The 51,627-nt window shown below is 38.0% G+C and overlaps 1 protein-coding gene and 1 long non-coding RNA gene across 3 annotated transcripts; both read left to right on the top strand.

Annotated features, from left to right (window-relative positions):
* The first annotated feature begins 301 nt into the window (after positions 1-301).
* LOC117075412 lies at positions 302-26,083 on the top strand. 2 transcript variants are annotated; one of them, XR_004433991.1, is made up of 3 exons: positions 302-490; positions 25,525-25,684; positions 25,969-26,083. It is a non-coding gene; the product is annotated as an uncharacterized LOC117075412 (long non-coding RNA). The 2 variants fall into 2 exon arrangements; XR_004433992.1 differs by having other exon boundaries at positions 25,525-25,714; positions 25,969-26,031.
* Positions 26,084-34,816: 8,733 nt separating this feature from the next.
* Positions 34,817-47,813, top strand: MNDA (myeloid cell nuclear differentiation antigen). Its single transcript, XM_033195503.1, has 7 exons — positions 34,817-35,066; positions 40,479-40,763; positions 41,594-41,730; positions 42,259-42,426; positions 43,903-44,319; positions 46,030-46,218; positions 47,495-47,813. The coding sequence occupies exons 2-7, from the start codon at positions 40,499-40,501 to the stop codon at positions 47,540-47,542; spliced, it is 1,224 nt and encodes a 407-aa protein (XP_033051394.1). The 5' UTR covers positions 34,817-35,066; positions 40,479-40,498; the 3' UTR covers positions 47,543-47,813.
* The last annotated feature ends 3,814 nt before the right edge of the window (positions 47,814-51,627 follow it).

Below are 51,627 nucleotides of genomic sequence, written 5' to 3'. Positions count from 1 at the left end.
CTGGGGTAGGAAGTTGGACACAGAGCAGTAAAGCAGCCCAACTCTCTTTCAAATGGCTTTTCTGCAACCCTCACTGGCTCTAGAATCCAATCCCAGGGACACTTCCTCTTCTGGGATACTAGAAGTTCTGCAAGTCCTTCATCGATTTTTTTGTTTTGTTTTGTTTTGCTGTTTTTTTGAAACAGAGTCTTGCTCTGTCGCCCAGGCTGGAGTGCAGTGGCACGATCTCGGCTCACTGCAATCTCTGCTTCTCAGGTTCAAGCGATTCTCCTGCCTCAGCCTCCCAAGTAGGTGGGGCTACAGGCATGTGCCACCACACAGCTAATTTTTTGTATTTTTTAGTAGAGACGGGGTTTCACCGTGTGAGCCAGGATGATCTCCCTCTCCTGACCTCTTGATCCATCTGCCTTGGCCTCCCCATCACAGCTTTTTATGAGCAGAGACAATCCAACTTGAATACATGAAGAATAACATCTTTAGCACCCCAGAGGTGAGTTTCATCTTTTTAAAAGCTTTCTTTGCAAGGAGATTTCTCATCCATCCTTACTAACCTCACCACATCACCATATTATCACAGTCAGCACAGGCACCACTATCACTTTTGTGCCGAGCATCTCTACCTTTGTTACTCTCACCACTGTCCCTCCCCTTGCCATGTCAGCTATCTTTAGCCATTGTTCCAAATCATTGATTGTTGAATATCTAATACACTTGTCTAAGTCTCATCATCAGTATTGTTACCATTACTTACATTATCACCACTGTTATTATTACCCAGGCGTCTTCATGAGACTAATCTACTTTTTCATTATTACTTTTGTTTATATCCATATCCTCAATATGTTCATTAAACATCCTAATTTTGACATCTGAGCTCTTATCTCAGCTGTGGGTTCTCTGTGGGCATGTACTTTGATGGATATGGAGTCCAGATAAATAATGGAATTACAGCATTTATTTATCAGAAGTAAGGTATTTGAATCATTCATAGGCCCAAATGTACTTTTATTTTTCAGAATCAGAGGTGGAAAGAAAGCAGTTGCTATATTAAATTTAAGATAAGGAGGTAACCATAAAAAGATTAACAAGTAGATCATATTAAATGGAAGACAAACACTAAGTATTCTGAGATCAAATTAGAAAAGCTTTCCTGTAGGAGGTGGAAAGTTTTTGAGCCAAAGGAAAGGAAGATATTTGTTTCTCAGGTACTAATGTGACTTGGGGATTGGAAGAGTCTCTCAAATATTTGGACAATATGATGGTCTCATTCAACCTTAATCAGCATTTAGCTTATGTCCCACTTACTCTGAAATACCTAACTATTCTCAAAGATGGATAGTTGAAACTATCCTTCACTAAATTACTGCATCTCCCACAGTCTCAAGCACCAGTAGACCTTTTGTTTTTATTTTTATTTCATGGGTATATGTAGATTAGCCATCTATCCCAATCCTTCAAATGAACAATTGTGCTGTACTCAAAGTGGCCACTTTAATACTCATTTTTATTCCTCCATATATCACATCACATTGGTGTTCCTACATTCCTCTTTTCCTCTTGTGAGCCAGACTCTGAGACAGACTTTCTGCATCATTTGTATTATCTAATTGTATATTTGTATGGCTTGGTATTGACTGAGTAAATTATAATGCCCATGCATGATCCCTCAGAAGGCTATCAACATGACAAATACCTGAGCATAAGAATTGTAAATATTATCTAGAATCAGTTAGTGTAGATATGTGTACTAAATGATCCAGGCTTCCAAGTTTAGTTCTGGCCTAGTAAAGAGCATTGTTTCTTCTCTTTTATGTCACGACTTGTCAATAAAGAGTGCTTACTTGGCATTTATTCTGTATCAGAAATAGAGTGAGAGAAAATGACAAGTTCTGATATTACTGTGCAGTGGGCTCACCGTCCCATGAGCTGAGAAGTCAATACTGTGACATCAGCTTTTAAGAAAGGAAAAGCCGGGGCGGAGCAAGACGGCCGAATAGGAACAGCTCCAGTCTCCAGCTCCCAGTGCGAGCGACACAGAAGACCGGTGATTTCTGCATTTTCAATTGAGGTACTGGGGTCATCTCACTGGGGAGTGCCGGACAATCGGTGCTGGTCAGCTGCTGCAGCTGGACCAGCGAGAGCTGAAGCAGGGCGAGGCATCGCCTCACCTGGGAAGCGGAAGGGGGAAGGGAATCCCTTTTCCTAGCCAGGGGAACTGAGACACACAACACCTGGAAAATCAGGTAACTCCCACCCCAATACTGCGCTTTAAGCAAACGGGTACACCAGGAGAATATATCCCACACCTGGCCGGGAGGGTCCCACGCCCACAGAGCCTCCCTCATTGCTAACACAGCAGTCTGCGACGATCTATTCTCAAGGCAGCAGCGAGGCTGGGGGAGGGGCGCCTGCCATTGCTGAGGCTTACATAGGTAAACAAAGCCGCTTGGAAGCTCGAACTGGGTAGAGCTCACAGCAGCTCAAGGAAACCTGCCTGTCTCTGTAGACTCCACCTCTGGGGACAGGGCACAGATAAAAAACAACAGGGGAAGCAGCAGAGGCCTGTGCAGATGCGAACGACTCTGACTGACAGCTTTGAAGAGAGCACTGGATCTCCCAACATGGAGGTTGAGATCTGAGAACGGACAGACTGCCTGCTCAAGTGGGTCCCTGGACCCCTGAGTAGCCTAACTGGGAGACATCCCTCACTGGGGGCAGTCTGACACCCCACACCTCACAGGGTGGAGTACACCCCTGAGAGGAAGCTTCCAAAGTAAGAATCAGACAGGTACACTCGCTGTTCAGCAATATTCTATCTTCTGCAAACTCTGCTGCTGATACCCAGGCAAACAGGGTCTGGAGTGGACCTCAAGCAATCTCCACCAGACCTATAGCTGAGGGTCCTGACTGTCAGAAGGCAAACTATCAAACAGGAAGGACACCTATACCAAAACCCCATCAGTACGTCACCATCATCAAAGACAAGAGAGAGATAAAACCACAAAGATGGGGAAAAAGCAGGGTAGAAAAGCTGGAAATTCAAAAAATAAGAGCGCATCTCCCCCTGCAAAGGAGCGCAGCCCATCGCCAGCAACGGATCAAAGCTGGTCAGAGAATCACTTTGACGAAATGAGAGAAGAAGGCTTCAGTCCATCAAAATTCTCAGAGCTAAAGGAGGAATTACGTACCCAGCGCAAAGAAACTAAAAATCTTGAAAAAAGAGTGGAAGAATTGACGGCTAGACTAATTAATGCAGAGAAGGTCATAAACGAAATGACACAGAGGAAAACCATGACACGAGAAATACGTGACAAATGCACAAGCTTCAGTAACCGACTCGATCAACTGGAAGAAAGAGTATCAGCGATTGAGGATCAAATGAATGAAATGAAGCGAGAAGAGAAATCAAAAGAAAAAAGAAGAAAAAGAAATGAACAAAGCCTGCAAGAAGTATGGGATTATGTAAAATGACCAAATCTACGTCTGATTGGGGTGCCTGAAAGTGAGGGGGAAAATGGAACCAAGTTGGAAAACACTCTTCAGGATATCATCCAGGAGAACTTCCCCAACCTAGTAGGGCAGGCCAACATTCAAATTCAGGAAATACAGAGAACGCCACAAAGATACTCCTCCAGAAGAGCAACTCCAAGACACATAATTGCCAGATTCACCAAAGTTGAAATGAAGGAAAACATCTTAAGGGCAGCCAGAGAGAAAGGTCGGGTTACCCACAAAGGGAAGCCCATCAGAATAACAGCAGATCTTCCAGCAGAAACTTTACAAGCCAGAAGAGGGTGGGGGCCAATATTCAACATTCTTAAAGAAAAGAATTTTCAACCCAGAATTTCATATTCAGCCAAACTAAGTTTCATCAGTGAAGGAGAAATAAAATCCTTTACACATAAGCAAATGCTTAGAGATTTTGTCACCACCAGGCCTGCCTTACAAGAGACCCTGAAAGAAGCCCTAAACATGGAAAGGAACAACCAGTACCAGCCATTGCAACAACATGCCAAAATGTAAAGACCATCGAGGCTAGGAAGAAACTGCATCAACTAACTAGCAAAATAACCAGTTAATATCATAATGGCAGGATCAAGTTCACACATAACAATATTACCCTTAAATGTTAATGGACTAAATGCTCCAATTAAAAGACACAGACTGGCAAACTGGATAAAAAGTCAAGACCCATCAGTCTGCTGTATTCAGGAGACCCATCTCACATGCAGAGACACACACAGGCTCAAAATAAAGGGATGGAGGAAGATCTACCAAGCAAATGGAGAACAAAAAAAAGCAGGGGTTGCAATCCTAGTCTCTGATAAAACAGACTTTAAACCATCAAAGATCAAAAGAGACAAAGAAGGCCATTACATAATGGTAAAGAGATCAATTCAACAGGAAGAGCTAACTATCCTAAATATATATGCACCCAATACAGGAGCACCCAGATTCATAAAGCAACTCCTTAGAGACTTACAAAGAGACTTAGACTCCCATACAATAATGGGAGACTTCAACACTCCACTGTCAACATTAGACAGATCAATGAGACAGAAAGTTAACAAGGATATCCAGGAATTGAACTCATCTCTGCACCAAGCAGACCTAATAGACATCTACAGAACTCTCCACCCCAAATCAACAGAATATATATTCTTCTCAGCACCACATCACACTTATTCCAAAACTGACCACATAATTGGAAATAAAGCACTCCTCAGCAAATGTAAAAGAATAGAAATTATAACAAAATGTCTCTCAGACCACAGTGCAATCAAACTAGAACTCAGGACTAAGAAACTCAATCAAAACCACTCAACTACATGGAAACTGAACAACCTGCTCCTGAATGACTACTGGGTACATAACGAAATGAAAGCAGAAATAAAGATGTTCTTTGAAATCAATGAGAACAAAGATACAACATACCAGAATCTCTGGGACACATTTAAAGCAGTGTGTAGAGGGAAATTTATAGCACTAAATGCCCACAAGAGAAAGCTGGAAAGATCTAAAATTGACACTCTAACATCACAATTAAAAGAACTAGAGAGGCAAGAGGAAACACATTCAAAAGCTAGCAGAAGGCAAGAAATAACTAAGATCAGAGCAGAACTGAAGGAGATAGAGACACAAAAAACCCTCCAAAATAATCAATGAATCCAGGAGTTGGTTTTTTGAAAAGATCGACAAAATTGACAGACCGCTAGCAAGACTAATAAAAAAGAAATGAGAGAGGAATCAAATAGATGCAATAAAAAATGATAAAGGGGATATCACCACCGACCCCACAGAAATACAAACTACCATCAGAGAATACTATAAACACCTCTATGCAAATTAACTAGAAAATCTAGAAGAAATGGATAATTTCCTGGACACGTACACTCTCCCAAGACTAAACCAGGAAGAAGTTGAATCCCTGAATTGACCAATAGCAGGCTCTGAAATTGAGGCAACAATTAATAGCCTACCCACCAAAAAAAGTCCAGGACCAGATGGATTCACAGCTGAATTCTACCAGAGGTACAAGGAGGAGCTGGTACCATTAGTTCTGAAACTATTCCAATCAATAGAAAAAGAGGGAATCCTCCCTAACTCATTTTATGAGGCCAACATCATCCTGATACCAAAGCCTGGCAGAGACACAACAAAAAAAGAGAATTTTAGACCAATATCCGTGATGAACATGATGCAAAAATCCTCAATAAAATACTGGCAAACCGGATTCAGCAGCACATCAAAAAGCTTATCCACCATGATCAAGTGGGCTTCATCCCTGGGATGCAAGGCTGGTTCAACATTCGCAAATCAATAAACGTAATCCAGCATATCAACAGAACCAAAGACAAGAACCACATGATTATCTCAATAGATGCAGAAAAGGCTTTTGACAAAATTCAACAGCCCTTCATGCTAAAAATGCTCAATACATTCTGTATTGATGGAACGTACCTCAAAATGATAAGAGCAATTTATGACAAACCCACAGCTAATATCATACTGAATTGGCAAAAACTGGAAAAATTCCCTTTGAAAACTGGCACAAGACAGGGATGCCCTCTCTCACCACTCCTATTCAACATAGTGTTGGAAGTTCTGGCTAGGGCAATCAGGCAAGAGAAAGAAATCAAGGGTATTCAGTTAGGAAAAGAAGAAGTCAAATTGTCCCTGTTTGCAGATGACATGATTGTATATTTAGAAAACCCCATTCTCTCAGCCCAAAATCTCCTTAAGCTGATAAGAAACTTCAGCAAAGTCTCAGGATACAAAATTAATGTGCAAAAATCACAAGCATTCTTATACACCAGTAACAGACAAACAGAGAGCCAAATCATGAATGAACTTCCATTCTCAATTGCTTTAAAGAGAATCAAATACCTAGGAATCCAACTTACAAGGCATGTAAAGGACCTCTTCAAGGAGAACTACAAACCACTGCTTAGTGAAATCAAAGAGGACACAAACAAATGGAAGAACATACCATGCTCATGGATAGGAAGAATCAATATCGTGAAAATGGCCATACTGCCCAAGGTTATTTATAGATTCAATGCCATCCCCATCAAGCTACCAATGACTTTCTTCACAGAATTGGAAAAAACTGCTTTAAAGTTCATATGGAACCAAAAAAGAGTCCGCATTGCCAAGACAATCCTAAGTCAAAAGGACAAAGCTGGAGGCGTCACGCTACCTGACTTCAAACTATACTACAAGGCTACAGTAACCAAAACAGCATGGTACTGGTACCAAAACAGAGATATAGACCAATGGAACAGAACAGAGTCCTCAGAAATAATACCACACATCTACAGCCATCTGATCTTTGATAAACCTGAGAGAAACAAGAAATGGGGAAAGAATTCCCTATTTAATAAATGGTGCTGGGAAAATTGGCTAGCCAGAAGTAGAAAGCTGAAACTGGATCCTTTCCTTACTCCTTATACGAATATTAATTCAAGATGGATTAGAGACTTAAATGTTAGACCTAATACCATAAAAACCCTAGAAGAAAACCTAGGGAATACCATTCAGGACATAGGCATGGGCAAGGACTTCATGTCTAAAACACCAAAAGCAATGGCAGAAAAAGCCAAAATTGACAAATGATATCTAATTAAACTAAAGAGCTTCTGCACAGCAAAAGAAACTACCATCAGAGTGAACAGACAACCTACAGAATGGGAGAAAATTTTTGCAATCTACTCATCTGACAAAGGGCTAATATTCAGAATCTACAAAGAACTCAAACAAATATACAAGAAAAAAACAAACAACCCCATCAAAAAGTGGGCAAAGGATATGAACAGACATTCTCAAAAGAAGACATTCATACAGCAACAGACACATGAAAAAATGCTCATCATCACTTGCCATCAGAGAAATGCAAATCAAAACCACAATGAGATACCATCTCACACCAGTTAGAATGGCAATCATTAAAAAAATCAGGAAACAACAGGTGTTGGAGGGGATGTGGAGAAATAGGAACACTTTTACACTGTTGGTGGGATTGTAAACTAGTTCAACCATTATGGAAAAGAGTATGGCAATTCCTCAAGGATCTAGAACTAGATGTACCATATGACCCAGCCATCCCACTACTGGGTATATACCCAAAGGATTATAAATTATTCTACTACAAAGACACTTGCACACGTATGTTTGTTGTGGCACTATTCACAATAGCAAAGACTTGGAATCAACCCAAATGTCCATCAGTGACAGACTGGATTAAGAAAATGTGGCATATATACACCATGGAATACTATGCAGCCATAAAAAAGGATGAGTTTGCGTCCTTTGTAGGGACATGGATGCAGCTGGAAACCATCATTCGTAACAAACTATCACAAGAAGAGAAAACCAAACACCGCATGTTCTCACTCATAGGTGGGAACCGAACAATGAGATCACTTGGACTCGGGAAGGGGAACATCACACACTGGGGCCTATCATGGGGAGGGGAGAGGGAGGAGGGATTGCATTGGGGAGTTATACATGATATAAATGATGATGAATTGATGGGTGCTGACGAGTTGATGGGTGCAGCACACCAACATGGCACAAGTATACATATGTAACAAACCTGCACGTTATGCACGTGTACCCTAGAACTTGAAGTATAATAAAAATAAATAAATAAATAAATAAATAAGATGAAAAAAAAGAAGAAAGAAAGAAAGGAAAAGCCTTATTTCAAGGTTGACCAGCAGGGAGGCAGGAGGCAATGTTCAAATCTGTCTCCCCGAACTAAAGTCTGGAGACAGGTTTTATAGGCAGAGAGCAAGTAAGAGGGAGATAGAAAGATGCAGCAAAGCGTTATCTGATTGGTTCCTGAAAAGAAGTTATGCCAGGTCCTTGACTTTTATGACTCCACTGCAACACAACTGGTTATCCTTTCCTTTTTAATTTTAATTTGATCACCATTCCTTGGTCTGAATACTTAGGTTCCGCATGTGGTTTACCTTTTTGTTCTGGTTGGCTCTAGGGTCACAAATCTGGCACACTTGGTTCATCTGGGCATGTTTGGGTTGCTTGCAACCTGAGGGTCCATTGCAACTAAAAAACAAGTCATTATTTTGTTGTATTTTGTTACTGACAAAGTTAAACCAGATTGAATTGGTTCTGTGGTTACACTGATACCTTCATCAAGCAATTCATTATTTGAGGAGAAAGATGAGATCTAAAATTATTTGTTAAAAGCTTAAGTGAAAAAAGTAGTATTCAACTTGTTCAAATTTTCATAGTACCATTGCCACTATTTGGAAAAACAGCATATGCTTATTAGAATTTAGAAATAGAGAAATAATTTTTGAAGTAATGGGATTATAAGTAATTTAAATTTTTATTTACCTAAACATTTAATGACCTACATTTATATGTAATACATTATTTTTTAAATGTGCTTTAAATGTTAGGAAAAAATTATATGAAATGCAACTAACATAATGTGAGAAATAGGGGAATTCACAATAATTCATTTATCTATTTATTTAATACATTTTTGAAACGGCTTTTATGCCCCAGACTTTATTCTAGGAACTGAAGAAAATGGGATACATATAACACTGTTGCTTCCCTTAAGATAATTATTATATAGAGTGGGAGGAGACAGATCCTCAAATCACCTGATTTTTTTTAAAATATAAAAACATAAGAAAAAATGTCAACTTCACACATAAGATGAATTTTTGAACCTTTTAGAGATATTATTTATTGAAGCAAATAAACTTTTAAAACAACTATGTAAATGAAGTGAAACATCAAGGTCACATGCCCTTGTCTGCTCAGTACAACTGTGGTTTATATCTGTCTTCCCCAGGTACATTGATAGCATTTCATTTTGTTCTCTGATGTACTTGAGTTTGAATGTCCTATGAGACAGAATGTCAGCCCTGGTGCTAGTACCAAGTGAATGGTCTGATTATGCTGCCTTTTAGACCTGACTGCTTCTTACTGTCTATCTTGCTAGAGTCAATATCCAATTGTCACCATGGGAAAAGTGGCCACAAGTTGGACCTTATCTTGGACACTTACCCCAACATGTCACACTAAGGCACTACTTCTCAAACTTTTATTTTCATATAATAGTGCTTATAAAAGTGATGGTATCTGTAGGGCACACTAAGGTGAACACTTACTGCGTGAGGCAACCAGTCCAACGACTTCAATTCCCTTAGGTCCTATCTGACCATTCATAGTGTGTGTGTTAGGGGTGGGGACTCAGTAACTCACCACATCTGTTATTTATATCTGTTGAGAAGCTCTGTGCTAAAGATGACCTGAACTTTATATTGTAAAGGAAATAACTAAGGAGGTGTCAAGAGAAAAAAAAGAAGAGTGTAGAGTAGAGTGTAGAATGAAAGGCAAGGGGAGTTTGCAGCTGTAAATGGATCTTAAAAAAATATACCTTCTGGTGGAGTTTCAGGAGGGGAACTCAATCTCTATCACACCCATTTGACTCTTAAGAGTTTGTTTATTCATTCATTCATTTGTTCAAATATGAGTGGATACCATGCATTGTAGTACAAATTAGTAGTGAGATATAAGCCACTTTGAGTTGTTAGATGACTACTTATGTCTTCACTACAGGATAGTAAGTCCCCATGTTCACTGCACAGTGTGCACCCCACAGATATTAGTAATTAATAATAATTGTTATAGCAGTTTTAGTAATTATTATTACTATAATGACCTATTAATTAATGTGATCTAAGCCATTTCAATTTGAGCCATCCTCTAGTGCTGCCACCACAGGGAAAAAAGAGTTTCTGTTGGGCCCATAATAGTTCCTGCAAAAAAAGCAGTCTGAGTGAAATGAGGTACAGAAGGAGAGAAAGAAAAGGAGCCCAAAGGTAGTAGACTCAGCCTGTCAGCAGAATAGAGTTTTGCACCTTGTATTTGGGGAAACAGCATAGACTTCTTGAAAGCAGGAACTACTCCTCAGTTTGTGGAAAGATAAATTTGGACCCTTAGGTCAAAAGAAGATGCCTCATTTGGGGAGTTACCAAGTCTATTGTAATAACAATGTGAGATAGGTATAAAACTAAGCATTATCAAAGAAATAAATTCCCACTGAAGACATTTATGTGGAAAACTTTGAAGTAACAACGATTAATATTTATATGCTTAACGTTCTTTTATTGCCCCCATTTTGCATATAAGGGAACTGAGATGGAGGGAATTTAAGTGTATTGCATATGATCACACAGCAAATAAATGGTAGAACTGACGTTTGAACACAGGCAGAGAAGCTTCAAAGTCCATGCTGTAACCACTATACTGTCCTGATTCTGGGATGCTGAGACTAACTTGCTTATGAAATACTTACTATGTGTTATTTAACTTTAGAACACTGTGATGTAGTTTTTTTTTTTAAAGGAAAGCAAATCTGGCATTAGAGAGAGCTTATGTTTTTTGCCCAGAATAATAGAGGCAAAAATGGCAACACCTGAATTTATACCAACACCTTTCCATCTCTGCTCTGCAAATTCAGATCTTACACCTCTGGACCTAGTTCAGGTCCTGCTTTCCTTAAGAAGTGCTATAGGCGCCTGTAATCCCAGCTACTCAGGAAGCTGAAGCAGAAGAATGGCTTGAACCTGGGAGGTAGAGGTTGCAGTGAGCTGAGATCGCACCATTGCACTCCAGCCTGCCTGGATAAGATAACTCCTCCTGCCTGGAAGATAAGAGCAAGACTTCATCTTAAAAAACAAAACAAAACAAAACAAAACAAAACAAAACAAGTGCCATAAGCATAGAATCAACACTTCCTAAGCTGAAAGGAATGAGAACACTCATTCATTGCCAGTCTTTCATTTTACAGACAGAGAATGAGGCTGAGGAGGGTCACTCAGTCAGCTGAAGTGGATTTAGGATTGAATTTGTCTCTCCTTACTACAAGTTCAATAACCTTTATAATTTTAATTACATAAATATTGGGATGTTCTTCCTTCTTCAGAGGGATATTAAAAAGATTAAAAATTTTAAAATATGAAGGCAGCTGTAACTATTTCTGGCATATACAGACATACATAAAATAAAGCAGTAAGGTCTGTAAGAATGAGGAAAATGGAAAGTATTCAAGATTAGGCCATATTTAGTCTCTGCCAAGATCTAGTCCTATTTTCTCACTAATTTATCTGATCATACTCTAGCAGGTACTTGGTCCCTAGTTCAGACACCCTCAAGGAATGGGAGATTACTCTGCTCAGCAGAGGAAGCAATAGAGGAGTTGGGGAGAAAAGAACTGTGATCAGAACTTCAGGTTTTTTCTCCATCAAGCTATATTTGGTCACATAATAACCCAGAATCACTGGATGCCACAAATTGATAAGTATTCTGCTCATGGCTCGCTGATCTACATCTGCAACTTTATACAAGCTAAAATTTTAGACTCCTTTTTGCTAACCCAGTTTTCCACCTTCTTAACCTTTCTCCGGGAATCTTGACTAAACCTGCCACTCCTAGCTTTAATTTGTCTTCTTTCTTTCTCTATTGCACTGTCTCTCTAAGCCATAGATACAGCTTAACCACTTGTTCTGCATCTCTATTTTTTTCTCCCTTTGTTGCATTTCTTTCCCATTAGAATGGGGTAATCAGAGACCATAACCCCTTTCTCTTTACATTTTCCAACTTTGACCAATTCAGGCACGGGTGCGTGCAGCATGTTTGACTACTGATCTTTTTCATTTCTTTACTGACGTTTTCTTAGACTCTGACTACGTAATTGACAAGCCAACCAGCTGATTCTCACAATCACCAACAAGGCTATGACAAATTAGATCATTGAGGTTCTCTTAAAATAATTCTGATCCTGTCAATGACTCTCCTTAAAGCCTCCGTCACCTCCTTGTTGCGAAGGCTGTAGATGATAGGATTGAGGAAAGGGGTAACAAGGGCATACACCAAGGCAATAAGCTTGTCTGTGCCCTCGGATCGACTCCCAGGTGAGCCCACATAGACTGTGAAGGCAGAAGCATAGAATAGTGCCACCATAGTCATGTGGGAGGAACAGGTAGAGAAGGCCTTGGCACGACTGGCAGCTGAGGGTAGCTTCAGCACAGCATTCAGGATACCTCCATAGAGTCCCAAAATGAGCACAAAGTTGCAACCAGTGGCCACACCAATCACTGCGCCATGGACCCTAGCATGCCAGCTTGTGTTCACACATGCCAACCGCATTAGCGGTGCCAAGTCACAAAAGTAATGGGCCACGTCTTTCAAGCAGAAGGGCAGAGTGGCAGTGAGGGTGGCTGGCACAAGTGCAGCTGAGAAGCCAGCCACCCAAGTGGCCCCAGCTAGTCGTAACTGTACCTGTCTGCTCATGAGTGCATGGTAGTGGAGTGGGAAGCAGATGGCAAGGTAGCGATCCAGTGCCATGACACCCAACAGGTAGCACTCAGTCATCCCTAAGGAGTGAAAGACATACAGCTGAATAAAGCATACAGCTGATGAGATGGGTGAACACCCATGGAGCAAGGTATGCAGCAGCGTGGGCACTGTGGTGCTGACATACCACACCTCCAGAAAGGAGAGGACACTGATAAAGAAGTACATGGGGGTGAACAGTCCAGAATCTAACTGTACCAGGACAATGATGAGAATGTTTCCTGCAAGAGTGAGGAGATAGATGCATAGGGTGCCCAAGAAGGCAAGAGGTTGTAGGGTCCCAGTGGTAGTGAAACCAGCAAGGATAAAACTCTGGGTCCAGTTATGATTGACATGATCCATGATTCCTAGGAACAAGTGACAAAGATAGAATATAAATTACTTCAAGCTTCTTCCTCTATTTGTAAAATCTGAGCACTTAAAAGGAACTTGAGACATTATCTAATCAATGTTCCTCACTTTACACTAGAGGAACTGAAGCCCCAAAAGCAGAAATGGTTGGTCCCATATCATAGTCTGTTGGTAGCAGGGCTGGGACTAGAAACCAAGGCTCCTGATCCCAGTTTAATCCCTTTCTATGTTATAATATTGCGCTCCAGTGACTCAGTGATTTTCTCCCCTACTCCACCATCCAATAACAGGAGAGCTAGAAAATTCCTACTGCTATCCCTTGGTAGTTCCCAATGAGAAAATAACCAACAATATTGGACTGTGGCGAAGGAAGAAAAGTCATCTCCCCAAAGTGACTGTTGAAGCTTCTTTCAAGAAGCCCCTCTGAAGTGTTTAGCCTATCCTGGTAAGAACTAGAAGAAGAAAAAATGGAAAATAAAAGAAATGCAGAATCTCCAAAAACTGTAATATCCTAAGCCCGTAGTGCCTGATGATAATTCACCCAGCAGATACACTGTGCTGGGTGAAAAAATCATCCCAGAAGGATGTGTGCTAGGAATTCTCAAAAAGGAAAACCATGAAGTCAAGAAGAAGCCAAGAAGCCAAGAAGCCAGAAGTCCTATGGTATAATAGGAAAACCCTACTCTGAAGTCAGCGATTTGGTTGCCACTAGACATTAAGTTGAGCAATTTTTTACTTAACCTCAGCTTCCTCTTCAAAAAAAAAAAAAAAAAAGTATTTGTTTCCCAAGACTCTTATGACACAGATAATGTGTGTTTCCCTAAACTGGGAAATGGTGATGGGTTTTGAAGAGAATCAACACCTATGTCACTTGAGTTTTCCTCCCATACCCTAATAAGCCTCATTCAAAGCCTTCATCTAGCTGTCTTCTTTGGCTACTGTCATCTTTTTGGCACCACTCCTGCCCATTACCTGATGGTTTTGATGACATTAGGACTATAGCATTCTCCTCGGCATCCTTTCTACCCCAAGACACTCCCCTATTTATATTTCGTGTTCCTGGAAATGCGGGCCTCCCAGGGGCTCCTTGCTACATGTTCCCTGGAGTTGCTAAGTGTGTAAAGCTTTCAATAAGGACTTCTCTGGGGCAAGAAGTTGTGCAAAAGGAAGTGCAGCAGAGCAGCTCTATGTCTCAAATGACTTTTCTCAATTCTGCAACCTTCACTGTGGACTTTAGAGTTTAATCCCAGGTGCATTGCCTCCTCTGGGCCACTAGAAGTTTTGCAAGTCCCACATAGCCTTTTATAAAAAGAGAATAAATCCAACTCATATATCCTTGTGCATACATGGAGAACAACATCTTGATCACTCTAAAAACGAGTTTAATCTTCTTAAAAATTACTTTGTGAAAAGACTTCCCAATCAGCTTCATCTCTACTCCCTTCTAGTAAGATCAGCGAAATGACCAGAAAGGAGTAAATAATCTGTTTGTTCCTCATTTTTCTACTAATGTGTAATAGTTTCATTTTAATACATGTGTGGTAAATATGCAGGTTTAACACATGTGCAGTACATGTGCAGATTTGTTACATAGGTAAACCTATGTCACAGGGGTTCATTGTACAGATTATTTTATCACCCAGGTATTAAGCCTCCTACCATTAGTTACTTTTTCTGATCCTCTGCCTCTTCCCACTCTCCACTCTTCAATAGGCCCCAGTGCGTGTTCTCCTCTATGTGTCCCTGTGTTCTCAACATTTAGCTCCCACTTATAATTAAGAACATGAGGTACTTGGTTTTCTGTTCCTGCGTTAATTTGCTGAGGATAATGGCCTTCAGCTCCGACCATGTCCCTGCAAAGGTATTTTTCCATTGTTAACCCTACCACAATATGAGAAAGATCAGCAGTGCCATCACTTCTGCTTTGACTATCTCCGTCTCCACAACAATCACCATGACCACTACCCTTACTATCTCCCCTATCATTTATTCATTGATTTAATCATTGTCAAATGCTCTCTATGTGCCGAGCAGTGTTCTAAATCACCATCACCAGTATTGCTATCATTGTTTATGTGACCACCATATCATTATTTTATGTGGCATTTACATATGTTTGTTTATGTTTTCATCATCGCTTTCCTTTTCATCACTATCGGTATCATCTTCATAAAAGTCTTATGGTCAGTACATGGACTCTGACCTCAACTGAACACAATACATGAGCATGTACTGGATGGATGGATGTAGAGGCCATATAACTAACAGATTGAAGCCCTGATCCACTGGAAAAGAATACATTTGCATCACTTGTAGATACAAATGTGGTTTGATATTTAGGAATCAGAGGCAAAAAAGAAAATCATACAAGATAATAGCAAAATTAAATTGGCTATCAGAATATTCACTGTAAAAGATTTTCACACAGATCACATCGATATAGAGGAAACCCTTGAGTCTCCTCATATCAACCTGAAAAATTTCCTGAGAGGGCTGGAATTACTTAAACAGCAGGAAAAGATGAGATTTTGTTTGGAGAGTTTTACTTTAAAAAATACTGTAACCTCAAGATTGGAAGGCTGTCTCCTTGAGTTAAAAAACTATCCAGGTGCTTGGGTAATTAGAAGTTCTCATTCAGTCTTCTCCTGCCTTAAGCCAAGATTCCACTTCATCAGAAACATGTGACCTTTCTGCAGGATGAATGGTTGCAGCTGCCACTTGACAAAATTAGTTTATCTTTCATAGTCTCAAATACTAAAACACCCCTAATTTGCAGCTTTATCTATGGGTTTTATAAGACATATTCTGATACAGACTTCCCCTATGCTTTGTAGTGTATCGTCCTGTCTTGGCAGTAAATGAGTGATGGCTGCGTGTTCACCTTCAGAAAGCAATCAGTGTGATACAAATGCCTGTTTATAAAAAAATTACACACAAAATCAACACAGAAATATGTGCTAAAAATTTTACGTTGTATATAATGAGGAGTGAGAGGTTTGTAAATTAAAAGTAACATGAAGAGATAAAATAAAAGTGATAGTGTTCCAAATATAGGCCTTGCTTAGCTAAGAAAATTGTTTAATTTCTTCTCATGAGATCCTCTTCCTGTAAAGTGCTCATTTAACATTTATGCTGTATTAGACATGAAGTTAGAGAAAAGAATGAGGCGTTCTGCCTCTATCAAGAAATTCATGATTTAGCAAGAGAGACAATTAAGAGTGTTATAATGTTCGGTGAAGCAAGGAGAATTTCAAAAGTGTCAACATTTCATCATACGATTGCTAATATTTGAAAAAGCCTATGTTATGAGAAATGATTAAAAAGAAATAGGTAAATAATTGTTTTAATTTTATAAGTGATTTTAAATTTTTTCATCTACATATTCTATATTATGGACAGACATGTGTAATAATATTTTCCAAGAAAAAATGTGATTTGAAGGTTAGAAAAGGTGATTTAAAGTACAACTAAAAAAGTATGAGAAGAGGAAATACCAGTGATTCTGTTATTTATTCATTAAATACATTTATTGAACACTCTATTTCCCACCCTCACACTAGGGAAAATATGAGATGCCTAACACAGGGTTCCTTTCCTTGAAATGCTTAATTTGGAACGGGGGAAACAGACCCCAAGATAGGCATTTATAAAAAAGCAGGAGCACTTATATGAAAAGACATTCAATCTAACTCATAATAAGATGAATGCAACTTTAAATTACAATTAAACAACTTTGCTGACTTTTCAGATTGACAAGGTTCCAGAGATTCAAAAACATACTTTGTTGGAGAAGCTGCAAGGAACAGACCTTTTTATGCATTGCTTGTAGGAGTACAAAATAGCATACGTTGGGTGAAAAAGTAAAACCTGTGTAAACTACACATTTATTTGTATTATGACCCAGTAATCATATTTCTAAGAATCTATCCTGCAGATATATATACACACATATATGAAATGATATGTATACACAGGGTTGTTCACTGTAGTTCTGCTTTTTGTAATAGCAGAAGACTGGAAGTGACCCAAGAGCATTTCAAGGGAGATTTGTTAAATCTCCCATTTGTGAAACAAGCACAGAGATGTTTACCAAAATGAGGAAGCACCTTCTTCAGTGATATGGCAAGAGCTCCGGAGGGCACATAGGAATATTTATATTTGCTTGTTTTTACATAAAGAAAAATGGAAAGACTGTAAAAAACATTACTAAAAGTTGTTTCCCATTGTGAAGATAGAAGCTGGCAAGGGGTAGAAAGGGGCAAATCGGCCTACAAGTTAAAGAACACTCTTCTATATATACCTTTTATGGATTATTTTGATTTTCTAATAATGTATATGTATCGTCCTTTTTTTTTTTTTTTTTTTTTTGAGACAGGGTCTTGGTCTATCTCTCAGGCTGGAGTGCAACGGCGTGATCTCAGCTCCCTGCAACCTCCTCCTCCTAGGTTCAAACCATCCTCCTATCTCAGCCTCCCTGGGACTACAGGCATGTGCTCCATGCCCAGTTAATTTTTATTTTGTTTTGTTTTGTTTTTGATAGAGACAGAGTTTCAGTATGTTGCCCAGGCTGGTCTTGAATTCCTGGGCTCAAGCAATCCTCCCACCTCAGCTTCCCAAAGTGTTGAGATTACAGGTGTGAGTCACTCACTCACAGGAGTGAGATTACAGGTGTGAGCCCAGTCAGAGATACTGTCTATTGAAACAAATACATGAATTTTAAAAATGCATGTCAATACAGTGATATATTCTGGTTTGCTCAAGAGAGTTTTAGTTAAATGCTTCTTGACCCAGAATAACTGTTAACAATGCCCTGTTTCATTCTTAAAATTATCTGGGCTTCACTTGGATGATCAACCACATGAACATCCTAGATGATAGAACTTTAACTTTGATGCCTCTGCAGAGTTTGTGATTTTAATATGTGGGTATGTATACATATATGTATATTATATGTATATGTCTGTGTGTATATATGTCTCTGTGTGTGTGTATACATATACACACACACACATATATGCATAGAGTTTCTACCCTTCTAGAGTGTTAAAACTGATGTCAACATAAAAGATAAGGCGAAAGAGTTGGGCCTTAGACAAGGTCTTAGACTTCGTCTTACACAGTTTGAGCTGCTATAACAAACTACCACAGATTGGGTGACTTATAAACAACAAAAATTTATTTTCACAGTTCTAGAGTCTTGAAAATAGAAGATCAAGACATTAGCAGATTCCGTGTCTGTTGAGAGTCTGCTTCTCAGTCCAAAGATGGCTTTCTCCTCATTACAGCAGCATGTGGTAGAAGGAGAGAGGGAACTCTCTAAAGCATCCTTTGTAAATGGCACTGATCTCATGCATAGGGGCTCTGCCCTTATGACCTAATCAACTTCCAAAGGCCTCACCTCCTAGAACCCCTTGGGGTTAGGTTTCAACCTATGAATGCTATAGGAACATAAATATTTAATCTATAGCATAACCTAATGTATTACATTGATGATTATTTCCCACTTCTTTTAACATCATAGAAAAAAAAACTAAAGCAATAATATTTGTATGACACACTGAGGTAAACAGAAAGGCTGCTGGTTGACAAATGCAAACTGACCAAAGGCTATAATTTTCTCAAGATCCACTTGGTCATTCAAAGGATGAGAGGCAAAGAGATCAGGTGCTTAGCACACCTGATACCTATATTTATTGGAAAGCTCTGCCCTAAGGAAGATTAGAAGAAGGAACTCTAGAAGTTTGCAGAGAATAAATGATTATGAAGTAAAAGAGAGGTAAGCCTGGAGCACTGAAGTAATCTAAGAAAGGAAGATGACTCCTGGTGTGGTCACAGGAAGGGTGCTTAATCTCTGTCAACCTCATTTAATCCTTAGGAGTCCATTCATTCATTCATTCATTCATAAATGGATGAATATGCCAGGCAACATGAGGTATATGTTGCCGTGAGTTGTCATACAACTACTTAGGTCTCCATGTAGATTGTAAGTTTCCCCGGCTCATTGCACTATACAACCTCGACAGTGTCAATTAGTGTGAGCCGAGCAATTGCCAGTGATTTTGCTAACACAACCACCTCTCAATAAAAACAGGTTGAGATAACTGCAATGTAGGACGACAGAAAGGGTAAGAAGAAAAATAGGGTCCCAAAAGCTATATATTAGGGCCCTAGAGTAAATTTCACAAGGGCCCAGAAATATACAAAGGATGCTCCAGGGTCACTTTGGCCACCTGGGTCCAAAGTAAATGCCTGATTTGGAGTACTGCCAATTCTACTGATCCACATTAAAAAATGTGAGGTATTGTAAAACTAGGCATGAATTTCCATTGTAGAAACTGATGTGAAAAAATTCAACCAATACTGTCTATCTTGTAGATTGTGTTTACTATTTTACATGCTTTACATGTTTACAATTATTTAACCCTCACAATTATTGTCTGAAGAAATTCTTATTGATGCCCTCATTTTGCAGATGAAGAAACTGAAGAAAAAGGAAGGTTTAAGTACATTATTCATATCATGCCATTAAGAATGTGGTAAACATAGGCCAGGCGCCGTGATTTGTGGCTGTGATCCCATCACTTTGGGAGGCTGAGGCGGGTGGACCACGAGGTCAGGAAATCGAGACCACCCTGGCTAACACAGTGAAACCCCATTTCTACTAAAAATACAAAAAAATTTAGCCAGGCGTGGTGGCGAGCTCCTGTAGTCCCAGCTACTCGGGAAGCTGAGGCAGGAGAATGTCGTGAACCCGGGAAGCGGAGGTTGCAGTGAACCGAGATGGCGTCACTGCACTCCAGCCTGGGTGACAGAGTGAGACTCCGTCTCAAAAAAAAAGAATAATAATAAAGAATATGCTAAACATAACGATTGAACCCCAAAGAGCCAGGCAGTAAAATATCTTCTATACAGTCTGTCTCTGAAATAACAAGACTTTCTATTATTCATGAGCACCTCTTAAGTGTCAGGAACAGTGTTAATCATTTTGTATGTTTTGTTTCCTTTAAGCCTTAGAGAACTGTGGAGATCATAATCTTTTTAAATATAAGGAAAGAGATGGTCAAAGTGAGATAATTTTTTTTTGCCCAGGCTGGGAGCAGTGACTCACACCTGTAATCCCAGTACTTTGGGAGGCTGAGGCAGGCAGATGCTTAAGTCTACGACCTCTAGACAGCCTGGGCAACAAAGCAAGACCCTGTCCTTATGAAGAATTTAAAAATTAGCCAAGTATGGTGGCACGTGCCTGTAGTTCCAGCTACTTGGGAGGCTGAGACAGAAGAATTGCTTGAGCCCAGAAGATCAAGGCTGCAGTGAGCCGAGATGTGCCCTTGCACTCCAGCCTGGGCAACAGAGCCAGCTGCTGTCTCAAAAAACAGAAACAAACAAACAACAACAAAAAATTGTCCAGAATTACATAACCAAAAAGTGGCAACACTTGAATTTGGACCAACACCTTCCCATCTCTGCTCTGGGTATTTGGATCTTACCCATATGGGCCTAGTTCAGATCCTGCTTTCTTTAAGAAGTGTTGTAATCATAGGATCAAAACTCCCTAAGATGGAAGGAATGTAAGCAGTCATCAACTGCCAGCCTCTCATTCTACAGACAAAGAAAATGAGGTTGAGAAAGTCTTACCACAGTCACTCAGTCTGCTGGAGTGAACCTAGGGTTGAATTTATATTTTCTTAGAGCAAGTTCAGTAACATTTTTATATTCATTATGTAAAAATTGGGATAATCCTCTCTTAGAATGAAGAAATAAATTTAAAGATTATAAAGGTATGAAAAGGGTCTAAAGAGTATGAAAGTATTCAGAAAACAGCTTATAGTTGCTGACATAAACCAGAAATATAAGAAGCAAAAATTGGTTATTGATCAAATATATAATAATTTTTAAGAAGCAATTTTATAAAAGGTATTCAAGACTCAACTCCGTGACCTGCCTCTGAAAAGTTCTAGTTTGCCTTAGCCACTAATGAGCTGCGCATCTTTTGGCAGGTCATGTTACCTCCTTGGCCCTCAATTCACTCATCAAAAGAGTGAAAAGGTTGAACTAAATCATCTCAGAAGAGAAACTGCTGGGAAAGCCAGGGGAGAAAAGAGGGCACAGGAAATAGAGCTTCAATTCCCCATTTATACTATTTTAGTTTGTTTTCTGTGTGATATTTACCTGCTTTATATATTAATTTTCTAGTGCTGCTTTTTGGTTTGTTCAAAAATATGGGATCAGATTATTTCCAGGGTGTTGTCTTTGATCTCACTGCAAAACTGAGTCTGCTCCTTGCTAGTGCTGTGCAGCGATTGTCGAAGTAATGAGAAGGAAGAGAGAACATCCATGGTTCCCGGAGACCTGCCTACCTGTGGGCGGCATAGGCATGGGTGTAATCTGAAAAGGAAAATACAGTCTAGTGCCCCCAAGGAAAGAGGCAGCAACACTAGGACCTCAGGCACACGGGCTGAGACCCAGGAAGCAAAAGCTGGATAATGGCATAACTTAAAAACTCCTTCTAATGCTGAGGGGCAGAGAATGGGGGAAATTGGGGCAGGTTCTGAGACCCTTATTATATTAAAGAGTCTTTTGTTTCTGCTGTAACTCAGACCTTAGATATTTCAGGAGACTAAGGATGGGTGTTTTAATAGATCCAGGTGTCTCAGATCAGGGAAAGTAAAACCAGAGTGATGATGAAGTTTTAACATTTTCTGAATCTATTATCTTTAATTGGGTCTTTCATTTATTTATATACTCCCTCTATACTTTCCTCTTTATCCACTCTGGACTATTACTAAATACTGAACCACCTCCCTACTTTCTCTGTATTTCTTTGTCCAGAATGTCCTCCTTCTACACCACTCACCTATGCATGAACACCAGACTCGTTATTTTTTTTTTCTGTGATCCTGGACTAGATATATAATCTTTCGGAGTCTCAGTTTCCTTTATACATTTATATAGCCACTTTAGTGGTCACTCAATAGTTTTACTGGTATTCTACTAATGTTGGCAGTGGTCAACATATAGGTATTAAATTAACTTGTTGAGGGTTGGTCTGAACAGGCTAAAAAAAATGGGCAATTTTCAATGTCATTTCACCTGATCTTAGCGAGAAGGGTTAGAAATCCCCCTATTGATGTAGTCAGTCTCTGTTCTGAGTAAGCCAAGAACAGAGTAAGTTCATGCTGAAGAAGTAGGAGCTTGCCTAAGTGGGGAGGCACTACTGAAATATGAAAGTGCTTGATGGGCTCTGAAAAGCTGTAGCAATGTGAGGGTCTGCACAAATTCTGTACATGGAGAGGAGAGATCAGAAGGCATGGGTACCTCTGCTCAGAGGCCCAACAATATGCAATGTGCCTGGGAATCTTTGAGCAATGTGTACATTAAGGAAATGTCTTAAATATTTCCTTATCAGTTGGATATGAGGCAGTTGCATTGAACTTCCCTATCCTTACCAGTCTAGCTTTTTGCTTCCTCTTCCCTTTGTCCAAACAGTGGAGCCTTGGACCCATTGCTGAACTACCACTGTTATACATGGCCTGTTTGGAGGACATGGGTACCTCAGTATCTCATAGAGAGCATGAGAGCTAAACCTATCCAATGAAGCAAATCCTCCCACAAAACTTTTCTCCTAAGCAACTCAGGGGAATAGAACAAAATGCTAACAAGTTTTACTAATGAGAAGGCAAACAAGCTGCTTAATTGAACTGGGGGAGCTGGGGGAGAATCAAGGGAACAGTTCCCAGGAGGAGCTGGTGCCAGCTCAATGATTCACAGCCTCAACTTCTGTAATTATCAACCTTTTCTCTGCAGAGACCACCCCCTCCATGAGTTGTGCAGCAGGGAGCTTTGGGGAGGCTCCAGTTTTTTCCTCTTTCTCCCTCAATTAATGCTAATTGGGAACATGGGAATTTAGATCAGGATGTCAAAGAAACAGCTCTAGAATACAGTCCAGCTAGGCGTCCCTTCCCCAGGTCTGATTAGGAGGCTTTGCCTGAACCACACAGAAGGGCATCATTTCCTACATTCATAGGAGTCACTGTGGAGATGTAGACTGGGAGTCAGGAGACCTGACTTTTAATCTAGGCTCTGCTACTAAACTAGCTCTTGCACAATGTGGGTCGCACACATTCCTTAACCTTCATACATTTTAAAGTTGTTTTGAACTATGATAAATGATGTTTTTCATTTTGATACCAGGGTAAAAGCATCAAGAGAAGCAAGTCAAGTTAGTTGCTTGACTCCCTTAAAGTAAAACAAAACAATTCTCCACACAAAAAGAGGAATGTATACCATGGGAGTTCCAAAAAGGTGTCGCCATACTTGTTGGTTCTTTCAGAGCATTTTTTAAACCTTCATTTCCTTTTTAGGAAAAAAAAAAAAGCAGTCAGCTTATCTGCCTGTCTGCACATCTCAGCTTATCTGCACACCCATCCACATATACATAGTACTGTTTCTCATGACTCACTCTCAGACGCTACTAAAAGATAAAACCACAAGCACAATTTTCAGTGTTGTTTATAATAGAACATACAGTCAAAAAACTTTGTGCCGAGACCAGCTTGGTTGGGGAGACCCTAACCTAGCAGCGCTAGAGGAATTAAAGACACACACACAGAAACAGAGAGTGTGGAATGGGAAATCAAGGGTCTCACAGTCTTCAGAGCTGAGAGCCTCTAACAGAGATTTACCCACACATTTATTGACAGCAAGCCAGTCATAAGATTTGCTAAAAGTATTCCTTAAGGGAAATAAAGGGATGGGCTCTGGCTAGTTATCTGCAGCATGAACATGTCCCTAAAGCATAGATGGCTCATGCTATTGTTTGTGGTTTAAGAGCGCCTTAAGCAGCTTTCCTCCCTGGGTGGGACAGATGTTCTTTGGCCTCATTCCGGTAAACTGACAACCTTCCAGCATGGGCACCAAAGCCATCACGAGCATGTCACAATGCTGCAGAGATTTTGTTTATGTCCAGTTTCGAGGCCAGTTTGTGGCCAGATTTTGGGGCCTGTTCCCAACAATTTTGAGTTTTAATTCCAATTCCATAAATTATCATTGTAAATTGTAGGGCAATTTAGCTAACCCTTTTTTGCCTCATTTGCAAAACTGAAAATCATACTTAATCATAAGGTTGTTGGAAGAATTAAGTAAGATAATTTAAGTTGGCATATAATAGGTGCTTAAGAAATAAAAATCCAAATTTGTTGATTCCTATTATTGTTAGCATCGTAGTTACACATATCATGCCTAATAGAACACAGACATGACTCCTGAATCCATATCATTCCATTAAGAAGTTCAACAAAGGGCTAAAATCCCAAACACTTTTTATTTGTGTGGAGTAAGAGTGCCCCTTTAGAAGTCCTGCAATTACTTATAGACCAAACTTTTTAAAAAGTGGTCAAAGCCACTTCTGAGACTTCCCTAGAGTCAATTCTCTTTGAGGATATAAACTTCATTTCCAACAAGGGCGAACAGACCACGGTGCTCTTTTGGCCATGGCCTAGAAAGAAAACCCAGCTAGAGATATAAAATATTTCAACGTATGCATACCAGCCTTGAGAAGTTATTGGGAAGAATCAGGGGATATGAAAAAGAACTGTGATTAAAGTCTGGCATAGAGAAGAAATTCAATTAATACAAGTTCCTGTCTACTTTTAGCAGTAGCCAGAAAATCCTATCACAGGGCGATCACTTTTGATCTCACTAACAAGGCTGCTTACAAGCTCTGGTCTTCCTGCATGTTTTATGGCAAATAAATCTTGTTATTTTTAAATCCCATAACATCTTCTTTTTTGTTTAATATCCTTTTGTTAAGAGCAGTTTTAGATTTACAGCAAAATTGAATGGAAATTACAGTTTCTATATGCCACTCACCCCTCACATGCACTACCTCCCTCATCATCACCATCCCCCACCAGAGGGGTACCTTTGTTACAATCAGTGAACATGTGTCCAATACTGATACATTTTTACTACCCCAAATCTGCAATTTATATTAGGGTCCACTCTTGGTATCCTACCTTCAATACATTTAGATAAATGCAAAATGACAACTATCCGCCATTATAGTATCATACAGAGTTGTTTCATTGCCCTAAAAATGATCTGTTCTCCATTAACTCCTTTTCTTCTCACAACCCCATGGCAAGCACTGATTTTATTCTCTCTATACTTTTGTCATTTTAGGATTTTACAGTAGGTATCCTTTTCAGATTAGCTTCTTTCATTTAATAAGGTTCCTCCATATCTTCTCATGGCTTAATGTCTCATTTCTTCTAGGGTTGAATAATATCCCATTGTCTGGATATAACACAGCTTATTGATCCACTCACCTACTGAAGGACATTTAATTGCTTCTGAGTGTTGGCAATTATGAGTAAAGATGCTACAGTCATGTCTGAAGGCTTCTTTTGTGGACATAAGTTTTCAACTCCTTCGGGTAAATACCAAAGAGAACAAGTACTGGAATGTAAGAGTATTTTTAGTTTTCTAAGAAACTGTCAAACTGTCTTCCAAAATGGCTCTACCATTTTGCAATTCCACCAGCAACTGATAAGAGTTCTGTTGCTCCACATCATCACCAGCATTTGGTATTGTCAGCATTTTGGATTTTAGCTACTCTAATAGATGTGTAGTGGTATCTCATTATTCTTCATTTGCAATCCCTTGTGAATATATGATGTTGAGCATCTTTTCATATGCATATTTGTCATTTTCTTGTAGATGTCCTTCATCAGTTTGATGAAGATCACCTGTATTAAGACAACTTTTTGAGGTCAGGTAAAGTGATGCTTCCAGCTTTATTCTTTTTGATTAAGTTTGCCCTGGCTGTTTGGGCTCTTTTTTGGTTCCATATGAATTCTAAAATAGTTTTTTCTAGTTCTGTGAAGAATGTCATAGGTCATTTGATAGGAATAATATTGAATTTGTAAATTGCTTTAGGCAGTATGGCAATTTCAACGATATTGATTCTTTCTATCCATGAGCATGAAATGTTTTTCCATGTGTTTGTGTCATCTCTGATTTATTTGAGCAGTGTTTTGTGATTCATATTGTAGGGATCTTCCACTTCCCTGGTTCACTGTATTTCTAGGTATTTTATTCTTTTTGTGACAATTGTGAATGAGGTTATGTTCTTGATTTGGCTCTCAGCTTGGTTGTTGTTGGTATATAGGTATGCTACTGATTTTCCTGCATTGAGTTTTTATATTGAAATTTTTCTGAAGTTGTTTATCAGATTGAGGAGTTCATAGGCAAAGACTGTGAGGTTCTCTAGGTATACAATCATGTTTTCTGCAAACAGGGATAGTTTGACTTACCCTCTTCCTATTTGGATGCCCTTTATTACTTTCTCTTGCCCGATTGTTCTGGCCAGGACTTCTGGGACTTTGGCAAATAGGAGTGGTGAGAGAGGGCATTCTTTTCGGGAATGCTTCCAGCTTTTGTCCATTGGTATAATGTTGGCTGTGGGTTTCTCATAGATGGCTCTTATTATGTTGACGTATGTTCCTTCAATGCCTAGTTTGTTGAGAGCTCTTAATAGGAATGGATGTTGAATTTTATCAAAAACTATTTCTTCATCTGTTGAAATAATCATGTGGGTTTTGTTTTTAGCTCTTTTTATGTGATGAACCATATTTATTGATTTGTGCATGTTGAACCAACCTTACATCCCAGGGATAAATCACACTTGGTTATGGTAGACTAGTGTTTTGATTTGATGCCGGATTTAATTTGCTAGTATTTTAGTGAGGATTTTTACATCTATGTTCATTAAGAATATTGGCCAGAAGATTTCTTTTTGTTGCATCTCTGCCAGGTTTTAGTATCGGGATGATTCTGGCCTCATAGAAGGAGTTGGGGCAGAGTCCTTCCTCCTTGATTTTTTTGAAATAATTTCAATAGAAATGGTACCAACTCTTCTTTATACATCTGGCAGAAATGAGCTGTAAATCTGTGTGGTCCTAGGCTTTTTTTGCTTGGTAGGCTTTTTATTACTGATTCTATTTCAGAACTCATTGTTAGTCTGTTCAGGGATTCGATTTCTTCCTGGTTAAATTTTGGGAGGTTGTATGTCGCCAGGAATTTACCTATTTCTTCCAGGTTTTCTAGTTTGTGTGCATGAGGCTGTTCATAGTAGTCTCTGAGGATTTTTTATATTTTTGTGGGCTATAGGTTTTGGCCCCTTTGGCATTTCTAATTGTGCTTATTTGGATCTTCTCTCCCTCTTTTTCTTTATTAATCTAGCTAGCAATCTATCTTATTAACTTAAAAAAAAAAACAGCTCTTGGATCATTGATCTTTCATATGGTTTTTTGTGTCTCAATTTCCTTTAATTCAGCTCTGATTTTGGTTATTTCTTTTCTTCTACTAGCATTCAGTTTGGTTTGTTCTTGTTTCTCTAATTCCTTTAGTTGTGATACTAAGTTATTATTTTGAGATGTTTTGAACTTTTCGATGTGGGCATTTAGCGCTATAAACTTCCGTTTTAACAGTGCCTTAGCTGTGTCCCAGAGATTCTGTTATGTTTTATCTCTGTTCTGATTAGTTTTAAGGAATTTCTCAATTTCTACCTTAATTTCACTGTTTTTCCAAAGGTCAATCAGGAGCAGGTTGCTTAATTTCCATGTAATTGTATGATTTTGAGAAATTTTCTTGGTATTGATTTTTTTTAATTGTGTTATGGTCCGAGAGTGTGGTTGATGTGTGCATGATATGGTCTGGCTGTGTCCCCACCCAAATCTCATCTTGAATTCCCATGTGTTGTGGGAACCAGGAAAAGGTAATTGAATCATGGGAGCTTGTCCTTCCCGTGCTGTTCTCATGATAATGAGTAAGCATCATGAGATCTGATGGTTTTATAAGGGGGAGTTTCTCTGCACAAGCTCTCTTTTTGCCTGCTACCATCCATGTAAGATGTGACTTACTCCTCCTTGCCTTCCACCATGATTGTGAGGCTGCCCCAGCCATGTGGAACATTAAACCTTTTATTCTGTATAAATTACCCAGTCTTGGGTATGTCTTTATTAGCAGCGTGAGAATGGGCTAATACAATATGATTTTTGTTTCTTTGAATTTGCTGAGGATTGTTTCATGTTCAATTGTGCATTTGATTTTAGAGTATGTGCCATGTGGTAATGAAAAGAACTCTTGGTTTTGGGCAGAAACTTATGTAGATTTTCTTCTAGGCCCATTTCAATAACCAAAACAGCATGGTACTAGCATAGCAGAGAGCTAAAAATAATCCCACACACCTACAATCATCTGATCTTAAACAAAACTGACAAAAACAAGCAATGAGGAAAGGACCCTCTATTCAATAAATGGTACTGAGATAACTGGCTATCTGTATGCAGAAGATTGAAACTGGACCCCTTCCTTACCCCATTAAAAAAAAATCAATTCAAGATTAATTAAAGAGTTAGATGTCAAACCTAAAACTATTAAATCCCCAGCATATAACCTAAGAAATACCATTTTGGACATAGGACCTGACAAAGATTTTATAACAAAGGTGCCAAAAGCAATTGCAACAAAACCAAAAATTGACAAATGAAACCTAGTCAAAGTAAAGAGTTTCTTCACAGCAAAATAAGCTGTCAACAGAGTAAACAGACAACCTACAGAATGGGAGAAAATATTTCAAAACTGTGCATCTAACAAAGGTCTAATATCCAAAGTCTGTAAGAAACTTAAACAAATTTATAAGCAAAAACCAGACAACTCCATTAAAAAGTGAGCAAAGGACATGAATAGACACTTTTCAAAAGAAGATGGGACCAACAAGCATATAAAAAAAAAAATGCTCAACATCGCTAATAATTAAAGAAATGCAAATCAAAACCACAGTGAGAAACCATCTCACACCAGTCAGAATGGCTATTTTTAAAAAGTCAAAAAATAACAGATGCTGGCAAGGTTACAGAGAAAAGGGAATGATTATACACGGCTGGTAGTAGTGTAAATTAGTTCAGTCATTGTGAAAAGTACTGTGAAAATTCCTCCAAGAACTTGAAACAGAATTACCATTTGACCAAGCAATCCCATTATTGGGTACATACATACCTGAAGGAATATACATCCTTCTACCATAAAGGCATACATTCATATGTTCATTGCAGCACTATTCACAAAACAGCAAAGGCATGGAATCAACCTAAATGTTCATCAGTGGTAGACTGGGTAGAGAAAATTTTGTACATATATATCATAGAATACTACATAGCCATAAAAAGAATAATATGTATTGTGCAGCATTATGGCCTCAATAACTAGAGGCCATTATTCTAAGCAAACTGACACAGGAAAAGAAACCAAGTACCACCTGTTCTCACTTGTAAGTAGGAGCCAAACAAGGAGAAGACATGGACCCAAAGAGGGGAACAACAGATACCAGGACCTACTTGAGAGTGAAGGTTGGGAGAAAGGAGAAGATTAAAAAAAAAAACAAAACAAAACCTATCAAGTATCATGCTAATTACCTGGGTGATGAAATAATCTGCACATCAAACCCCCATGACACACAGTTTACCTATATAACAAACATGTACACACACCCCGAACCTAAAGTAAACATTTTTTAAAACATACTTTTTATTAACAGAAATTAGTATGAGTAAAGATGGAAACTTGGAAAGAAATGACTACATTTTAGTTAGTTTTGATAATTAAGAAAAGAGAGAAATAAAAATGTAAGTTCAATTTAGGTGAATTTTGTACATGCTCAATTGTATTTAGTTCAACTAACATTTATTGATCATCTTAATTTATGTCAGGAAATTGGTGATGCAAACAAGGTGAATAATTAATGGTGACTCTAATCACCGATCTTTCAATACAGAGGGAGCACACAAACAAGTGAAAAGAACGTTTTAACAAAATGCACTAAGTGCTAAGACATAGGAATGTGTAGAGTATTACAGAGGCACCCAAGGGTGACCTGTGATAGGTATGGAAAGTTTCCAAAGGAAAAGTGAACTTTAATATAGTCATTTGAGGAAAATTTGGACAGCGAAGCAGAAAATGTGTGAGGGGAATTGCAGGATGAGAGAAGATGACTAAATCTACTAAGTCATGAAATAGCAATATGTGTGAAATAACATTATGTGTTAGACATATGGAGAAATTAAACAGTCAGGTATTATAGTAGGACAAGAAGAGAAAAGACAGAGACTAGCAAGAAATGAGACTAGAGAAATAAAGATATACCAGGTTATGAAGGTCCTTGAGTACCAAACAAAGAATCACTTTATCCAATGAGCAATGCATGTAATGCTGGAGAATTTTAAAAAGTGAAATTAAGTGATCAATGATCTAGTTAGAATAATTTCAGCCTCAGGCAACATAAATTCTTAAGTTAAATGATTTAAAAAGTAAGAAATTTACAAGAAGATTTTTTACTTGGGGAGAGAGGAGGGATGCGAGTTAATTCATAGACTCCATAATAGCTTCCATGAAACATTTCTTCTGCTGTACTCAATTCAACTGCCTCAGGTCTCCAAATGAAAACACAAGGATAGTGAGAACAAATAACAAGCTATTTCTTCTAGCTCATGTCCTTTGACTAGCAAAGAAAATTTTTTTTTAGATATTTTCCTACTGCAGGCTTCTATTCAGGCACCAGTGGCTAAAATTGGGTCACATGTCTATTTTTAATCAACTGCTTAAAAATAACTTGCTCTCCCTGATTGACTTAAGTAAATAATCATCCATTTCCTGGAGCTGAAAAACAGATCAGCCTTCCACAAATATTTAGATAACTAATACTTGAGATGGAAGGGAGCATTATGTGAGCAAAACATAAGTAGACAATCACAGAATATGCTATCACCTAATTTTTGCAATATGCTTCTTGAAATGGTGCAGGGTAGATTTTAGAACTTTGGGCTGGAAGAAAGGAGGTGAGTTAGAACACTAATGGTCCTAGCAAGAGATAGTGAGAACTTGAACCAGAAAAGTGGGAAATAAATATTTGGGAAATATTTATGAGATAAAATCATTATTTGAGTCATCAGTTTGTGCATTGCCTGGTGGAGAACCAACAGAGGGTATCACTACAAAAGTTAGTTTCTAAAAAAGAGCATGTATTAGTCCATCTTCATCTTGCTGATAAAGGCATACCTGAGACTGGGCCTTTTACAAAAAAAAAAAAAAAAAAAAGAAGTTTATTGGACTTACAGTTCCACATGGCTGGGGTAGCCTCACAATCATAGCGGAAGGTAAGGAAGAGCAAGTCACATCTTACGTGGATGGCAGCATGCAAAAAGAGAGTTGTGCAGGGAAACTTCCATTTTTTAAAAACCATCAGATCTTCTGAGATCTATTTACTACTATGAGAACAGCATGGGAAAGACCCACCCCCATAATTCAGTCTTCTCCCAACCGGGTCCCTCCCAAAACATGCGCAAATTCTGGGAGATACAAGATGAGATTTGGGTGGGGACATAGAGCCAAATCAGATCATTCTACCCCCGGCCTCTCCCAAATCTCATATCTTCACATTTGAAAACCAATCATGCCTTCCCAACAGTCCCCCAAAATCATTAACTCAAAAGTCCACAGTCCAAAGTCTTATCCAAGACAAGGCAAGTCCCTTCCACCTATAAGCCTGTAAAATCAAAAGCAAGTTAGTTACTTCCTATATAAAATAGGGATACAGGCACTAGGAAAATATAGCCATCTCAAATGGGAGAAATTGGCCAAAACAAAGGAGCTACAGGCCCCACGAAAGTCCAAAATCCAGTAGGGCAGTCAAATCTTAAAGTTCCAAAATGATCTCCTTTGACTCTGTCTCACATCCAGGTCACATCGATGCAAGCAGTGGGTTCCCATAGTCTTGGGCAGCTCCATCCCTGTGGTTTTGCAGGGAACAGCCTCCCTCCTGGCTGCCTTCACACACTGGTGTTGAGCGTCTGTGGTTTTTCCAGGTGCATGGTGCAAGCTATCAGTGTATGTACCATTGTGGGGTCTGGAGGATGGTGGCCTTCTTCTCACAGCTCCATTAGGCGGTGCCCCAGCAAGGACTCTGTGTAGGTGCTCCAACCCCACATTTCCCTTCTGCACTGCCCTAGCAGAGGTTCTCCATTAGGACCCCGCCTCTGCAGCAAACTTCTTCCTGGACATTCAGTAGTTTCCATACATCTTCTGAAATCTAGGCAGAGGTTCCCAAACCTCAATTCTTGACTTCTCTGCACTCTCAGGCTCAACAGCATGTGGAAGCTGCCAAGACTTGAGGTTTGCACTCCTGAAGCCATGTTGCAAGCTCTACAGTAGCCCTCTTCAGCCACTGCTGAAGTAGCTGGGATGTAGGGCACTAAGTCACTAGGTTGCACATAGTGCAGGGACCCTGGGCCTGGCCCATGAAGCCACTTTTTCCTCTTACAGCTCCAGGCCTGTTATGAGAGGGGCTGCCACACAGGTCCCTGACATGCCCTGGAGATACTTTCCCCATTGTCTTCATGATTAACATTTAGCTCTTCCCTACTTATGCAAATTTCTGCAGCTAGCATGAATTTCTCCTCATAAAATGGGATTTTCTTTTCTATCGCATTATTAGGCTGCAAATTTTCCAATTTTTTATGCTCTGTTTCCCTTTTAAAACTGAATGCCTTTAACAGCACTCAAGTCACATCTTGAATGCTTTCCTGCTTAGAAATTTCTTCCATCAGATACTGTAAATCATCTCTCTCAAGCTCTAAGACAGAAATCTCTAGGTCAGGGGCAAAATGCTGCCAGTCTGTTTGCTAAAACATAACAAGAGTCACCTTTGCTCCAGTTCCCAAAATAAGTCCCTCATCTCCATCTGAGACCACCTCAGCCTGGATCTTATTGTTTCTGTCACTATCAGCATTTTTGTCAAAGACATTTAACAAGTCTCTAGGAAGTTCCAAACTTTCCCACATTTTCTTGTCTTCTTCTGAGTCTTGAAAACTGTTCCAACCTCTACCTGTTACCCAGTTTTAAAGTTGCTTCCACATTTTCTGGTATCTTTCAGTAATGCCCTACTCCTGGTACCAATTTACTGTATTAGTCTGTTTTCATGCTGCTGATAAAGACATACCCAAGTGTTCCACTGGCTGGGGAGGCCTCACAATCATGGTGGAGGGCAAGGAGGAGCAAGTCACATCTTACATGGACGGCAGCTGGCAAAGAGAGAGCTTGTTCAGGGCAACTCCCATTTTTAAAAAACTATTTTAAAACTATCAGATCTCATAAGACCCATTCACTATCATGAGAACAGCATGGGAAATACCTGCCCCCATAATTCATTCATCTCCCACCAGGTCCTTCCCACAACATGCGGGAATTATGGGAGCTACAAGATGGGATTTGGGTAGGAATATAGAGCCAAACCATATGAAGTTAGAAAGCCGTCCTGAAACATGGTAACTCCTGTCATGAGTTCTTTTGGTTCCCAAACACTGAAGTGGGGCGCCCGATGAGTTTTCCTTGTGTTCCTCTTTACCTTTTACCTTAAGACCTGCTCAAAGCATCAGCATAAGTGAGAAACTGAAACAATGAACACCCACATGTGTTAGCGGCTGTCATTCTAGATCCTCTTGGTTTTTCTGATTTACTCCTGCTTTAGTGGGGTTTAGACAGTTTCCATATCCACACTTTAACTCTCTCTATGCTGCTGGTTTGGATTAAGACAATCAACTTTATTCTTCTCTGTCGATGGCCTTGGATCATTTTCCCCTATTAGCTGTTTTGGGATCCTTTTCCAGTCATGATCACATTTTGCTTACAGATCAACTAGTTCGTAACACAGCACTGTCTGCTAACTGATACCATTCATTTGACAATTCAGAGTTATGATACTTTGTAGTGCATCCACTGTTCTTCACAGAAAAATGAATTGCAGTACAAAGGGTTTATCAGGCCCCCTATCATTCCAGAGTTTCAGTGCTCTTCCAGAATTTTCAAGGTTTCAATCATGATATAAACCAAGTATCCATGAATAATGCAAAAAGCATGAATAATCATGAATTTAATAAGGTAAGGCAGTTATTATACTCAAGAGAGCAACTCGTATGAAACTCTTTCAAATTATTTGAGTAAGGATTTACATATTCATATGTAAATCCTTCATATTACATACTTTCTGCCTCTGTTAAGCTCCAGGTATATCAGTTATTAATAATAATAACTGAGTGAATATGTAGGTATTATTTAAACAAAAACAATTTCATGGTATACCTGCCCCTATCCAAGAGATGAAGTCAAGTTCTGGTAGCAATAGACATCTCTACCAAGATTTCCTGCTCCTGCCACTCTGTGAACAGGAAAGGAGGGAGAAACCTTGGTGTTTTGCCTTTCCCAATTGATATTAAGATCCTTATTCAAGGGGCTACTGGTTTCTAATGACCTAAACGTAAGTTAGCTTGATAAGAAAGTTCTGACTTTGAAACTCCTTTCAGCAAGTATTTGTAAGTCAAAAAAGCAAAGAAGAAGCACCATTTGCTCTCATTTCTCCTTGTGACTGAGATTACTTTTTACAAGGAGGAACAGACCACTTTCTCTGACATCTGAAATAGAAAGCTACAAAGGCTGATAGGCGTGGCCTCAAAATTGTTCCATGATTATGTAACTTCTTTCTAGTTAGGAGTTAGTACAGTGTGAGAAGGCCATCTACAATCAAGATTTAGAGAGGCTCTAACAAGTGCCATTTTTCCTTGTTAGCTTTCATTTCTCAGCCCTTTACAAGATTATAATAGTCTACAGTTTACTCTCTCCAAAGCTTTACGGACAGTGATCCCGTCCTAAGCAAGACAGTGACTCCAGGATTTCTGAAGACTATTGTGGAAAAAGTATCCATTAAGGTGAGATTTCTGGGAAGTTCTTCAGAGAAAGATCTAGGTATCTAGTTGATAACCATACCATCTCAGTGGAGAATTAGTTACGGGACTGCTTGAGACCAGAAGTGTTGTATCAATCATATTCAGAAAACTGAGAACTGAATGCTTTACCTGTCTAGGTAGAAAATAGGTATCTTTTATTCTACCACAATTGGGGTATGAACCAAAAAATGTATTTTGTCTACAGCAAATTTTAAAATTAATTCTTAGGTATCTGTTGGCATAAATTGATATTTAGAGGAGATACTTGGTTTTCTTGGCTAGAGGATGACTAGGAAACTTGGTGACTGGGTTTGGGCCTAAGTTAAAAGAGAAGACAGTCCCATGAGAAAATTATTATGAAGTAATATTTAATAAAAAATAAACAAGGACATAAATCTCTATTATATGATTTTATCTCTATATTAAAGAGCATAGATATGTGCACACATTAATTTCTCAATTTTACAAGCATTTACTCAAAAATAATCTTTACATTTTCATGAATCAGTTTCACTTCATACTTCGTTTTACAGCAAGTGTAAGAAGAAGTATTTCTCTTTTTCAAATGATCTATGCTTTACTCAGTGATAGATAACTATCATCACTGAGTAAAGCAGATTTTTTGTGGCAAGATATAACAAGAAGACAGGGAGAATCAATTATATATTACCTACTTTTGGATACATTTTGACTTTTTTATGGCTTAGTACATAATGGATGTTTTCTAATTACTTCATGAGTATTTGAGAAGAGTTTATAAGTGTTGGATTCCAAATTCTATTTAAGCAAGATAAAGTTTCTTAAGTAAGCTTGTTAATTATGTTTGAAAAATCTAAATCATCAAATCTAAGCTATTTTTTTTTACCTTGTTCTTTCAGTAACTGAGAGAGGTGGTGAAATTGCCAACTCTAATAGTGATTTTGTTAATTTCTCACTGTAGTTCTTTTGATTTCTACCATGTATTTTTACATAGAATATGTACATCCAAGTATATATGTTATGTGTGTGTTTAGAGAGAAGAAAAAATTTCTATATGCTATCTTTTAAAGTAATAACAGATTATACATATAATTTAAATTATTATATCTTTTTACAGGTTGCATACTTTACCATTATGTAGTGAAACTATGTGCTGATACTTATTGACTAAAGCCTATTTTAAGCTACACTATTTTTCCTAAAATGTCTTTCTTGAAGGTAAAGTTTGAAGAATATAACTTTTTCCAGCTGTTTCTCAAACTTAAGTGACCTTATACTTTATTTGTATTTTGTCAACAACATATGACTGGATTTATTTTTAATCCAAATGGAAAATTTTTCCTCTTAGTTAATGAGTTTAGTCCAGATATGCACATTCTATAAAGGTATATATTTTAACTTGGTTTTGCCATCTTGGTTTGTTTCAATTTATACCACTTATTCTGTGCTTTCTTCTCCTTTCTTGTCAAGTTTCTAATTTTAAAAAAAAATCTATATTCTCCTTAAAGATAAGCCCGTTAGCAAACTCTCACGTCTTCTGTTTCCCCAAACATAAAACTTCAACTGTAAGAGTATGTTCACATCGTTCCTGTTTTCTTTTCTTTGACTCTGGCTTTACTTAAGATGGTAAAAACACTAATTAAAGTATTTGTTTGATCTTACTTCCCTTTTGGCCTCCAACATTTCTTAGATTTATTTCTTTACATAATGAGTAGTTCTTCACAAAGAGCTGTGGGTATGGATAGTTTCACTGCCAAACTTCTGAAAGCTTTGAATATAATAATTGTTTTCTCTTAATTGTGTTAAGAAACATGTAACATAAAATGTGTCATCTTAATCATTTTTAAGTGTACAGTTCAGTAGTATTAAATACATTAATATTGTTGTGCAACCAACCTCCAGAATGCTTTTGCATCTTGCAAAACTAAAACTCTAAATCCGTTAACCAACAATTTCACCATTTCCCTTTCCTCCAGAGCTTGCCAAACATCATTCTACCTTCTGTCTGTATAAATTTTAAAACTCTAACTCTTCATATATATTTAATCATACAGTATACATGTGCTTTTTGTGACTGGCTTTTTTCATTTCATGTTCTCAAAGTCCATTCATGTTGTACTGTATCATGTGTCAGAATATTCTTTCTTCCTAGGGTAGAATAATATTCCATTTTATGTATTTACCATAAAATACATAAGAAACCGTATTTCTTTTTATTCATTCATCCATTGAAGGACATGTGTACTACTTTCACATTTTTCTGTTGTGATTAATGCTCCAATGAACATATATGTACATACCTTTATTTGAGATCACGCTTTCACTTATTTTAGGAATGTAGAACTTGAATAGACATTTCTTCAAAGGTGCTATACAAATGGCCAGTAAGCACATATGAGTATGTTTAACAGCAATAATCTTTAGAAAAATGCAAGTCAAACCCATAGAAACTACAATGAGATATAATAATTAAAAACATACATGCACAAAACTGTATGATTAAACATATATGAAGAGTTAGAGTTTTTAAATTTTTAATTTACCTTTTTTCTTTCTTATTTGGATATTTTATATTTTCTGTTTCTTGTCTATTGTTTGGGGAGGGGATGTTAAACTTTCAGTACTATCTCAAACAGAAGTGAACAAAAATTCATCCTTGTCTTTTTCCTGATCTTTCAGGAGCAAAAGAAATGTTTTCAGTCTCTTACCATTGGGAATAATGTTAGCTATGGTGTTTTTGTATATAGACTTTACTGTGTTGAAGTAATTTTCTCCTCTGTCTGGCTTTGTATTAGAATAATGCTGAGTTATACGATGAGTTTGGAAGTGTTCCCTGCTTTTCAAATTTTGAAAGACTTTGAGGAATTTTGGTCTTAATTCTTCTTCAAATATTTGGTGGAATTTGCCAGTAAAACCACTTAGTCTGGACTTTTCTTTACTGAGAGGTTTCTGACTTCTGATTCAGTCTCCTGACTGGTCATAATGACTGTTCAGATTTTCTGTTTCTTTATGATTCAAAATTTGCGGGTTGTATTTTTCTAATAATTTATCTGTTTATCCATTTCATTTAGGTTATCCCATGTATTGATATACAATTGTTCAAAGTATTCTCTTATAATTCTTTTTAGTTCTGTGAAATCTGTTGTAATGTTCTCTTTTTAGTTTCTGATTTTATTATTTGATTCTCCTTTTTTTTCTATGTTAATTCAGTTAAAGTTCTGTCAGTATTATTCAAATTTTCAGAGAACCAACTCTTGTTTTTATTGGTTTTCTTTATTGTTTTTCCAATCTCAATTTTACCTCTAATTTTTCTTTTTTCCTTCCTTTTGATGGCTTTAGGTTTAGTTCTACTTTTTTAAGTTCTTTATTTTTTTTTTGTTTGTTTTTTTTATTTTTTTATTTTTTATTTTTTATTATACTTTAAGTTCTAGGGTACATGTGCATAACGTTTATATCATGTATAACTCCCCAATGCAATCCCTCCCTCCTCCCCCCTCCCCCTGATAGGCCCCAGTGTGTGATGTTCCCCTTCCCGAGTCCAAGTGATCTCATTGTTCAGTTCCCACCTATGAGTGAGAACATGCGGTGTTTGGTTTTCTCTTCTTGTGATAGTTTGCTAAGAATGATGGTTTCCAGCTGCATCCATGTCCCTACAAAGGACGCAAACTCATCCTTTTTGATGGCTGCATAGTATTCCATGGTGTATATGTGCCACATTTTCTTAATCCAGTCTGTCACAGATGGACATTTGGGTTGATTCCAAGTCTTTGCTATTGTGAATAGTGCCGCAATAAACATACGTGTGCATGTGTCTTTGTAGTAGAGTAATTTATAATCCTTTGGGTATATACCCAGTAGTGGGATGGCTGGGTCATATGGTACATCTAGTTCTAGATCCTTGAGGAATCGCCATACCGTTTTCCATAATGGTTGAACTAGTTTACAATCCCACCAACAGTGTAAAAGTGTTCCTATTTCTCCACATCCTCTCCAACATCTGTTGTTTCCTGACTTCTTAATGATTGCCATTCTAACTGGTGTGAGATGGTATCTCATTGTGGTTTTGATTTGCATTTCTCTGATGGCGAGTGATGACGAGCATTTTTTCATGTGTCTGTTGGCTGTATGGATGTCTTCTTTTGAGAAATGTCTGTTCATATCCTTTCCCCACTTTTTGATGGGGTTGTTTGTTTTTTCTTGTATATTTGTTTGAGTTCTTTGTAGATTCTGGATATTAGCCCTTTGTCAGATGAGTAGGTTGCAAAAATTTTCTCCCATTCTGTAGGTTGCCTGTTCACTCTGATGGTAGTTTCTTTAGCTGTGCAAAAGCTCTTTAGTTTAATTAGATCCCATGTGTCAATTTTTGCTTTTGCTGCCGTTGCTTTTGGTGTTTTAGACATGAAGTCCTTGCCCATGCCTATGTCCTGAATGGTACTACCTAGATTTTCTTCTAGGGTTTTTATGGTATTAGGTCTAACATTTAAGTCTCTAATCCATCTTGAATTAATTTTCGTATAAGGGGTAAGGAAAGGATCCAGTTTCAGCTTTCTACTTATGGCTAGCCAATTTTCCCAGCACCATTTATTAAATAGGGAATCCTTTCCCCATTTCTTGTGTTTGTCAGGTTTGTCAAAGGAATACTATGCAGCCATCAAAAAGGATGAGTTTGCGTCCTTTGTAGGGACATGGATGCAGCTGGAAACCATCATTCTTAGCAAACTATCACAAGAAGAGAAAACCAAACACCGCATGTTCTCACTCATAGGTGGGAACTGAACAATGAGATCACTTGGACTCGGGAAGGGGAACATCACACACTGGGGCCTATCATGGGGAGGGGGGAGGAGGGAGGGATTGCATGGGGAGTTATACATGATATAAACGTTATGCACATGTACCCTAGAACTTAAAGTATAATAAATAAATAAAAAAAAAAAAAAGAAGTGTAGTGCTGTGGCAGAAGGTTATTCATATAAGGTAAGCAGCTGCAGCCCATTTATACTTAGGCCACTTTGGTCATAGTGGTTATGGGAAAAGTCAGGAACCAAGAAGTAGGCATTGAAGGATAGGCTGAGGCCCCCGTAAAGTATCAGAAGGGGAACCAGGGACTTTGACACCACAAAACCCATACTATAAATACTGCAACGATTACCCGTTTCCAAACATCATTTCACCACATACACCGCTGACCCAACTCAACAACCAACATTAAAAGGGAAGAACTTCACTGAACCTCTTAATAAAGCAAGTCTTGATCCATTGTTCACAGTGACACAGCTGGTAACTTTGTTCCTTTTTCTTATACACATCCAAGGACAACATTTTGTCCTGGGACACTCACTCACAAAAGTATATCTTATTTTTTAAAATTGTCTGCATAAATATGTAATGTTGTGTGTCATTTTTACTTTATAGGCCAAGCTATAACTTCAGAAATGGTGAATGAATACAAGAAAATTATTTTGCTGAAAGGATTCGAGCTCATGGATGAGTATCATTTTAAAACAATTAAGTCCTTACTGGCCTGTGATTTAGGACTAACTGCAAAAATGCAACAGGAATACAACAGAATTCAGATTTCAGATCTGATGGAAAAAAAGTTCCAAGGTGTTGCCTGTGTAGACAAACTAATAGAACTGGCCAAAGACATGCCACCACTTAAAAACCTTGTCAACAATCTTCGAAAAGAGAGGTCAAAAGGTAATAGGGAAAATCTTGCACATGGCTACTCTGCCTTGAGTCTCCCCAGCCTTGAGTAGAACCCCACCTTGGTCATAGCTGGTACATCCCTTTCCCAATTTATAACTCAGCAGTCATGGGGATGTTGGCACCTCAGAGACTGACCAGTTCGCAATTTAGAACATTCTGTTTCACATAAAAGAGATCGATAGATTTAGAAGAATGTATTTGGGGTAGGGATAAAAAACCAAAGACAGGAATTTATGAGAGGATGAGGGTTTCAGTAAATTAGAAATGTCAGGGAAAAAAAGCTACTTTTTAAAATGTATTTTATTTGAAATATTCATATTTAACCAATTTGCACAGCAAATAGTTCTATTAAGAGAAGTATAGAATTTTTCCACTTAATATAAATCACTGTTTTTTTAAATTCAAAAGCCAATATTAGCACTTTGCCACATTACAATTCAGATCATATTTCCTTTCAGGTCATATTTCTGTCATTTGAACAGATATTGCACAGAACATGACCAGCCTGTCAGCATCATGAAAGCCTTAGATATTTAAAAGAAATGGTAGGAGAACATGACTGAGGCACATGGAATTCACAGGACAGGAAGCATGTTTTCACTGCACAGGGGAGGAGTGAGGAAAGCACTGAGGAGAATGAGACAGTGCCTATGCCTACCATGCCTCCTAGCAGCCAGGCTGGGTTAATGTAGTAGAGGTAACAGGCAAATCTGAACTCTCATGCAGGAGCTGACAGCAGGTAATATTGAAACTGCTTTAGCTGTCTTAGATAAGCTATTCCAGTCTAGGCCTATTGTGCCCTTTTTCTTTTCTTTTGTCAGTTGCTAAGAAAATGAAAGCACAAGGAAAAGTTCTAATGAAAAAAATAAACCAGGAAGAAGTGGGTCTTGCGGCACCTGCACCCACCGCAAGAAACACGTTGACATCTGAAGTAGGAGAGAGGATTCCTGTAGCTCAGGTAAGCTTGAGAAAGAGGAGCAGGATTGAAGTCCCACAGAAGATACTCTGCTATGGCACATGGCTCTTCACTAATATCTCAACACAGCTTAGATTTACCAAATTAGTAATTATGGATCATCTTTGTGATGGGTAAAGAGTTAGGCATCATAAAAATGTAGTAAAAAATTTCTGTGACATAAATATATTATCTGCATTATACAAATGTGGTAATAATCATATTTGATATACATCTTGCCCATCCTTACACAAATCTAGATTTTCTCATTCCACGTCCAGTGCTCTTCTCATCACACCACAGTGGTGATAACAGTAATGCATCTGTTGAAATCATCTGTCTCTTTTTTAGTGCAACATTCCACGCCCAATATTATCTATTGTCCATATCTTCAAGTGAGAGGTTGTAATTCCCTGGGGTTTCCAAGGACATCCCATCCAATATAAATAGAACTTACTACGTTGTAATGAAAACTTGCTCTGCTTCTTTTCATACTAAACCCCATTAACAGGAAAATTAAACTGCTTTCAGAAAAGAAAAACTCTGAACAAAGGAAAGACTGAAGCCAAAAGGAATAAGGTGCCCCAGGAGCAGAGTGAGCCTCCATGTCCCTCAGGAGCCAGCACATCTGCAGCCACGGATCATTCCCCATTACCCCAGACCTCATCATCAACTCCATCCAACACTTCATTTACTCAGGTACACTCTTTCCTGGTCCTCTTCTCCATTTTTTTAACCCAGTCACAGTGCATTCCACTGTTACTATTGTTACTCTCATGCATAACTCTTCATGTTACTGATTTGCTGTGGGAAAACTGTTTTCTATATTGTGATAACTTGTTTACATTGGTGAGAAGCCACATGCAAGTAAAGTCCAATTACCCACAGGTGATCACTGTGTGTAAAACACCAAGACAGACCACTAAGCATTTCTGGTCTGTGCAGGTAAGTAGCTTGGCTTCGAGTACTAGTACATACAAGCCCATGGCTCATCTTTGCTTCCCACACTTCCTATTACAGATCTGGCAACGTTCTCTTCAGAAAAGTATTCTGCTGCAATTCAAATAGGCCAGGCCACTGTGGGGAGAGGACAAGAGATAAACAAACTTGTCCTTTTTTCATTGTTGTTAGCATTCTAGCCACTGTGAAATGCTGTCGAGGACATAGCTCTAACCAGAAATCCTCTACCTGAGACTACTTATATGCTGAGCCAGGCCAAGTCTTTCCACTTGTAACAGCACTGTTTCTTGGGAAGAAACAAAGGAGCTGGGTCCTCAAAATGGTAGAGTACACTAGTGATCATTAGAATTTCTAATGAATGTTTGATCATTAGAACATCTAATGATGTTTGAGGCTTGTGGTGGGCATGGTTCTTCATTTTTAATGCTATCCAAGTTGTTTTCACTTTGTTGATTGTCTTTGATTAAATTATCAGATTTAATCAAAAAAAAGTAGGTAGAGGAGATATTTGGATTTGTTATTATATTCTAATCTTTCTTTAAAGTTTCTTCACAATAATGCTTTCATCATCTACTGCTAGATTGTTCATGTAGATAATCATGCTTTGCTTCAGGAAGATTATTCTGAGTCAATGAGGGTGATTTAATTTCCAAGCCTGTTGTCTGCTACCTTAGACTTTCACTAGCTAAACTATACCAGTTCAGGTGCCTTTCCTTTCAGTTCAGCAATCCCTGTCTAGCCTAGCCCCCAGCTCCACGTATCTGTGAAAGTTGTTGGGTCGAAAGCTCTGCAGAGTCACTCGTGCAGAGTGACTTTGTATTCCTGCTCAAAGTTTTTTGTTCTGTTTTGTTTTGTTTTCTTGTTTGTTTGTTTTGTTTTGTTTGTTTTTGAGACGGAGTGTTGCTCTGTCACCCAGGCTGGAGTGCAGTGGTGCGATCTCGGCTCACTGCAAGCTCCGCCTCCCGGGTTCACGCCATTCTGCCTCTGCCTCCCCAGTAGCTGGGACTGCAGGGGCCCACCACCATGCACGGCTAATTTTTTTGTATTTTTAGTAGAGACGGGGTTTCACGGTGTTAACCAGGATGGTCTTGATTTCCTGACCTCGTGATCCACCCACCTCGGCCTCCTAAGGTGCTAGGATTACAGGCGTGAGCCACCACGTCCAGCCTCCTGCTCAAAGTTTTAAGTTTATTTTCTTGTGTCTGCCCAACACAGAACCAGCAAACCCCGGCCCAATGTCAGGTGGATGCAAGAAGAAATGTTCCCCAAAAGGACCCAGTGACAGTGATGGTACTGAAAGCAACAGCGCCATTTAAATATGAGTCCCCAGAACATGGGAAAAGCACAATGTTTCATGCTACAGTGGCCAGTAAGACTCAATATTTCCATGTGAAAGTCTTCGACATCAGCTTGAAAGAGAAATTCATGAGGAAGAAGGTCATTACCATATCTGATTACTCTGAATGTAAAGGAGTAATGGAAATAAAGGAAGCATCATCTGTGTCTGACTTTGATCAAAATTTTGAGGTCCCAAACAGAATTATCGAAATAGCAAATAAAACTCCCAAGATCAGTCAACTTTACAAGCAAGCATCTGGAACAATGGTGTATGGGTTGTTTATGTTACAAAAGGTAATCCCTTAATTTTGTTTTAATTTTCTCTACCATCACCTGGAACTAAACGTCTTGTCAGACTTTGCTTACTGACTGAATATTGGAACACAATAATTTATATTGACTAGAGATACTGATGAAGTTTTCCCACAAAATAGGAAATAGGACTAAGTGACCTATTAACTTCTTACACCAAAGTAAATGTAGGGACTTTGAAAAAGAGTTAGTAAGAAATATTAGCAGTAACGATCTGTTGTCAGCCACAATGAACTAGAGGACTATAGAGGGTCCAAATCAACGGGAGCAGGCTAATAACATCATCTCTTTCAGCTCCATCCCAATGAGCACTGATAATTTTACTTTGAATTTTGATAAATTTATTTTAAATAATGAGTTGTGCTACCAAGGTTGAACTCTGGTTGTGACATATATTTGGAGTAATAAGTGGATTGGCTGGTATGCTCATAAATGCAAATACATTCAACAGCTATCCATACAATCCAAACATTTGTACTGTTGCTCTTCTGTCTTATTTATTTATTCATTTATTTTTGAAGACAGCGTTGAACAACTGCGATATATTGAATTCCATGATACTTAGAGGATAAGGCAATCTCATCATATTATTTACAAAAAAAATAATTACAAGGCACAGAGTTTTATTGATATGTCCATGTCCAAATTCAAGATGCTAGTTAGGACAATGCATTCCATCCCTTTCTCCACTCTAAAACATTACACATTTCTATGAACTCAACTAACATTTTATATGATTGACTGCTTTATAACCCTATATACATGTCTTCCAAGATAGCCCCTTAAATTTACCTCCACATTTTCTCACACTGTCTTTAAGAGATCTTGCTTATAAATACAATTACTGAATTGATGAGTAATAGTGTGTGAGAAACTACAGAGTATGAATGGAGGGATCTAGGTCAATGGGGCCAAGATATTGGAAAAAAATAAGTAATGAGGAAGGTTGAAAAAGAATGAATGATTGTGTCATAGACATTTTTTCCTTTAAAATTCCTCATAATCCAAAGTAACTCAGGAGTGGAAAACCAAATATTGTATGTTCTCACTGATAAGGGGAAGCGAAGCTATGAGTACACAAAGGCATATAGAGTGATATAATAAACTTTCAAGACTCAGAAGGGGGAGACTGGGAGGGAGGTGAGGGATACAAGACTATATATTGGGTATAATGTACACACTACTTGGGTGATGGGTGCACTAAAATCTCAGAATTCACCACTATATAATTAACCCATGTAACCCAAAACCATTTGTACCCCAAAAGCTATTGAAATTTTAAAAAATTAAAATAATAATAAAATGAAATTCCTTATAATCTACTGATTGAATAATTGCAGAAAGCCTACAGTTGGTTTTCCACAGGACCATAAGTCAAGAAGTCCTATAGGAATTTTTGATTCCTCTGTATCTAGGTGCTTTATTTACTCTCAGCTGATCTGAAGGTGGTAGCAGGAGAAAAAGAGGGAAATATTTATTGTTGTAAAATTGCAGGAAGAAAAATACCTTAAGCAGGAAAAAATTGTTGGATAATAAAAGATGGGCCCTGTGAGATGGCAGGCCAAGCCACATGTATGATATGTACCTGTCATTCCTCTCGCGCATATTGCATTAACTTTGTCAGGAGGCTCTTTCTCATGTATACGATACTAATAATCCTCTCAGAAACAGGATGTTAATCTTCTTTTGCAGAAAAGCATACACAAGAAGAACACAATCTATGAAATAAAAGATAATACAGGATCCATGGATGTAGTGGGGAATGGAAAATGGCACAATATCAAGTGTGAGAAAGGAGATAAACTTCGACTCTTCTGCTTTCAACTGAGAACAGTTAACCGCAAGCTGAAACTGGTGTGTGGAAGTCACAGCTTCATCAAGGTGGGAACTGGGTAGAGGAGAATGAGTTTGCTAAAGAGGCAAATAATTTGGCTTAGGCTTTGGGAACACCAGATTCCTCATGTATTACTCAGAGAGTCCAGCCAGTGAAAGGAGAACCTAAACAATGCATTTGTAACTGGAGGATTTTCAAAAGGATATTAAGGTAAAGGCATTCATACAGCTGTAGAAAGGATATAATACTAGTGTTAATTGATTTAAAGATGTGTCTAGGGACAGGGAACATAGGGCTTAAGAGCAAGGGCTTTGAATAAGACAGATCTGATTTGAATCCTGCCTTTAACAAGCACTAGTTGGCTGATATTGGAGACATAGTTTCATTGGTCCTCTAAAATAATGGAAGTCTCCATTTCATTGGAATGGTTTAAACATTCAGACACTGCATACATATTAATTATCTCACAGACTGGTACATCATAATAAACTGAACTGTGGGAGATAGTATTTTTTTAGGAAGGTAAAGACACTGGAGGGACTTTTAGGCAAAGGAAATGATACATGAAAATTCCAAAAGCGTGACACAGCATAATGAGTTCTGTGCAACTGAAATTCAGTAGATACAGAAGACTCTGGGACCCAAAGATTTAAAAAAAAAAAAAAAAGGGACTGCTGAGACCCAAAGATAAAAAAGAAACAGAAGTGTGGCTTTTACAAAAGTAAATTAATGGGAACTTTATTGTTGAAAATACATGAAAAACTGAAACAAAATTATGCAGAAGAATGCCTGATCACTTTGACATTTTAGCAAAAAATATTCCGATGTCTATCTATGGAGTTGCATTACAGAACAATTAGGCTTGGGGCAGAGATATCTATTAGAAGTACTGTGCTGGAGTTCACTCATATCCTTACTAAAGACAGCTTATTGTTAGAAATTCAGGAATTATATGCACTGCTTGTTAAACATGTGGTAGTTTGAAATCAGCCATGTGAAAAATATGTATACCGCCAGACTCTGCAAATGTTACAAATCGAAACTTTTAAAAAATTGGGCACCTGGTTAACCAGGATACCACAGAAGTTTATTTCAAAAATCTATTCAGGAAGGAAAAAGACAAACAGGGATTAGTTAATGGGAGGAAAATGAGTTTTTTGAAGATAGATCTTCATAACTTTGTGACTAATGAGCTTTCATAGGGTAAAAGGAGAATAATGTAGCCAATGGGAAGAAAAGACATGCCGGTGAAAGAAGAACCATAAGCAGAGCTTCATATCAGTATGTAGGGTTTCATTATGTCTTTCTTATCTCTCTTTAAAGGTCGTCAAGGCCAAGAAAAACAAGGAAGGATCAATGAATGTTAACTGAAATATGCAAGCTGAAATGCAACAAATAACTTCTGCTTAAAAAATTAAGTTGTTAATAACTGTGGTTTTGTAAATTTCAGTAATTCATTTAAATAATGGATTCAGTAGATATACTGTAGCATATTAAGAGCTTTTATATCTGAGTTATAGATTAGGTTGCTTTCTGGAATAAAGTTTTCTTCTTATACCCTTCCATTTTTTTTAGATATTAAATTTTGCATTTATGACTTTCATAAGGTAAAAAATAAAATATCTTTTTTTGAAGGACATTATTTTCCCAAAGTCTTGTATATGTTCTCTTAAGGTCAGTAGTGAGCTGCTTGAGGCTGAGTACTTTGTACACTGTGAAGCACATTCTAGAGATGGGGAGAGACTCATGGGGCCTTATCCACACTGGAGTCTATATTGTGATTTCCAGAGGATAAGGCCTCAATAAAGGCTGTGACTAAATTTATGTAGCCCATGCTTAAATGAACAAACACTGTGGCCTAGGGAAGTAATAGATCTAGAGGAAAGGATTCCTCTATGCAATTATGTCCTCCAGAAGTGGGCCGTTGGGGTAATTGGTTTCTCTGAAGGGGACAACAATGGTGATTTGCATAAAGGTACCAATATATGCAAGACACTTGCCCTCCTTAGTTGGTGTGGGTTATCATATCCATCATATTCCATTTATCTGATTTGTAGATACATATGTATTCAAAATCAGAGCAACTAAAAACATAAAACAAACATTCACAGATCTGAGGGAAGAAATATACAGCAATGTAATAGTAAGAGACTTCAGTACTCACAATAATGAAGAGATTATCCAGGCAGTATTCAATAAGAAAATAGCAGACATCAACAACTCAATACACCAATGGACCTAACAGATATAAACAGAATAAACAGAACATTCTATACAACAACATCAAAATACACATTTGCCTCAAGTACGCATGGAGCATTGTCCACAACATGTCACATTCTAGGTCACAAAACGAGTCTTAATGAATTCCAGAAGAATAAAATTAAAATAAGCATCTTTTCTGATTATTATAGAATTAACCTATATTAACCTAATTAAATAGCAAATAAACAACTGGAAAACTGACATATATGTGAAAATTTAAAAACATGCTCCTGTATAGACAATGGATCAAAGAAGAAATTAAAAGGGTAATTTAAAAAATGAGACAAATGAAAATGAAACCACAATGTACTAAAATGTATGTGATATAGCAAAAGGAGTTCTAAGAGGAAAATTTATAGTTATAAGCATTTACCTTAAAAAAGAAAGCTCTCAAGTAAACAACCAAATGCCTCAGGGAACTGAAAAAAGAAAAACAAATTAAGGCCAAACCTACAAAGACTGAGTTAAGAAGAAACAGAACAACCCCCCACCCCCGCAAAAAAAACAAATGACAAGGAGATTAAATCAGTCATCAAGAAACTTCCAACAACAACAAAAAGCCAAGAATCTGAATACTTCACAGATGAATTCTACCAAACATTTATAGAATTATTGACTCCAACTTTTCACAAATTATTTCAAAAAAATTAGAGGAGGGAACACTTTCACACTCTTTTAATATTGACTTAATATTACCTGATAGCAAGGCTACACAAGAACACTACAAGAAAAAATATATATAGGCTAGTATATCTTATGAGCATAGGTGAAAAAATTCTCAATACTAGGAAACTAAATTCAACAGCACATTAAGAGGATTATACACTATGATAAAGTGGGATCTATCCTTGAGTTGTAAGGATCACTCATCATATGAAAATCAGTCAATCTGATACATAATATATGTTAGCAGAATGAAGGACAAGAAACATATGATCATCTCAATCAGTGCAAAAAAAGCATTTGATAAAATTCAACATTCTTTCATGATAAAACTTATCAACAAATTAGATAAAGAAGGAATGTACCTCAACACAATAAAGGCCAATTATCACAAGTGCATAGCTAACATCACACTCAATGATAAAAAGTTGAAAGTGTTTCCTCTAAAATTAGGAACAAGACAAGGATGCCCAGCCTTACCACTTCTATTCAACCTAGTAATAGAAGTCCTAGCCAGAGCAATCAGGCAAGAGAGAGATGTAAAAGGTATCTAAATAAGAAAAGAAGAATTCAAATTATCTCTCTTTGCTGATGATATGATTCTATACTTAGAAAATTCTAGAGACTATGCCAAAATGCTACTAAAATTGATAAACTATTTTAGTAAGGTTTCAGGATACAAAATTAACATACAAAAATTAGTAGCATTTCTATACACCAATAATACCCAGGTTAAGAGTCAAATCAAGAACATAGTCCCCTTTACAATAGCCACAAAGACAAGGAAATATCTGGGAATACAGCTAACCAGGGAGGTGAAAGATCTCTACAAGAACTACACAGAACTGCTGAAAGAAATCAGAGATGACAGAAATAAATGAAAAAATGTTCCATGCTCATGCATTGGGAGAATCAATATTGTTGAAATGACTATACTGCCCAAAGCAATTTACAGGGTTAATGCTATTCCTATTAAACTACCAATGTCATTCTTCACAGAATTAGAAAATGCCTATTTTAAGATTTATATGGAACCAAAAAAGAGCCCAAATAGCCAAAGCAATCCTAAGCAAAAAGAACAAAACTGGAGGCATTACATTACCCAACTTCAAACTACACTGTAAGACTACAGAAACCAAAACTGCATGGTACTGGTGCAAAAACAGACACAGACTAACGGAGGAGAATAGAAAATTCTGAAATAAAGCTGAACACCTATAACCATCTGATAAAGTGGACAAAAACAAGCAAGAGGGAAAGAACTCTCTATTCAATAAGTGAACTCTCTATTCAGTAAATTCAGTAACTGACTAATCATATGCAGAACAATGAATCTAGACACTTACCTTTCACCATATATAAATTAACTCAAGATGGATTAAAGATTTCAATGTAAGGCTTCAAACTACAAAAATCCTAGAAGAAAACCCAAGAAATACCCCTCTCAACATCCACCTTGAAAAAATCTTTAGATTAAGTCCCTAAAAGCAATTGCAACAAAAACATAAAATGACAGGTGGGACCTAATTAAACTAAAGAGATTCTATGCAGCAAAGAAACTATCAACAGAGTAAACAGAGAATCTACAGAATGGGAGACAATATTCACAAAGTATGCATCTGACAAAGATCTAATATCCAGAATCTATAAGGAACTTAAAATAACAAGCAAAAAACAAATAACTCCAATAAAAAATGGGCAAAGGACATGAATAGCCACTTATCAAAAGAAGACATATGAGTAGCCAACAAACATATGAAATAATGCTCATCATCACTACTTCTCAGAGAAATGCAAATTAAAACCACAAGGAGATACTCTCACACCAATCAGAATGATGATTATTAAAAAGCCAAAAAGCAACAGACACTGGCAAAGCTGACAAGAAAAGAGAATGCTTATAGAGTGATGGCGGGGATGTTAATTAGTTCAACCACTGTGGAAAGCAGTTTGGAGATTTCTCAAATAACTTAAAACAGAACTACCATTCAACACAGCAATTTCATTACTGGGTATATATTCAAAGGAAAATAAGTTCATTATACCAAAAAGACATGTGCACTTGTATGTTCATTGCCACGCTATTTACAATAGCAAGGACATAGAATCAACTTAGATTCCCATCAGTTGCGGACTGGATAAAGAAAATATAGTACATATATACTATGCAGTATTATGAAGCCATAAAAAAAAGAGACCATGTCCTTTTGAAGCAACATGGATGGAGTTGGAGGCCATTATCCTAAGCAAATTAAGGCAGGAACAGAAAATCAAATGCTTCATGTTCTCACTTAAAGTGGGAGCTAAGCACAGAGTACACATGGACATAAAAGTGGGAATAAAAGGCACTGTGGAGTACTGGCGGGGGGATGTGGATTGAAAAACTACCTGTTGGGTACTATGCTCACTACCTCACAACAGTAGCAACAAATAAGTTATAGCTAATTAATATTGATGAAGGACTACATTCTTGCCCTTTAGGATCAGAAACAACAACAAAGAAAGGTGGATGATCACTTCACTTCTAT

This window comes from Trachypithecus francoisi, unplaced genomic scaffold (assembly GCF_009764315.1).
Source record: "Trachypithecus francoisi isolate TF-2019V2 unplaced genomic scaffold, Tfra_2.0 Lachesis_group5, whole genome shotgun sequence".
In the NCBI taxonomy this organism is placed as follows: Eukaryota; Metazoa; Chordata; class Mammalia; order Primates; family Cercopithecidae; genus Trachypithecus; species Trachypithecus francoisi.
This window is presented reverse-complemented; position numbering and strand designations above follow the sequence as displayed.

What these genes read in the sequence shown, in the direction of transcription:
- MNDA (XM_033195503.1), top strand. Translation starts at nt 40,499, where the DNA reads ATGGTGAATGAATACAAGAAAATTATTTTGCTGAAAGGATTCGAGCTC. An exon ending in CCAACACTTCATTTACTCAG is followed by an intron (nt 42,427 to 43,902) that starts GTACACTCTTTC and finishes TGCCCAACACAG; the next exon opens with AACCAGCAAACCCCGGCCCA. An exon ending in GAAGTCACAGCTTCATCAAG is followed by an intron (nt 46,219 to 47,494) that starts GTGGGAACTGGG and finishes CTCTCTTTAAAG; the next exon opens with GTCGTCAAGGCCAAGAAAAA.